This window comes from Hemitrygon akajei, chromosome 31 (assembly GCF_048418815.1).
Source record: "Hemitrygon akajei chromosome 31, sHemAka1.3, whole genome shotgun sequence".
NCBI lineage: Eukaryota > Metazoa > Chordata > Chondrichthyes > Myliobatiformes > Dasyatidae > Hemitrygon > Hemitrygon akajei.
This window is the reverse complement of record NC_133154.1, coordinates 10,704,427-10,774,695: the sequence shown is the minus strand read 5'-3', so window position 1 is coordinate 10,774,695 and position 70,269 is coordinate 10,704,427. Positions and strand designations below refer to the sequence as shown.

The following is a 70,269-nucleotide window of genomic DNA, read 5'->3' as shown; positions in this document are numbered from 1 at the left end:
CTCTTCCACCTCCTTTCCACTGGCCATCTCACCGTTGTTGGTGATGAGCCCCGCCGTGTTGTATCATCGGCGAACTTGACGATGTGTTTGCTCGGGTGTTTGGCTGTGCAGTCGTGCGTGAGCAGAGTGGGCTCAGCACACAGCCCTGGGGGGGTTGGGGGGAATGATGGGGGGGGGGCACCATCCACTCCTACTCACAGGTCCCTCTGTCCTGCTACACTCCCCAGGGTCCTACCAATCACTATCAAAGTCCGACTCTGATTTGCCTTCCCAAAATTCAACGCCTGGCACTCATCGAATTAAACTCCATTCGCCATTCTCTGGCCCACTTACACAGCTAATCAGGATAGTTGCATATTCAATATTTCAGTAATATTTGAGTAACATTGTAAATATATTGTCTGAGTAAGCATTCTTTACTTGTTTAAATCGTTAATTACGAGTTCGTCATCATTATCTGCCGTGTAGTATGACATGGGCAATCACAGTTTCCGTCTGTCTTTAATCTGATCGTAGGGCAGACCCCGTTCATACCGCCAAATTGGTTTGCCACTGCCTTCTCTAGGTAGTGTCTTTTCAATATACATTTGTAATATACGTTTGTAATATACATAAATGATCTGGATGATGGGGTGGTAAATTGGATTAGTAAGTATGCTGATGATACTAAGGTAGGAGGTGTTGTGGATAATGAGGTGGGTTTTCAAAGCTTGCAGGGAGATTTATGCCGGTTAGAAGAATGGGCTGAACGTTGGCAGATGGAGTTTAATGCTGAGAAGTGTGAGGTTCTACATTTTGGCAGGAATAATCCAAATAGAACATACAGGGTAAATGGTAGGACATTGAGGAATGCAGTGGAACAGAGAGATCTAGGAATAACAGTGCATAGTTCCCTGAAGGTGGAGTCTCATGTAGATAGGGTGGTGAAGAAGGCTTTTGGAACGCTGGCCTTTATAAATCAGAGCATTGAGTACAGAAGTTGGGATGTAATGTTAAAATTGTACAAGGCATTGGTAAGGCCAAATTTGGAATATTGTGTACAGTTCTGGTCACCGAATTATAGGAAAGATATCAATAAATTAGAGAGAGTGCAGAGACGATTTACTAGGATGTTACCGGGGTTTCAGCACTTAAGTTACAGAGAAAGGTTGAACAAGTTAGGTCTCTATTCATTGGAGCGTAGAAGGTTGAGGGGGGATTTGATCGAGGTATTTAAAATGTTGAGAGGGATAGATAGAGTTGACGTGAATAGGCTGTTTCCATTGAGAGTAGGGGAGATTCAAACGAGAGGACATGATTTGAGAGTTAGGGGGCAAAAGTTTAAGGGAAACACGGGGGGGTATTTCTTTACTCAGAGAGTGATAGCTGTGTGGAATGAGCTTCCTGTAGAAGTAGTAGAGGCCAGTTCAGTTGTGTCATTTAAGGTAAAATTGGATAGGTATATGGACAGGAAAGGAGTGGAGGGTTATGGGCTGAGTGCGGGTAGGTGGGACTAGGTGAGATTAAGAGTTCGGCACGGACTAGGAGGGCCGGAATGGCCTGTTTCCGTGCTGTGATTGTTATATGTTATATGTTATAAGATGGGCAACCCCAGTCATCATCAATACTCTTCAGAGATTCTCCACCTGGCGTCAGTGGTCACATAACCAGGGCTTGTGAGATGCACCGGCTGCTCATACGGCCATCCACCACCTGCTCCCATGGTATCACATGACCCTGACTGGGCGGCTAGGAAGGTGCTACACCTTGCCCAAGGGTGACCTGCAGATGAATGGAGGCATGACTCATCAGATAGTGAAGCAGTTCATACCCAAATACAGCAGGACCTGGAAAATATCCAGGCTTGGGCTGACAAGTGGCAAGTAACATTCGATCCACGGAAGTGCCGTGGGATGTCCACCTCCAAGAAGAGAGGCTCTCACCATCGTCCCTTGACATTCAGTGGCACCACCATCACTGAATCCCCTACTATCAACGTCCTGGGGGTTACCATTGACAGGAAACTGAACTGGTCTAGCCATATAAACACCGTGGCTACCAGAGCAGGTCAAAGGCTAGGAATCCTGCAGCGTGTAACTCACCTCCAGAGTCCCCAAAGCCTGTCCACCATCTACAAGGCCCAGGTCAGGAGTGTAATGGAATACTCGCCACTCGCCTGGGTGAGTGCAGCTCCATCAACACTCAAGAAGCTCGACACCATCCAGTACAAGGCAGCCCACTTGATCGCTACCCCCTCCTCAAGCCTCCAATCCCCCCACCATCGACGAACAGTTGCAGCAGTGTGTACGATCTACAAGATGCACTGCAACAACACACCAACGTTCCTAAGGCATCAGCTTCCAGACCCACGACCACCACCATCTAGAAGGACGAGAACAGCAGAAACCTGGGAACACCACCCCTTGGAAATTCCCCTCCCAAATCACTCACCATCCTGACTTGGAAACATATCACCATTCTTTCATCGTCGCTGGGTCAAAATCATGGAATTCCCTCCCTGACAGCACCGTGGGTGTACCTACACCTCAGAGACTGCACCGATTCAAGAAGGCAGCTCGTCACCACCTTCTCAACGGCAACTAGGGATGGGCAATAAAGGCTGGCTTAGCTGGCGATGCCCACGTCCCGTAAATAAATAAATAAATAATGTGCCTGACTAAACGTCTCTTAAAAGCCACTAACGTATCTGTCTCTACCACCATACTAGGCAGCAAATTCCAAAGATCCACCACTCTGTGAGTAAAAAACTTACCCTCACATCCCCTTTGAACCTACCCCCTCTCACCTTCAATGTATGCCCTCTGGTATTAGCCATTTCTATCCTAGATAAAAGATACCCCCTGTCTACTCTATCTATGCCTCTCATCATCTTGTAAACCTCTATCAGATCTCCCCTCAGCCTCCGGCGCTCCAGAGAAAACAGCCCAAGTATGTCCACTCTCTCATGATAGCACAAGCCCTTTAAACCAGGCAGCATCCTGGTAAACCTCTTCTGCACCCTCCCCAAAGCCTCGACGTCCTTCCTGTAGTGGGGCGTTACTATCATGTTAGGTGTCAAAATGGCCGTTGCGACAGGTCTAGGGTGGGAGTGTAGCGGGTGGTGCTTGTCACTCTCACTTTCAACTTCCACCACTGGCTAGCAGTCTTGCAAGAAGGAGAGGGGAACGTGTGAGTCTCTCCCTGCCAGTACGCAGCCTCATGTCGCGCCTCCTCGCTGGCGACACACGGAAACTGAACTCCTTTCGGACTCGGGCTGAACTACGGAGGACGGGGAGGAGGTCTGTCCCCTGCACACGTAGCACGCAGGCCCACCGGTGTGTGTTCACCCCCGGGAGCTCATGAACCAGACCCCCAGCTAGGGGTAAATAGCCCCATTGCTTTGTGGGCAACCTCGGGAGAGACAAAGGCTACAATAGACAATAGACAGTAGGTGCAGGAGTAGGCCATTCGGCCCTTCTAGCCAGCACCGCCATTCACTGTGATCATGGCTGATCATACCACAATCAGTACCCTGTTCCTGCCCTCTCCCTATGTCCCTTGACCCCGCTATCTATAAGAGCCCTATCTAACTCTCTCTTGAATGCATCCAGAGACTTGGCCTCCACTGCCTTCTGGGGCAGAGCATTCCACATATCCAGCACTCTCTGGGTGAAAAGGTTTTTCCGCATCTCTGTTCTAAATGGCCTACCCCTTATTCTTAAACTGTGGCCTCTAGTTCTGGACTCACCCATCAACGGGAACATGCTTCCTGCCTCCGGTGTGTCCAATCCCTTAATAATCTTATATGTTTCAATCAGATCCCCTCTCATCCTTCTAAATTCCAGTGTATACAAGCCCAGTCGCTCCAATCTTTTAACATATGACAGTCCCGCCATTCCGGGAATTAACCTTGTGAACCTACGCTGCACTCCCTCAATAGCAAGAATGTCCTTCCTCAAACTTGGAGACCAAAACTGCACACAATACTCCAGGTAGGGTCTCACCAGGGCCCTGTACAGCTGCAGAAGGACCTCTTTACTCCTATACTCAATTCCTCTTGTTATAAAGGCCAGCATGCCATTAGCTTTCTTCACTGCCTGCTGTACCTGCATGCTTGCTTTCATTGACTGATGTACAAGAACACCTAGATCTCATTGTACTTCCCCTTTTCCTAACTTGACTCCATTTAGATAGTAATCTGCCTTCCTGTTCTTGCCACCAAAGTGGATAACCTCACATTTATCCACATTAAACTGCATCTGCCATACATTTGCCCAGTCACCCAACCTGTCCAAGTCACCCTGCATTCTCATAATATCCTCCTGACATTTCACACTGCCACCCAGCTTTGTGTCATCAGCAAATTTGCTAATGTTACTTTTAATCCCTTCATCTAAATCATTAATGTATATTGTAAACAGCTGCGGTCCCAGCACCGAACCTTGCGGTACCCCACTGGTCACAGCCTGCCATTCCGAAAGGGACCCATTAATCACTACTCTTTGTTTCCTGTCAGCCAGCCAATTTTCAATCCATGTCAGTACTCTGCCCCCAATACCATGTGCCCTAATTTTGCCCACTGATCTCCTATGTGGGACTTCATCAAAAGCTTTCTGGAAGTCCAGGTACACTACATCCACTGGCTCTCCCTTGTCCATTTACGGGAGTAAATCCAGTGTGGATCCCCTATGGCAGCTAGATGTCATTGAACATCCCTCCGGCAGCTCCTGCAGCCAAGCTGGTGCCAAACGTATCGCTCCATTAGCCTTCCTCTGGACTTCAACGGTGAGACCGAGAGGGAGATCTTGTCGACTGGACATCTCAGGATCTCCATACCTTCCGCCCAGGCTTGCGATGATGATCACCCATTGCCCTTCGAGATAGACGGATGCCAACCACTATCACGATAGTAACGAAACACGCCGGACAGCGTACAGAGCGAGAGCTACGAACTGCGCCCGCCGAGGCAGAAGACATCACACTCGAAAGCCTTCGTGAAAAATACAGAGCCCTCTGCACGTCGGAGGCCCAATCGATTCGCCGCGTGATCGTTGGGCCAGAGTTGATCTGATACGGTTCAGGCAGGTCAAACAGAAGATGGGTGTACGCAGTAAGCGGCAAGACCCTTATGATCCCTATCTACAGAGTGAGCTTGGGGTCCGTGCCCACAGCTCCCAGAAAGCAGCGAAGCGGTAATGACGATATGCGCATGGTTGTCTCCATCAGGATGGGTGATGACTTGACAGAGATGTACAAGACAATAACCATATAACCATATAACAATCACAGCACAGAAACAGGCCATTCCGGCCCTCCTAGTCCGTGCCGAACTCTTAATCTCACCTAGTCCCACCTACCCGCACTCAGCCCATAACCCTCCACTCCTTTCCTGTCCGTATACCTATCCAATTTTACCTCAAATGACACAACTGAACTGGCCTCTACTACTTCTACAGGAAGCTCATTCCACACAGCTATCACTCTCTGAGTAAAGAAATACCCCCTCGTGTTTCCCTTAAACTTTTGCCCCCTAACTCTCAAATTATGTCCTCTCGTTTGAATCTCCCCTACTCTCAATGGAAACAGCCTATTCACATCAACTCTATCTATCCCTCTCAACATTTTAAATACCTTGATCAAATCCCCCCTCAACCTTCTACGCTCCAATGAATAGAGACCTAACTTGTTCAACCTTTCTCTGTAACTTAAGTGCTGAAACCCAGGTAACATCCTAGTAAATCGTCTCTGCACTCTCTCTCATTTATTAATATCTTTCCTATAATTCGGTGACCAGAACTGTACACAATATTCCAAATTTGGCCTTACCAATGCCTTGTACAATTTCAACATTACATCCCAACTTCTGTACTCAATGCTCTGATTTATAAAGGCCAGCGTTCCAAAAGCCTTCTTCACCACCCTATCTACATGAGACTCCACCTTCAGGGAAATATGCATATATAACTATGCAACTATAATAAGAGGCATGGACAAAGAGGACAGGCAGCACCTTTATCCAGGGAGGAAACTGCTGATACCAGATGGCATCATTTCAAGGTAATTATAGGAAAGTGTAGGAGGGATGTCAGAGGTAGATTTTTCTTTTACACAGAGAGCGGTGGGTGCATGGAACGTACTCCCAGGGGTGACGGTAGAGGCGGATACATTAAGAGACTCTTAGATAGGCACATAGATGAAAGAAAATTGGAGGGCTACGTAGGAGGAAAGTGTTAGACTGATCTTCATCTGCCATGTCATATGATGTGGGCGATCATGGTCTTCCACCTCTCTTTATTTGGGGCGGCACGGTAGCATAGTGGTCAGCACGACCCGGGTACAATTCCCGCCGCTGCCTGTAAGGAGTTTGTACGTTCTCCACATGCCCGCGGGGGTTTCCTCCGGGTGCTCCAGTTTCCTCCCACAGTCCAAAGACGTACTGGTTGGTAAGTTAATTGGTCATTGTAAATTGTCCTGTGATTAAGCCAGGGTGGTTTGCCTGTAGGGTTGTTAGTCTTTTCTCTATCCATGATCATAATTGCTCTTGGCAATCTTTTCAAAGAAGTGGTTTGCCTTTTTCTGGGCAGTGGCTTTACAAGACGGGTGACTCCAGCCATTATCAACACTCTTCAGAGATTGTCTGCCTGGTGTCAGTGGTCGCATAACCAGGACTTGTGATATGCACCCGCTGCTCATACGACCATCCACCAGCTGCTCCCGTGGCTTCACGTGGTCCTAATCGGGACGGGGTGCTAAGTAGGTGCCACACCTTGCCCAAGGGTGACCTCAGGCTAGCGGAGGGAAGGAGAGCCGCCACTCTCCTTCCTTTGCCTTTTCCTCTCTTTCCTCTGCCTTTGGCAGAGACGAATCTCCACCCCGACATCCTAAGACTGATTTTAGATTATGGTAAAAGTTCAGCACAACATCGTGGGCTGAATGATCTGCACTATGCTGCACGGTTCGATGCTCTGTGTTCATTGTTTAATTAAATCAAGTTTAATTATCATTCAACTATACACGGATACAGCCAAACAAAACAGCATTCCTCCGGGGCCAAGGTGCAAAACATACACAGCACATTCAAAATAGCCAGCAAAAAAAAACATGGTCATGCTTTAAAAAAAACACACATATATAGTCCAAGACCGTGAGCAATATGTCCCGCAAATTGATGGTACATTTCCAGCCTGTCATTGCACTGAATGAACACTAGAGGACAGCACTGTTGGGAGAGGCCAGCCCCTAACCGAGTGCAGATGCCACACTACACTGCCTCCTGCATCTTCTCCCTGCACTGCAGATGCAGGCAAGCCCACAGCTTGAGGCCTAATCCTTGCTACAACCGAGACTGCACATCTCCCATGCCATCCTGTCTTGCGACCAAACAAGGGCAACAGACCCGCGGCATCTTACATTATCAACGTCCAACAGGGTCTTGCGATTGCGAGGCAATCGCCCACAGTTACACTGCACGCCACCTTCGCAGACCAACTCCGACGGCTTTGAGAAGCAGGCAGAAACACGGTCTGACTCAGGTCAGCTCCAACCCACCGGCCGCCTTCTTCTCCAACATGCCGGCTGGTTTCTCCTTCTCTGATATACCCGTCGGCTCCTTTGACACCTCAGCTGGCTACTCTGATCAACAAGTAGTTCACTGATGCAGTAGACCTACTGCACCTGAAGTTCTCGGAGTCTCGTAGAGTCTTGTGATCATTAAAAAGACATTTAACAAAGAAGAAAAAAATCACCTTTGGTTGGCCCCTGAGAAGTCACTGCATTCAAATGCTCCGCCTTCTGACCAGAAAAAGTTGAGAAGTCATGTAGCAGTTGTATAAAACTTTGGTTAGGTCACATTTGGAATACTTTGTGTATTTCTGGTCACTGCATAAGGTCTCTATTCATTGGAGCGTAGAAGGTTGAGGGGGGATTTGATCGAGGTATTTAAAATTTTGAGAGGGATTGATAGAGTTGACGTGAATAGGCTGTTTCCATTGAGAGTAGGGGAGATTCAAACGAGAGGACATGATTTGAGGGTTAGGGGGCAAAAGTTTAAGGGAAACACGAGGGGGTATTTCTTTACTCAGAGAGTGATAGCTGTGTGGAATGAGCTTCCTGTAGAAGTAGTAGAGGCCAGTTCAGTTGTGTCATTTAAGGTAAAATTGGATAGGTATATGGACAGGAAAGGAGTGGAGGGTTAAGGGCTGAGTGCGGGTAGGTGGGACTAGGTGAGATTAAGAGTTCAGCACGGACTAGGAGGGCCGAGATGGCCTGTTTCCGTGCTGTGATTGTTATATGGTTAATAATATATTATAGAAGAAAATCACCAGGATGTTACCTAGATTCAAGAGTATTAGTTATAAGGAGACATCATTCCCTTTCATTCACACCTGGACTCTCATATTCCCTCTCCCTACCTTTCATTCTGGCCCTTTTCCCGTCCAGTCCCGATGAAGGGTCTCGGTCTGAAACACCGACTGTTCATTGACAGAGATGTACAAGACAATAAGAGGCATGGACAAAGAGGACAGGCAGCACCTTTATCCAGGGAGGAAACTGCTGATATCAGATGGCACCATTTCAAGGTAATTATAGGAAAGTGTAGGAGGGATGTCAGAGGTAGATTTTTCTTTTACACAGAGAGCGGTGGGTGCATGGAACGTACTCCCCGGGGTGACGGTAGAGGCGGATACATTAAGAGACTCTTAGATAGGCACATAGACGAAAGAAAATTGGAGGGCTACGTAGGAGGAAAGTGTTAGACTGATCTTCATCTGCCATGTCATATGATGTGGGCGATCATGGTCTTCCACCTCTCTTTATTTGGGGCAGCACGGTAGCATATATCCCTTACTGAACAGGAAGGGATATAGACCAAGTGTAGGCTTGGGTGGCCAATAGTCTTATATTGTAAGGGGTATCATGCATTTACATAGAACAAAGGTTCAAGGGTTTATTTTAATATCGGAGAATGTGTACTGCATGCAACCTGAAGTTCTTACTCTTCACAGACATCCACAAAACAAGAAACCCCATAGAACGAATGACAGAAACATTGAAGGCCCAAGGGGCCCCCCACCCCACGCTTTGCACAACTTTCAACATCTGTAAACATCTGTGGCATCCAGACTGTAGCTAGTGATTCCCAAACCCCCACCCCATTCCCTCACCCCCCCCCCCAGTGCTCGCTCAGCAGAAGACAAGCTCTGCAAATCTTGGCAGTGTTGGAAGGCTTGACTTTGGACTCTTTTATTGAGTGGCTGTATCTTTCTATCTTATACGTGTTGTGTGGAATTTGTGCTGTGTGTGACTGTTAGTACTGCGTTTTGCACTTTAATGGAATAACACTGTCTTGTTTGGCTGTATTCATGACTATTCATGTATGATTGAATGACTATAAGACCATAAGATATAGGAGCAGAAATGGGCTATTTGGCCCATTGAGTCTGCTCCTATATTTCATCATGGCTGATCCAATTTTCCTCTCAGCCCTAATCTGCTGCCTTCTCCCCATATCCCTTCATGCCCTGACCAATTAAGAATCTATCAACCCCTGCCTTAAATATAGATAAAGAATTAACTTCCACAGCTGCCTGTGGCAATGAATTCCACAGATTCACCACTCTCTGGCTAAATAAATTACTCATCTCCATTCTAAAAAGATGCTCCTCTATTCTGAGGCTATGTCTTCTGGTCTTAGAGTGTCCCACCATCCTCTCCACATCCGCTCTATCAAGGCCTTTCACCATTTGATAGGTTTCAATGAGGTCACCCCTCATTCCTCTGAATTCTAGTGAACCATCAATCCTGGAATCATTTTCGTGAACCTCCTTTGAGTCCTTTCCAATGTCAGCACATCCTTTTGAAGATAAGCGGCCCAAAACTGCTCTCAATACTCCAAGTGAGGCCTCACCAGTGCTTTATAAAGTCTCAACATTACATCCTTGCTTTTATATTCTAGTCCTCTTGAAATGAATGCCAACATCACATTTGCCTTCCTCACCACAGGAGCAATCTGAAAATTAACCTTTAGGGAATCCTGCACAAGGACTCCCAAATCCCTTTGTGCCTGTGGTGAACTACATATACCTGTCTGGACACGCCCCCTGCTGACTCCTCCCACAGACCCCTGCTGACTGCTCCTGTGGCTCCTCCCACAGACCCCCTGCTGACTCCTCCCGTGGCTCCTCCCACTGACCCCTGCTGACTGCTCCTGTGGCTCCTCCCACAGACCCCTGCTGACTGCTCCTGTGGCTCCTCCCACTGACCCCCTGCTGACTGCTCCTGTGGCTCCTCCCACAGACCCCCTGCTGTGCTCCTGTGGCTCCTCCCACAGACCCCCTGCTGACTGCTCCTGTGGCTCCTCCCACAGACCCCTGCTGACTGCTCCTGTGACTCCTCCCACTGACCCCCTGCTGACTGCTCCTGTGGCTCCTCCCACTGACCCCCTGCTGACTGCTCCTGTGACTCCTCCCACTGACCCCCTGCTGTGCTCCTGTGGCTCCTCCCACTGACCCCCTGCTGACTGCTCCTGTGGCTCCTCCCACTGACCCCTGCTGACTGCTCCTGTGGCTCCTCCCACTGACCCCTGCTGACTGCTCCTGTGGCTCCTCCCACAGACCCCTGCTGACTGCTCCTGTGGCTCCTCCCACAGACCCCTGCTGACTGCTCCTGTGGCTCCTCCCACTGACCCCCCCCCCCGCTGACTGCTCCTGTGGCTCCTCCCACTGACCCCCTGCTGACTGCTCCTGTGGCTCCTCCCACTGACCCCCTGCTGACTGCTCCTGTGGCTCCTCCCACTGACCCCTGCTGACTGCTCCTGTGGCTCCTCCCACTGACCCCTGCTGACTGCTCCTGTGGCTCCTCCCACTGACCCCTGCTGACTGCTCCTGTGGCTCCTCCCACTGACCCCCTGCTGACAGCTCCTGTGGCTCCTCCCACTGACCCCTGCTGACTGCTCCTGTGGCTCCTCCCACAGACCCCTGTATAAAGGCGATTGAGGTCTGAGCCCGGTCTCTCAGTCTCCAGGATGTAGTATGGTGGTCATTCACTGCTTGTTCCTTCTTCCAGTCAATAAAAGCTGATACCTCGCTTTTACGTCTCAGAGTGAGTTATTGATGGTGCATCAGTGCCTCAGTTTTTTGCATTTTCTCTTCACTTAGAAAATAGTCAACCCTTTCATTCCTTCTATCAAGGTGCATGACCATACACTTCCTGACACTGTATTCCATCTGCCATTTCTTTGCCCATTCTCTGTCATAATCCATTTAAGTCCTTCTGTAGCCTTTCCAGTTCCTCAAAACTACCTACCCCTCCATCTCTTCATATCATCTGCAAACAATATATCTTCTGCAGTCCCCTGTGGAACACCACTAGTCATCAGCAGCCAACCAGAAAAGGCTCCCTTTATTCACACACTTTGCCTCCTACCAATCAGCCACTGTTTTATCCATGCTAGAATCTTTCCTGTAATACCATGGGCTCATAGCTTGTGGCAACTTGTCAAAGACCTTCTGCAAATCCAAGTACACAACATCAACCAATTCTCCTTTGTCTATCCTGCTTGTTATTTCTTCTAAGAATTCTAACAGATTTGTCAGGCAAGATTTCCCCCTGAGGAAACCATGCTGACACTGGCCTATTTTATCACGTGCCTCTAAGTACCCTGAGACCTCATCCTTCATAATTGACTCCAACACCTTCCCAACCACTGAGGTCAGACTAACTGGCCCATAGTTTCCTTTCTTCTGCCTCTTTCCCTTCTTGAAGAGTGGAGTGACATTTGCAAGTTTCCAGTCTTCCAGAACCATTCCAGAATCCAGTGATTCTTGAAAAATCATTATTAATTCCTCCACAATCTCTTCAGCCACCTCTTTCAGAACTCTAGGGTGTACACCATCTGGTCCAGGTGACTTGTCTACCTTCAGACCTTTCAGTTTCCCAAGAACCTTCTCTCTAGTTATGGTAACTTCACACACTTCATGACCCCTGACCCCTGGAGCTTCCACCTCATGATAATTGAACTTGAGCTGAATCGAATTGAAGTGAAAATATTATCAGGGGAAAAGTATGGCTTCAAACCCTATTGGTTTCCCATGGTACAAATCCGTCTCTAGAATTAGACAGTAATGCAGGTCATGTATAACATACTGACTAATTGCAGAAATAATATTTGGAAACAATATAATTAGTGGCTGTGTACCACAGCGCACTGTTAGGAAATCATTGGGATCAATAGTCTCTAATTGACGTGGAATAATCAGGGACTAGGTCTGTAGAGGAGTTGTTAAGAAAACAGTCAGTATATCCGAGATATAATGTTGGCAGACTTAATTACTGTGAAAGCACTCGTGACCAGTGCAATTGCTCCTTTCTATCTGTGTTCGCAGAGCACACCGACGTTCTGAACTGGATGATCGGCGAAGTACAATAATTAACCAGACACTTACTGAGCTCCTGTAGTGAAACACTGAGAGCGATTTCACAAGGGGAGGTGGATATAAGCAGAAGACAAGAGGAGCAATAATTAGGCCATTCAGCCCATCAAGACTGTTCTGCCATTTGATCCCTCTCAACCCCATTCTCCTGCCTTTTCCCCGTAACCCTTGATGCCGGCTAATCTCCGCCTTAAATATGCCCAGTGACTCGGCCTCCCTGGTCGTATGTGGCAATGAGTATTTGGGCCTTTCAATATTTGTTAAGTTTCATTGCAATCCCTTCCCCCCCCCCACCCCCAATTCTTCTAAACTCCAGCGAGTACAGGCCCAGAGCCATCAAATGCTCCTCACACATTAACCCTTTCATTCCCAGGATCACTCTTGTGAACTTCCTCTTGACCCTCTCCAATGCCAGCACATCTTCTCTCAGACGGAGGGCCCAAAACTGCTCAAAATACTCTAAATCTGGTCTGTCTAATAAATGGCTAATAATGGCTCAGCATAGCATATGGACTTGGATATTTTTTCTTCTGCATTGTAATCAATATGTAAAAATCTCTTTTTTTTTCAAATTTCTTACAGCCTCCTTCAACCACTCCATGAACATTTGTGCTCGTCAGTTCTAGTCTCTCCCTTATCCCCGAGTTCAATTGCACCATCCCTGTCGGGCATACCTTCAGCTTATCTGGACCCTCTCCAATGCCACTACGTCCTTAGATAAGAGGCCCAAACCTGTTCACGGTGGTTGTAATGTGAGACTGAGTTCAGCCTGGTGGCGAAGGGGGGACTGGGAGCCTCTAATTCAAGGCAGAAAGGTCCAAAGAGGGATAGAGGGATTGGACAACCAGGGTGCTAATGAGCTGGAGAATAAATGAATGGTCGTGGGGAAGGAGAGGGATGGCTGGATGTTGGGGAAGCATTAGGAAAGGATGCTTTCGTGTTCTGCAGAGGCAGGTTTGGGGAATAGCCAGAGATTTGGAACCCATAGTCATTCACCAGTAACAGCAGGTTCACCAAAAGATCTAATAACTTAAAACAAGCTGCTGGAGGTCGGGAGAAATGGACAGTTGAAGTTTCGGGTGAGACCCTCCACGTGGACTGAGAGGCAGAGGGGGAGCAGCCAGATTAAGGAGGTGAGGGGAAGGAGTGGAGTGAGAACTGGCAGGTAACAAGGTGGATCCAGGTGAGGAGGTGAGGGGAAGGAGTGGAGTGAGAACTGGCAGGTAATAAGGTGGATCCAGGTGAGGAGGTGAGGGGAAGGAGTGGAGTGAGAACTGGCAGGTAATAAGGTGGATCCAGGTGAGGAGGTGAGGGGAAGGAGTGGAGTGAGAACTGGCAGGTAACAAGGTGGATCCAGGTGAGGAGGTGAGGGGAAGGAGTGGAGTGAGAACTGGCAGGTAACAAGGTGGATCCAGGTGAGGAGGTGAGGGGAAGGAGTGGAGTGAGAACTGGCAGGTAACAAGGTGGATCCAGGTGAGGAGGTGAGGGGAAGGAGTGGAGTGAGAACTGGCAGGTAACAAGGTGGATCCAGGTGAGGAGGTGAGGGGAAGGAGTGGAGTGAGAGCTGGCAGGTAACAAGGTGGATCCAGGTGAGGAGGTGAGGGGAAGGAGTGGAGTGAGAACTGGCAGGTAACAAGGTGGATCCAGGTGAGGAGGTGAGGGGAAGGAGTGGAGTGAGAACTGGCAGGTAATAAGGTGGATCCAGGTGAGGAGGTGAGGGGAAGGAGTGGAGTGAGAACTGGCAGGTAATAAGGTGGATCCAGGTGAGGAGGTGAGGGGAAGGAGTGGAGTGAGAACTGGCAGGTAATAAGGTGGATCCAGGTGAGGAGGTGAGGGGAAGGAGTGGAGTGAGAACTGGCAGGTAACAAGGTGGATCCAGGTGAGGAGGTGAGGGGAAGGAGTGGAGTGAGAACTGGCAGGTAATAAGGTGGATCCAGGTGAGGAGGTGAGGGGAAGGAGTGGAGTGAGAACTGGCAGGTAACAAGGTGGATCCAGGTGAGGAGGTGAGGGGAAGGAGTGGAGTGAGAACTGGCAGGTAACAAGGTGGATCCAGGTGAGGAGGTGAGGGGAAGGAGTGGAGTGAGAACTGGCAGGTAACAAGGTGGATCCAGGTGAGGAGGTGAGCTTTTTGTTTATTTGTTTGTTTGTTTGTTCTTTTATTTATTGACTTACACCGCGGAGCATGCCTTCCGGCTCCTTCGAGCCACGCCACTTAGCACTCCCCTAATCCAATCCTAATCAAGGGACAATTTACCTGCCAGTTGGTGCATCTTTGAACTGGGGGAGAAAACCGGAGCGGTCACGGGGAGAACGTACAAACTCCTCACGGGCAGCGGCGGGAATTGAACCCGGGTCGGTGGTACTGTAGAGCATGCCGTGCCACTCCAGATAGGCATTTGGAGGAGTGAGGAGGGGAAAGAGCAACTCGAGACTGGGAGGTGAGGGGTGGAGGCAACTCGTATAGGATCGCCAGGACCGCGAAGCTGGAGACGTTTGCAGTTGGGGAAATTTAACCTGGGTGTTCAAACGTATGCGGCGTTTATTAAAATGCGGGGGGAACCGTTTCCAAGGGGACAGAGAGATCAGTGTGAGTGGGGAAAGAACTTGAGAAGGGAGCGGATTTAAATGCAGTGTGGAGCACACTGCTAGGTGACAGGTACAGCAGCAGAAACGGTGAATGCACGTTGGATTGCAATGTCTAAGAGAAGTTTGGGTAAGTACACGGGCTGGGAGGAGCATGGAGGGCTATGGTCCAGGTTTCAATGCGATGGGACCAGGCAGAATAACGGCTCAGCATGGACCTACATGGGTGGAAAGGCCTGTTCCTGTGCTGTAGTGCTCTGTGACACGAACTTCCACAGGAACATTGAACAGTACAGCACAGGAACAGGCCATTCGGCCCACAATGTTGTGCTGACCCAGCTAAAAAGCAAATCAAAAACACCCAAATACTAATCCCTCCTCCCTACACCATGTCCATATCCCTCCATCTTCCTCACATCCATTTGCCTCTCCAAACATCTCCAATGTATTTGCCTCTGCCATGATACCAGACAGCACATTCCAGTCATCCACTACTCTCTGAGTAAAAAACTTACCCCTCACATCCCCCTTGAACCTACCTCCTCTCACCTTCAGTACATGTCCTCTGGTATTAGACATTTCTACCCTGGGTAATGGGTACTCTCTGTCCACCCTATCTATGCCTCTCATCATCTTGTAAACCTCTGTCAGATCTCCCCTCGGCCTCCGACGCTCCAGAGGAAACAACCCAGGTTTATCCAGCCTCACGTGACACCACATGCCCTCTAAACCAGGCAGCGTCCTGGTAAACCTCTTCTGCACCCTCTCCAAAGCCTCAACGTCCTGCCTATAAAGTGGCGACGAGAATACTCCAGATGGAGCCTAAGCTGAGTTAGAGAGTCAGTTAAACCCGCACCCTCCTCAGGTTCTTTCCCCACTCACACTGATCTCTCTGTCCCCTTGCAGGCAGTTTTCCCCCCTATTTTAGGGAATCATGTGTGTGGTGGTGGGGTGGGAAGAGGCAGGGAAAGAAATGGGAATATGACTAATCAGGTTCAAAGGGCTAGCACGGGCCTGAGGGGGTCGAATGACCTCTGCCTGCTCAGTAGGGTTGTGGAAGCCCACATCAGTCTGGTGTTACATCACTCTGGGTTCAGCTGAAGTTCATAAACAGCTTGAGTGCGGGGCTTGTGATTTACAGCGATGTCACATGAACCTCGCTTTTACAAAGCTGCATTGTGTGTCCCAGCTCTCAACGTGCCTCTCCCTTTGCATCGAGGGTTGTAATTTGCATATCTCCATGGAGTTACCATGGAATGCCATGTCTGTCTCTGGCTAACATGAAATAGTGACTCAGCACAAGAAAAGTGCAGCGTGGTCGAAGCCAGGCTCACTACCGCGTCGTTTGAAAGTCATTTCTGCCCCCCCAGTCAAACTCTGTATCAAAACACTGGGGATTCTGGTTGATTGGGCCATCAGTTTAATGGGGCAGATGCTTATTTGGGACAACTCTTAAAGAGCAAAGTCTCATTGAGAAAACAGCCGGGATTCCCTTCGTTTATCTGGGACACGATCACGCTTTATCCTGCCCGCTGTCTGTTAGTAGTCTGTACGTTCTCCCCATAACTGCGTGGGTTTCCTCCGGGTACTCCGGTTTCCTCCCACAGTCCAAAGACGAACCAGTAGGGAGGTTACTTGGTCATTGTAAATTACCCTGTGATTAGGGTAGGGTTAAATTGGGGGTTACTGTGCGGCGTGGCTTAAAGGGACGAATCCACACCGTATAAATAAACAATTAATCGATTAATTAATTGTGCAGGAGACTTTTGCTGAATAGGTTTTAAATAGCATCAGTTGCATGCACTTGTGTGGCTGTTAGATACTACCCTGTGCTTAGAGTGAATGGTTCTTAAATCACATCAATTTCGTGTGTTTGCGTTCAAAAGCAGCGATTTTTGTCACTGTTTGTTAGAAATAAGCAGTAAGACAATTCAGAACTGTTTTGCTCACTGCAGTTTCAAGCATTCGGGCTTGGAGATGCCAGAAGCAGCCGGGAGTGAAAATGAAATGATTTCACTACTTCAACAAGTGAGGGACTACAAAGAATTTGAAGGTATCGAAAATCATCTAGAACGTGACAGTGAAAATGAAGATTTGGAGGATGCAATCATCAAACAATCATCAATGTTTGCTGTTGTGTGCTGGGGCAGCAGACACCAACAGAATCAACAAACTCATTTGTGAGGCCAGTGATGTTGTGGGGGTGGAACTGGACTCTCTGACGGTGGTATCTGAAAAGAGGATGCTGTCCAAGTTGCATGCCATCTTGGACAATGGCTCCCATCCACTCCATAATGTACTGGTTAGGCACAGGAGTACTTTCAGCCAGAGACTCATTCCACCAAGATGCAACACTGAGCGTCATAGGAAGTCATTCCTGCTTGTGGCCATCAAACTTTACAACTCCTCCCTTGGAGTGTCAGACACCCTGAGCCAATAGGCTGGTCCTGGACTTATTTCCACTTGGCATGATTAACTTATTATTTAATTATTTATAGTTTTATATTGCTATATTTCTACACTATTCTTGGTTGGTGCAGCTGTAACGAAACCCAATTTCCCTCGGGATCAATAAAGTATGTCTGTCTGTCTGTCAATAGTATCCTACAAAGGCAGTCCAATATCTACCCTTGGTGTCTGCACTGATTCTGTTCATCATGCACACTGGTTGAATTCCTCTCTCGATAATGGGTAGTAACTAATACAGTTTTATAGTACTGTAGTGCTATTGGTAGTGTCCTAATTTGTTATGTATTTCAGTTAAACATAATTTGTTATTCAGTTTGTTTGTTTTTTGTACCTTTTTAACTATTTCCATGAATTCTCGGATTATTGGGGCAGCTGCTTAATTGAGACAAATTGCACCAGGCCTGATGTCTCCTCTACGATTTTTTCAGATGAATGGGCATCCTCCCACTAGCACAGGGGTCGTCAACCATTTTTTTAATGCCATGGATCCTCCTACCATTAACCGAGGGGTCTGTGTACTCCAGATTCGGAATCCCGCTCTAGCAGGTTAGGACCTTAAGATACAGGAGCAGAATTAGGCCATTTGGCCCATCGAGTCTGCTGTACCGTTTCATCATGGCTGATCCATTTCCCCTCTCAGTCCCAATCTCCTGTCTTCTCCAAGTATCTCTTCCCCTGACTAATCAAGAATCTATCAAACTCTGCCTTACGTATACCCAATGACTTGGTCTCTGCAGCCACCTGTGGCAACAAATTCACCACTCTCTGGCTAAAGAAATTCCTCCTTACCTCCATTCTAAAAGGACAATCCTCTATATTGAGGCTGTGCTCTCTGGTCTTAACTCCCCCACCATGGGAAACATCCTCTCCACATCCACTCCATCGAGACCTTTCAACCTGCACTAGGTTTCAATGAGTCGCCCCTCATCCTTCTGAATTGCAGTGAGTAGAGGCCCAGAGCCTCTTTGTGTGACAAGCCTTTCAATCCCGGAACCATTCTTTGTGACGGAGAGGGCTAGGAAGGGAATTCCAGAAGAAAGGGTGTGCTAACAACCCAGAGTTGTGTGTACATGCCTGAAGATCCAGTTTACTGTGTTGTTGGAAGAAGGGAAAACACGAGAGTGACAGAGGGAGGGTCAGGAGTAACGTACATTCTTTGAACAGTGCTGATGGAATACTGCCCTGTCAGTCGCAGTATTAAACACCCACACAGTCAGTGAGCCAGTGCAGTGGGAGCACTGCATACTTCACTGTTAGTCACAGGATTAAACATATATATGGTTAGAGAACGGGTGATGGGGTGGAGATACTTCTCTACCAAAAGAAGTGCAAGGTGCTCCTTCCCTCTGCGAGCCTGTAAATCATCCTCGGGCAAGGTGCAGCATCTGCTTAGCCCCCTCCGATCAGGGTCACATGAACCCTCGCGAGCAGTTGGTGCCTATCACAAGTCCTGGTTATGTGACCACTGACGCCACGCAGACAATCCCCGAAGAGCATTGACAATGGCTGGGGTCACCCGTCTCGTAAAGACACTGCTCAGGAGGAGGAAATGGTGAACAATTTGGTGAGAACAATCATGGTCGAAGACCGCGATCGCCTCCGTCATACGACATGGCACATAATGACGACGGTGGTCAGAGAGCCAGTGCAGAGGGAGCACTACACATTGAGAGGAAGTAGAGAGAATACTGCATTGTCAAGAGTCTCAGTATTAAACACTGAGATGGTCAGCAAGCCAGTGCAGAGGGAGAGGCAGTAGAGAGGACACTGCACTGTCAGAGGGACAGTACTGAAGGAGGCCTGTATTGTCAGACACTGTGTTCAGCAGAGACTACATTTTTAAAGAATGGAATTGTCAAAACACAATCTTTTAATATATCTTTAAACTGAATCCTCATCTACCTCCCCCACCCCACCTAGTGTATGTGAAAGCTCCCAGAGTTGTAATAAGTAAAACAAGTTCCTTCCCAAGTGAGCTGGGGGCCAATTTTATCTCTCAACAAAAAGACACCAGCTGGGTTGACATTGCATGGGATCATACCGCTGTCTGTAAGGAGTTGAGAGTTTGCACATTCTCCCTGTGACCCTGTGGGTTTCCTCCTATGTTCCGAAGATATTCCAAAGGGTTGGCATGCTCTGCTGGTGTCAGAAGCCTGGTGAGATTTGCGAGCTGTCCCCAGCACATCCTCACACTGTGTTGGCCGTTGATGCAAACGATGCATTTCAACTCTGTTTCGATGTACAATTGACAGGTAAAGCTAAACTTTTAAATCTTTAATCTTTACCTTGCTGGACACATTGTGACACTACAAAAACAAATGCTTCATTAGCTGCAAGGTAGATCTGAAAGATGTTCTGAAAAAAGAAACAGAAACAACAGCTTTTTTTAAAAATAGATTCTCAGCTGACAGCCAAAAGAGGAAATGCATTATGACTAAGGGAAAGTCAGGGGTTAAGAGGAATTGGGCAATAAATCAATTTAGAAATGAGCAACTCAAGTGTCTGCATTGTCTATTCTCCCTTGTACTTTGCATGTTCTTAGAAGGATCCCTTCAGGAAAGTGCTATAGCAGTATTAAAACAAAACTTCACACAATTTTTATAGTTCCTTCCCCCAGGCAGATAATCTGATCAACCATTCTAGTTGACCCACACCACCCCCTCTAATTATTACCTGGCACTGCATTGTAAACACTTCAAACCACGTTTTATAATACATGCTGGTAGTTTTGCATATTTGATTCCATTTCAGTACTTTAGCTTTTACATTTGTTTTTAAAATGATTCTTTATAATTGAACGTTGTTTTTATTGTTGCATGTCGCACCAACATACAACTGCAAATTTCTAATGCCCAGTGGCCACTTTATTAGGTACCCCGGCTCGTTATGGCAATCAGCCCATCATGTGGCAGCAACACCACAGATAAAAGCATACAGGCATGGTCCAGAGGTTCAGTTGTTGCTCAGACCAAACAACAGAATGGGGGAAGAAATGCGTTCTAAGTGACTTTGTCTAGGACGATGTTTGGTGCCAGACATGTTGGTCTGCACTTCCCAGAAACTGCTGATCTCTCGAGTTTACGGAGAGCGATGCGAGAAACGAAGAACATCCTGTGAATGCCGGTTCTGTGGATGAAAACGCCTCGCTAACGAGAGAGGTCAGCGAGAATGGTCACTGGTTCAAGGAGGCAACAGCAGCTCATATAACCCCACGTTACAGTGGGGTACCGAAGAGCACCTTGGATTGCACAGAATATCAAACCATAAAATGGACGGGCTCCAGCAGCAGAAGACCACGTATTCTCAGTGGCCACTTTATTAGGTATAGGTACCTAGTGAAGTGGCCTCTGCATGCATACGATGAATAAAGTTGATTCTTGATCCTTCTTAACAGGGGCATAAGCACCAGCAGGCATTTAAACAGTATTTCATCATATGCAATCAAGTAAATCACTTGCAGATTTACAAAAACCTGGTGAGATTAATGTTGGATGGCTGGGTGTCCAAATGCTGACTTATTATCCCAGAAGTTACACAAATAAGTTCCTGCCCATCTGATCTCGGCGTTCATAATTGATACTTCAATCAACTGCTTAACTGTACCGAGTATATCTTGAGAAGTAATGTCTCGGAGGACTGCCATCTTGCTATGGTGGAGAGGCTTGTGAGGTCCTTAAGACACTGAAAGCGACACTGTCTGGAGTTTAGCTATCAAAGCAATTAGCTCCTGGTTGGGTCACCGATTGCTAGTAAGATCAAGGCAAAGAGAGATGCAACCAAGACCTCAACAGTGGAGCTGGTGGATGTTGATGCACCTGGAGTATTGCGTACAGTTCTGGTCGCCTCACTATTGAAAAGACGTTGAAGCTTTGGAGAAAGCACAGAAGAGCTTTACCAGGATGCTGCCTGGTTTAGAGGGCATGTGCTATCATGAGAGGCTGGGTAAACTTGGGTTTGCTCTCTCTGGAGCGATGGAAGCTAAGGGGAGATCTGATAGAGGTAGAGAGGCACAGGTAGACGAGACAGGGAATACCTGTTCCCCAGGGTTAAAATGTCTAATAGCAGAGGGCATGCATTGAAGGTGAGGGGGGTAGGTTCAAAGGGGATGTGAGGGGTTAGCTTTTTTTTTAACTCAGTGATGGATGCCTGGAATGTGTTCCCTGGGATGGTGCTGGAGGCAAATAAATTAGAAGCTTTTAAGAGACGTTTGGATAGGCACATGGATGCAAGGCAGGTGGAGGGATATGGACATTGTGTAGGTAGGAGGGATTGATATTTTGGGTGTTTTAGATTTGCTTTTCAGCCGGTTCAGCACAACACTGTGGGCCGAAGGGTCTGTTCACGTGTTGTAGTGTTCTGTGTTCTATCACGATAGCAATAAAGATGGAGAAAGGCTGCAGTAGCGTAGATGTCTTGCACTTCGTGCCTCTGCACTTGAAACAAAATAATACACAGGCTTTCTCCTTCAAGGGAATCCACCCTAACATCCAGCTTATGTGGATTCTGGACAGATCTCGAGAGCCACTTGAAAACCCACAGCAGACAACACCTTCGGAGAGCATCACACTTGGCTCGAGTGATTGTAGTACTGAAACACGGGCAGATTCTCCATAGATATTACAACAGTTGGAATAACGTAATTCAAACAGAAGTTAATTGCCAAGAAAAGTTTAATAGCCAACTTTTCTCCAACTTTTTTTATCTTACATATGAAGGCCACAAAAACCAATAGCAATTTCATATTTAAACAAATTGATGGAAATTTTTACTGAAACATAGGAGTTAGAGCAGGAGCAGGCCAGATGTATCCTGGGACCTGCTCTGAAACAATGTGTATTATTTTCTTTTAAGTACCACAACACAAAGTAGATGATAATATCTGTCAAGTAGAAATGTATAATTTTATTTTTCTGTGGCCTGAGAATTTTGAAACAAAAGAATCCTTACAATTACCCAAAACATAGTGTTTATTATACAGCTTAGCAATTTTTCTCCCTCTCAAATACAAGGGGTAAGAAACAGTGACAAGATGGTAATATCACAGAAATATGTACTGATTTAATTCGTGCCTGCAATCATGCCAGGTTCTGTGTTAGCTATCTTTAAATTTATTTTGATTTCTAAAGTGCAGAGGCAGTAGAGATACGCATGTTTGGAGCCCCTGTTGGACATCTGCTGATTGCTCAGGGACTCTATTTCCCTGTTGACTCCAGTTAATGGGGAAAGAGAAGCGAAGATGATCTGGGAACTGCCGAGTCACCTCTCCGAACATATTAACCTAATGACTGTCCCCTCCTAAAATGAGGGGATCAAAGTTAACCCCAGCATCTAAATCAAGAGACTGAATGCCTGAGTGCATTTCCTTCCAGTTCAGTGTTATGGTCTGTGCCAATATAAAAGATAAAGGCGTTGACACTTCGGTCACATCCAGAAATGCTGGGTTTCTGCAACAAAAGACTCAGATTTATAGGCACTACTCATCAGGCATGAGAAAAAACAACTCTTCATTACTTAACAGATCCTTCCTTCATACATAATCTTCTCGCAACAATTCCTCCAAACCTTACATAAACCTTTCCTACCTCCTACCCCAACATAATCTACAATAACAACTCATCCTATATAGATCACCATTTCCAATCTGCAGATATCATCTTCTGAACGCAATCTACTGATACCATTCTCTATAATCCCTTCAATGTACAGAGACTACGTGCAGAAGAGCTTCCACGCTGTCCTCAGAGCATACAACCTTCACATTCTGTCGCCAAAGCTTGCCCTTTTTAATCTAATCACTATCACCTCCAGATTGACAACTTAGAAACAAGACAGGACCTACCAAACTTTCCACCTCTACTAGCTAGAAGAACAAGCGATAGAAACACCAAGTAAAGGTTGTCCCCTCCAAGACACAGACATCGACCTGATATCTCACTGTTCCTTCAATGTCACTAGATCACGTGCTTGAACTCTCTCCTTACACCATAGTCACTACCACACCTCAAGGACTGCAGCATTTAGGAGGGCAGGATACCATCACCTTTGCAAGGACAATCAAATGCTGGCTCAGCCTGCAAAGCCCATATTGTTCAAATTAAACTGTGCGCGCGCGCACACACAGACACACACACTTACATACACACGCACGCACGCACACACACACACCCTTACATGTGCAAAAGCAGATTCACCCCCTATTCTTCCAGAAACTGACAGTGCTAATCTGATAAGCACAAGGAGTCTTCCCATTTAAGTGACAGTAACATGGGGGAAAAGGGATTGAGAAGGTATTGAGAAGATAGAAGTTGCAGTTCTCTCTTCATTTTCAGCTAAGTTAGAAAAAAACCCCTTCAGGAACAGAGTTGGAACAATGGCTGGTATATGGAACAAATAAACGATCTTTCCCAATGATAATGAGATCGGGCGTTCAGAACATTTCAGTTTTTTTAAGGTGGTAAGAGGTTCGATTTGTCAATATAAATCCTGTTGTTGAAGAGAGAAAGCGTTGACATAATGATGATTCCTGGCCGATATGTTTGCTTCAACTAAAACTAGATTGTACCAGCAGCAGATGATGAACATCCACTTCCTCTTGGGCTTGATAGTTCCGAGAGGTTTTCAGATTTGGATTTATTACTACTGTCTAGATGTTGGCTTCTTATTGAAATGTCAATAGTGCAGTTAACCCAATTGTTCTGCTTTTCCCTCTCTCTCTGCTGCTCCAAACAAGCTTCAATGAAATCTTTTCCACGTCTGGCTGCTTGATCATTCCTTAACCTCAAGTGACAATAAGCCCAAATCTTTAAAAACTTCATGAGAAACAAACTAATGACCTGGGTCCATTACACTGAATCCTGAATGACTCAAGGCCCACACAGACACTTAGAAAACACTGCTTAGCTCAACCAGCTGAGTCTAAGCAGCAGCCTTACTCTGGGACTGACTCTACACACTGTTGCTCTGATAATAAACTGCTAGATGAAGGGGGGTGAACGGATAAAGTTATTGCTTTCTAGGGCATTAGCTCAAGGGCCTGCAAACATCTCTCACCGTTGCTGAATTTGCTCATCAGAAGCTGGGTCAGAGGAGTGAACCAAGGGAACTCCCTTCTCTGTGGGTTTTCTTCAAAATACACATTCATTATCTAACCAAATCAAGTTAAATCCTCTGGGTATCTCATTCTATCTTTAGCTCTCAGTAAACAGAGGCAAATTTAAAAAGTGTGAAGAGGAGGAATCACTGGGTTTTTCAATGTCATCCCTTCTATATTTCACAAGACTGCATTGACTGTGAAACACTTCAGGGCAACCCAAGGTTGGGAAAGCTACTATAGAAATGTACATTTTGAATGTTAATGGGAGGGTTCTAATTTAGCCAAATAAGCAGTCATTTTTGAACCACATAATGCGGTCTTCGTGTGCATCTTGATGCATTTCTCTACTCTGTCATCTTCTGTCCATTAATGTATGGGTTCAAGTCCATCTGGAAGATCAGAATATTGAAGGACAGAAGGATCATGATTTTCAATGTCCTCTGATCACTCCTGAGACACATAATTTTGTTGTGTATTTGGATAGTATTGAGAGGATTTTAATTTGCAGTCATTTTGGAAGGACACTGTCCACAAGTTACTGACTGAAGGACAAGACATTAACAGTGCCAATTCCAGGGAAGCCTGCCCCAGAGTGCCCATGTACCCAGTTGGAAGGGCGAGTCTCATTAAAAACAAAACAATGTCTGCAGCCAAATGTGGCTTGACTGATGAGCATTACCCATGTTCCTCAATCTTCTGAAGACAATTGACATCCAAGGAAATTTGCCCCAGCTGCTACTGGAGAGGCATCATTCCAAAATTGCACCATTTAACCAGAATCTTAAAAAGAAACTCAACATGACCTAGGGAATCCAAATTCACCGAGTCACACTATCCATAGGACAAGGCAAAACAAGAAGCAGGGATGATTCTTCTCGCCCTTGATGTAGCCGGACTTGACAGAATATGGAGGAGGGAAACGTATGGGCAGATCAGGTGTCCGACCTACTGACAAACCCTACTAGTGCAAGTATACACCCTTAACCTCTAGAATTATTCCATTCAGCCTGCAGCTCTTGATGACTACCTGCAGCTACAGTGATTCAGCTTCAATATGGCATATACATTTACTTAAATTAGATAAAAAATCTTCAACTTCTGTGACTTCAGAAACTCTATCGATGGATTGTCAAAACATTTCTTAAGGTGCCAAAAGTGTGCCTAATTGTTCTATGCGACATATTATCGCATCTTCCCACATTATTTTGGTAGATGGTAGACAAAGTTCTAAGTTCTGATTTTTGTTGTTGACTGTCCTCTGATATGGCTTTGGGCTAGGGGATTGATGACAAGTTCTGACCCAGCCCTCCAAGCCAAGATCGGTTGACTTTATACTCTGTGTGACAGGGATTTAAATCTCGTGGGGGTATGTAGGGGACCTACCCATCCTTAGAGATGGACGTCACCTAGTGTGAAGTACTTCAAGTAACGGGGCATTTGAATTGCACAGAAAAACTCATAGGCAGTAACGCGCTACACATTTTTAAACAAGCTACAAAGCAATTAGAAACCCTTTATCAACAGGATCCCAACTGTGCCCTCTACTCTTAACCAGATTGTCAATGCGGCCACCAAAGTTTAGTGTCCATTTTAAGAAACAAAGAGCCAAAACAATTTAAAACTTGATTTGTCACTAAGTCTGAGTGCAAAGGCCAAATGGACAAAAAAAGGGACAATTTTGGCCAACGTAAGCATTCTCCCAGTCATTAGTAACTGGTATTAGTAACACCATTGGCAATAATCTCTTTTTGGTTTCCTAATGTTACAGCAAGTGTTTAGAAATCTAATCCTTTTTAATTCTCAACTAGAGAACATTAGCAAGCTGTGCAGGGGCAGAAATACAAAATCATGCATCAACTCTGAAGATTTATCACAGTAGTTGTTTTTCTTTCTCATTCTCTTTCCGGAGATGCTGCCCAAAACACTGAGAGCTTGCAGCATCTTCTGTGTTTCTTCGAAAATTCTCCAGAACAGGGGTTCCCAACCTGGGGTCAATGGATTGGCCATTGGCATTAAAAAAGGTTGGGAACCCCTGCTCTAGGAGAAGGAGCCTAGTGAGACATTAATGGGAAGGGGAGCATGCTGCTCAATTGAATTTTTGCTTTAATTTAGCCTTGGCCCCAGAGGTCAAGTGTTACCTGGCCTGCCTTAATCTTGTACTACCTTTTGATATTTATACATAATACACTTTTTCTTTACTAAAGCAACAAGACAAAAAACAAAACACTTATTGTCCCTCATCAAGTTGTCCCACACAGAGTAGTTTATATATATAATTTTTGTTTTAAAAAAAGCACCAGCTCTTGTGTAGGATACTTTAGGCCACCGAATCACTTTAAGATATGCAGACCTGAAATAAAATGTACTTTTTTCCTCTGATAAAATTTTCTTTATGCATTGTGTTTGAAAGTTCGGATCTGTCCATCAAACGCAGAGCTGTAGTGGCTACAAAAACAGGTTTGATTGAGATTCCTCATGTCACCCGTCTATCCTCCAGCTCTGGTGAACTTCCACCTCCTCGCTTACGACTAAGAGAAGTTCACAGTTCTTCCCCCTTAGTTGGTGTTTCAGGAACTTCCTGTGGAAGGATTAAAAATACAGAATTGGATATTTGTGGAAAAAGGATTCTCAAGGTGAAACTGAAATAGCTGAAACTGAAGAAAGGCTATCGCATAATTATTACATCAGCGGCAAATCTTATTTTTGCACTTTATAGTGCAATTCTCCCAAAGAGGAAGCTCACATTTCCCCCTCCCTCCAATGTTTTTTATCTTCGGTCTTTACAGACTGATGGGCCAAATGGATCTTGCAGCAGGTCTACGATTTGTGCCATTGTGTCAAGGAGATGGCGTCAATGCTCAGTTGGCTAAATCCCTCTAACTGTAAATACCCCCACCGTGTTCGCTCGGCAGAACAACGGTCACAGGGCCTGGACTATATACATATATATGTATATATACTATATACATATAGTGTTCCGTGACTGTATTACTGATATCCTATATTTGCTTACTATCTTGTACGTGTGAGGAGTAGGCCTCAAGCTGTGGTGTCGTCTGTTTACAGTGCCGGGAGAAAGGTGTCAGAGCCGGTGTGCTCCACCGGAGGCAGTGTTGAGCAGCGTCCAGGCTGGACTCGATGCTGCCCCCCAGTGTTCGCTCGGCAGAAGACGAGCTCTGTCGGATGTTGGATAGCTTGAGTCTGGACTTCTTTTGTTGTACCTTTCTACCTTATATGTTTTCTGTGTGTGACTGCTGCTACTGTTGTTTTGTACCTTAACCCCTAAACTTGAATTGAATATACACTCAGTGGCCACTTTATCAGGTACAGGAGTGGAAACCGGTGAGGTCTTCCGCTGCTGTAGCCCGTCCACTTCAAGGTTCGACATGTTGTGCATTCAGAGATGCTCCTCTGCACGCCCGTTGTAGCTTGTGGTTATTTGAGTTGCCTGTTAGCTTGAAATAGTCTAGCCATTCTCCTCTGACCTCTCTCATTAACAAAGTGTTTTCACCCACAGAACCGAGGTTCACTGGATTTTTCCTTTTGCACCCTTCTCAGTGAATTCTAGAGATGGTTATGTGTGAAAATCCCAACAGATCAGCTGTTTCTGAGCTGCTTAAACCGCATCATCTGGCACCAACAGTCATTCCACGATCAGAGTAACTTAATCACATTTCTCCCCCATTCTGATGTTTGGTCTGAACAATAGCTGAACTGCTTAACCACGTCTGCGTGCTTTTATGCATTGAGTTGTTGCGACACGATAGGCCGATTAGACACTTGCATCAATGAGTGGGTGTACCTAATAAAGTGGCCGCTCAATGATGTCACCTTTAAGACTAGGCCAGACCCAGGTGACAAGGAGATCACTTTATGTTCAACGTAACCCCATTCTCTGGCCAAAGCCATCATTCACTGCTCTGCCCGTGACCCTCACCTGAGCTCGTCCTCGTTGCCAATCTGGTCTGGCAACTTCAGCTTCGAGTCAAGGTTGTAGTAGATTCCTGCGACCTCACGTACACCGATCCAGTGCTGCCGTTTGAGGGGAAGTTTCACGGGACCCCAACACAAACTGGACGGGATGTTCATGATAAAGCCCATCACATTTGACAAGGCGATAGTATTAACATCTCTGTGGAACAAAAAAGAAAGCAAATATTTCAGGAGGCAAAGGAACACAATTAAGAGCTGTTCTAGGAACACCAAACTCTTTGGGATGCTTGACCGTGTCTTAAGATGGTTTCTTTTACTAATATTTTGACTGTGACATTTTCAAAGAGTAGGTGGTTTCCTGTAAAACTAGCAAACAAAAAGTAACAGGAAAGTAGTGTCAAAAGAGAGCCATTGCAGAGTTTTGAAAGGACCTTTTGGTTACAGAAACATTCACTAACAGAGAGCTGTAGTCATCTTCAGCAACGTACATTTATAATGAACACTGACAGGTTAATCTGCAAAACTACAATCTGTTGTGCTTGAAAACTACCAGGATCAGAAGGTTCATTCCCCACCCATAAGATCATAAAATACAGGAGCAGAATTAGGCCATTTGGCCCATCGAGTCTGCTCTGCCATTTCATCATGGCTGATCTGTTTTTCCTCTCTGCCCCAATCTCTGGCTTCTCCTGCATCCATTCGTACCTTGTCCAATCAAGAATCTATCAACCTCTGCCTTAAATATACCCAATGTCTTAGCCTCTACAGCTGCCTGTGGCAACGAATTCCACAGATTCACCACTCTCTGGCTAAAGAAATTCTCCCTCATCTCTGTTCTAATCTGAGGTTGTATCCTCTGGACTCACCATATGAAACATTCTCTCCATATCCACTCTACAGGTTTCAATTAGGTCACCCTTCATTTTTATGAATTTAAGGAATACAGGCCCAGAGCTATCAAATGTTCTTCGTATGACAAACCATTCCAATCCTAGAATCATCTTTGTGAAGCAAACACAAGGAAATCTGCAGATGCTGGAAATTCAAGCAACACACACAAAATGCTGGTGGAACGCAGCAGACCAGGAAGCATCTATAGGGAGAAGCACTGTCGGCGTATTAGGCCGAGACCCTTCGTCAGGACTAACTGAAAGGAAAGATAGTAAGAGATTTGAAAGTAGGAGGGGGAAATGCAAAATGATAGAAGACCGGAGGGGGTGGGGTGAAGCTGAGTGCCGGAAAGGTGATTGGCAAAAGGGATACAGAGCTGGAGAAGGGAAAGGATCATGGGACGGGAGGCCTAGGGAGAAAGAAAGGGGGAGGGGAGCATCAGAGGGAGATGGAGAACAGGTAGACTGATGGGCAGAGAAAAAAAGAGGGGGGGGAGAAAACTAAATATATCAGGGATGGGGTAAGAAGGGGAGGAGGGGCATTAACAGAAGTTAGAGAAATCAATGTTCATGCCATCAGGTTGGAGGCTACCCAGCCAGTATATAAGGTGTTGTTCCTCCAACCTGAGTGTGGCTTCATCTTGATAGTAGAGGCGGCCCTGGATAGACATATCAAAATGGGAATGGGACGTGGAACTAAAATGTGTGGCCACTGGGAGATCCTGCTTTCTCTGGTGGACAGAGGGTAGGTGGTCAGCGAAACGGTCTCCCAGTCTGCGTCGGGTCTCACCAATATATAAAAGGCCACACCGGGAGCACCAGACACAGTATACCACACCAGCCGACTCACAGGTGAAGTGACACCTCACTTGGAAGGACTGTCTGGGGCCCTGAATGGTGGTGAGGGAGGAAGTGTAAGGGCAGGTGTAGCACTCGCTTACAAGGATAAGTGCCAGGAGGGAGATCGGTGGGGGGGGGGGGGGGGGGACGAATGGACAAGGGAGACGCGTAGGGAGGTTCATTTTTGTGAACCTCCTTTGAATCTTCTCCAGTGTCAACACATCCTTTCTAAGATGAGGGGCCCAAAGCTGTTCACAATACTCCAAGTGAGGCCTCACCAGTGCCTTATAAAGCCTCAACATTAGAGTTTGCAGATTGTAACTAGTAGAATAGTCAAAACTTAATTATCAACCTTTAGGAGAGGAAATAGGTTATTTCCATATGTCATAGCTTTGTCTGAAAAGTGATCATCATGTGGGTTCCCGGAACAGAGATTAATGATGTGTCATGTTTACTCCGATTAAAGTTACAAGTCTTTGGGCTTTGTGAGTAAAACTAATACCATATGACTTCACTGTTGTGTGCTGATGTGAAGAACAGGAGACCCCATGCGCCTATGAAGCCAGGAAGGAACACAATCGGATACAGGCTGAGGGTCAGTCCTGAGCCAGAGAGACGGAGACCCTGAGAACTCTGGCATAATAAACCCTACTGATAGCTGCAGAACTGGCATTACTCTGGACTGCAGCAGCAATTCTTTCCTCTGGAGTTATCGTATTTATTATTACGTGCTGTGTCGTACGACGTGGACGATCATGGTCTTCCCATGACCATGCTTGTTCTTGGTAGATTTTTCTACAGAAAGTGGTTTGTCATTGCCTTCTTCTGGGCAGTGTCTTTACAAGACGGGTGACTCCAGCCATGACCAAGGTCTCCATCCCATCACTGTGCCTCACTACCTCTGCAAGTTAAGACTTTTTTCCTCCCCTCATTTTTCCACTTCTGTTAAGTAGAAATTTCAACAATATCTCCGGCTTTTTTTAAAATTTCGGATTTCCACCATCTTTGCTTTTCAGTTACAAGTCCTCAGGCGCAGGTTGGCTTCCATTTCGGCAAGGTTCAGTTTTAATTTTGCATCTTAGTACAGAGATTGCATTAGACTAGCAAACATCCAACTAGAATTACTCTCACTGTCACCTCAAGATAATGGATTGACCACATAGGAGCAAGACAAGGAGAAACCTCTTCATGTAGATCTTTACAGAGTTGTCCAGCTTTGGGGGGGGGGGGGGTGGTCATCCATTATATTTAAGGTTGATATAGCTCTGGACACAGAGAATGGATGAGGAAATAGGCTTGAGTCACAGAACTGGAAGAGCAAGTTTCTGGAAAGTATGACTTAATGCTTTTCATATGCTCATATGGTCTAGTGTACAGCAACTGGGAAGACATCAGCAGTGATTCAGGGGTTTCAGGATTATAGATAAGGAAACAGGTTCACTACCCAGCCTCCAACAAATAACAATGGACACTTAGAAGCTGGAGGCTAACTGCCCTGATGAATCATCAGTAAATTAACGCAAACCAACTTTCAGAGCCCAAATGTCGGTTCTCAGAACTCTGACGCAGAGTTAACATTCTGAGCACATTACATATGCTTGCATCATTTCCAGATGAGCCCGACAGTAACAGTGATGCTGCTGCTGACTGTTATCATAACGAGGGCACAAAAAGCCTTCAGTAAAACAATTTACATCAGCTACTGGTCCGCACCAGAGCTGGATTTATAAAGGCGTATATTTTGTCAGGCAGAAAACCATTCTGCAGAGAAAAAGGCAGAGGGTTAATCCTCGCTTTCACAAACACTCAATATTGCAGCACTTTTACCGTGCAATTTAACACAGTGACTCAGTGTTTTTGCAAACAGATGCAGGGGTGGGGTGTGTGTGTGTGTGTGTGTCTGTCTGTCTGTGTGTGTGTATAGAGCTTTCACATTCCACTCTCACCAGGGAAGAGGCTATGCAGCATCCATGTCAGGACCACTAGACTTAAAAATCAGTGACTTCCCCCAAGTCGTCACAGGCTGATCAACACCTCCATCCATAATCAACTCCACCACCACTACATACACATCACCTAGTGTCACTTTATGTACATACTTTTATGCAGAAAAGAGTTACTCATACATTGTGTTTTATTGGACTGCTTTTGTATTTACTTTCATTTGATTTTATTGCGTTCATAATGCTTAGTGTCTTTTTTTTAATACTGCGTAGAATCTGGGGGTTACAATCATTTTGTTCTGCATTACACTCATGTTCTGAAGAATCACAATAAACATTCTTGAATCTTGATCTTGAATTGTGATACCAGAATCAGGTTTAATATCACCAGCATATGTCGTGAAATTTGCTACCTTAACATCAGCAGTACAATGCAATACATGGTAAACATCAGGAAAAAATAAATGAATTACAGTAATATATATGTATATTAAATAGTTAAATTAAAAATAGTAGTGGAAAAACAAAGAATAATCTACTTCTGGGGCGCCTTCAAGGGCGAACTCGAAGCGACGCAGCTCGATGGACACGATGAAATTTTCCCGTTTCAGACTGCTACAGCTGAGAACCACAACTGATATCACCTTCTCAATACGATAGCAAAATTAAAGAAATTACTTCAAGTGATCTGGACAAGTTCAGTAGCAATCTGTTGTGCCATTGTTGTCAGTTTATAAAGAAGCATGTGCCGTCAAATGGTGACCTGTCGTATTTCCCTACGAGACTACTGAAAGCAATTAGACCCATGATGAGCGATGATATTTGCTTCTTGTATCGAATCCCATTTGTTTCATGCATCTGTTCTAATTATACACTGCACGACCAGGATCAGATAAGTCACAGGTACTTAAATTACCAGCTTGTCCAAGCCAGACCAGAAATTGCCCTGGAATTCCTCGTCAATCACTGATGTAAACATCTGGTCTTGCTGTCATGTTCCAATTTCTAAGTGGACATTGAACCCATGAACACTACTCACTAATTTTTTAATTTCTATTTTTTTGTACTACTTATTTTAACTTAACTACTTAATATACACACACACATATGCCAGTAATACTAAACCTGATTCTGATATTTTACCCTTCACAATCCTTTACCACACTACAATTTGTTGAAGAAATACTCTGATAATGTTGGAGAAATTTTGAATAATCAGGTAGCTCTGCTGTAATGCATATTAGTTTAAATATGATTGATGAATTAGGAAACACTAAGTGTGTTATGTGTTCTGCACTGGTTACAGCAAGAGTGGGAAAACCTATTTAAATTTCTGTTTTAAAACAACTACAGGTGGCCTCTGTTTTTCGAACATTCGCTTTATGACAGTTCGCTGTTACGAAAGACCTACATTAGTACCTATTTTCGCTAACCAAAGAGGATTTTCGCTTTTAGGAAAAAAAAGACGCCCGCTTTATACGTGTGTTTACCTCAAAAAGACTACCATGACCATGAAGCCTTGTGCGGGCAGTTATGTGTGCATGCGTATACACCCAATTCCCTTCACAATAAATGATCACATTTCATTAACATTTCTAATTACTAACTGTACTTGCATACTCGTCTTTCATAAATCATATTCCTAGACTTGCAAAACTCTCTGCATCTCAGAACTCTACAATCTCTTAACGTTTTAGATAATATTCTTATCTTCTGCAAATGCTCTCATCTTCTAACATTTGCTAGATCTTCAAACATTCTCTTAAAATATATGAGTATCTTTGAAGCCTCCTTATGCTGTGAACATTTGCTTTCTTTGCACTCGGCTTATTAATTTTCCTCTCAATCTCCTGCCTTCTCTTTTTAAACCTATACGCTCTGATACCCACCACTGTGAGTTCACCCCATCTATGCCCCCGACAGGTATGGCACATAGAGAGGCACATGAATATGCAGGGATAGAGGGAAATTGATATAGTGAAGGCAGATAGGTTTAGTTTAACTTGGCAGGGTAGGCCAAAGGGCCTGTTTCTGTACTGTTCTGTTCTATCTTCTATTTCACTTCGGGAGATGGGGCACATTAGCCTGCAGCTACAACAATTTGTTCAGTACTATATTCCAGGTGATCGCAATTGTCCTGAGCTCCTTTCTCCTTGCCAGTTCCCAATTTATTGCTATTCCTGGGATTCTAACTGTATCTCATAGTAAAGAATAATGCGAAATCTCATTTTTATTACAGTCTTATTTTGAGATATAGCACGGTAACGGGCCTTTCCAATCCAATGAGCCCGCACCGCACAATTACACCCACGTGACCAATTAAACTACTAAGCCTTACGTCTTTGGAATGCGAGAAGAAACCCACTCAGTAGGGGGAAATGCACAAACCCCTGACGCACAGTGACAGAGTTCAACGCGGGGTTATCTGCCACCTCCTTATTGAACCACGGTGGGGGCACGGCAGCATAGTGGTTAGCACAACGCTCGACAGCACCAACAACCCGGGGTCATTCCAGCTGCGGCCTGAAAGCAGACTGTACGTTCTCCCTGTGAATGCGTGCGTTTCCTCCTGGTGCTCAGGTTTCTTCACACAGTCCAAAGACGCACGGTACAGGTTCAGGTTAGTGATTGTGAGCATGCTACGTTAGTGCTGGGAGCACGGCAACACACACACTTTCTGCTCTCGGTCCTCGGCTGACTCCAACAGATGACACAATGGAGGCAATATTTAGCTCTGTTAAAAAACAAATCTTGAGAAAGAGTACACCCTGTTCCTCTGAGGCCTCCACTGGTCAGGGTCAACCAAGGATGCTGCATCCTAGCTATCTATGTAGTTGATGTGCAAGCTATTACGCAAGCCAGGGCAGTACGATATGGAGAGCAAACAGTTGCCCTTGCAGCAGACTCCCCCTCTCCATGCAGCTGATGACTCCAAAGGAACGGCAGAGACCGATACAGCTTGGCACCAGCGGCATTGCAGGAGTTGCCAGTCAGCGTTGAACTCACTGCCTAAGAGACTCCAGCTCTGGACTATTCCCCCTCAGGGTTTACTCCCAAATGCTGCCCCATGAGAGGGTATAGCTGCAAGGCAGCAGAGGTTTGAGATCAGAGCTTTCCTTCTCCTAGATGAGATGCCAACCACAGCTGACGAACCCTATCAACCTTTTTCCTATATACTGTAATACAACAAGTACTTCAGTAGTGAAGAATGATGCCACACTGATGGCTTGGAGATTAAAGTTGGTTCCAACTTTGAGAAAGAATGAAATATGAATGAATTCTATTTTTCACATCTTTGGGATGTCTTAAAGCACTTTAACAAACAGCAAATTAGTTTTTTTTAAAACCATCCATTACCATTACACACAGCACAGTCCCACAATAAGCAAGGACGTAAATGGTAGATAAATAAACTTAATGACATCAGTGGGAACTAAACATGTCAAAAGAACTGACTACTGACTAGCTTGTTGGTTATAAGAATAAGATTGGGAGTAAAGGGTTGTACAGATATAATCAACAAGATCATTACTAACCTTCTGCTTTAACTCCATTTCTTGTCTGACACCCTCAATACTCTTGGTGCACAAGTAAATTAACAATCTCACAGCAGATTATATTCAAAAGCCTTTCAGGGCATAGCTTTCCTACAATTCGCAACATTTAACAAAGAAATATTTCCTTAACTGAACTAGGGTTGGTTCATCTAAGAGACTACACCCACTGGTTGAGGACTGCCCTGAAGTGCGAACTCGAATTACGAGCTCAAACTCCGGAGTGAAGTTGGGACACAAGATCTTCCCGTCAACCCTACCTTCGTTTGTCCCACCAAACTGCTTCGTAACCTTTCGTTTGAAGAGCAGCCATGATCACATTGACATCGTAGTTTCCTGTTCCCAGCATGCTTTTCTTGTGTGGCGTTACCATGGTATTTGGAGACAACCTGCCACACAAAAGTAAAGTTAACCTTGAAAAGATATGAAGAGAAAGACTTACACTTCTATAGTGTCCTCAATATCCCACACAAAGGCTCACAAAAGGTTTTACAGACAATTATGAACTTTTAACTGCAATCACCACTGTATCATACGAAACAACCCAGCCAATTTACGCACAGCAAGCTTTTACAAATGGTAATGGGATAATTGTTTGTAGAATCTCAGAAGGTGACGGGAGGGCGCATAGGAGCGAAATATTCCAGTTAGTTGAGTGCTGTCACAGCAACAACCTTGCACTCACTGTCAGTAAGGCCAAAGAGCTGATTGTGGACTTCAGAAAGGGTAAGACAGAGAACACACACCAGTCCTCACAGAGGGGTCAGAAGTGGAGAGAGTGAGCAATTTCAAGTTCCTAGGTGTAAATATCTGAGGACCTAACCTGGACCCAACAAATCAATGCAGCTATAAAGAAGGCAAGACAGCAGCTATATTTCATTAGAAATTTGAGATTTGGCATGTCATCAAAAACACTTGCAAATTTCTACAGATGTACTGTGGAGACCATTCTAAAACCCAGCACATTCCCTCGTCACATTGCTGGTGATATGAAACCTGATTCTGATAATTGAACAATGTGTTTTCAGTATTGTTGAAAGGAGGATAATAAATATTGACCCCTAGAGAGCAGTGTAAACTCCATTGTGAAACCATACTTTTCATCATTGAACAATTATTTTGTTCTCATTTACACAAGTACTGGAAATGACATTAAACAATCTTGAATTCTAACACGATCCTTCTTAAGTCCATCTGAAAGAGCAAATAGGGACTTGGATCAATGTCTCTTCTGGAGGGCAGCATGTCAAACAGTGCTGCACTTCGGCTGGAATTTCATGCGCATATCTCTGGAACTGAATAAGGTAGCAAAATATCCCCATAGTTAATGGTGAGGACTAATATTACGGGCTCTGGAGTTCAGAAGAGTAACGGTCACTTTGAAATCACAAATTAATTCACAGTGAAACAAATAGCTTACAAGGCCTGTCGGAGTAGAACTGAGAGGTTGACTGGGGAATCTAAAACTGAGGGCACAGCATGAGGCTATGAAGTTAACCGTTAAAGATTCTGCTGGGGAAATCTTTCTTCATGTAGGGTGTTGAGAGTCTTTGGAACTTCCTAACCAGAGCTGCAGAAAGTTGTGAACACACTCAGCTTCATCATGGGCACTAGCATCTCTAGCATCCAGGGCATCTTCAAGGAGCAATGCCTCAAAAAGGTGGCATCCATCATTAATTACCTTCATCACCCAAGGGCATGCCCCCTTCTCTTTCCATCGGGGAGGAGGTACAGAAACCTGAAGGCACACACTCAATGATTCAGGAACAGCTTTTTCTCTCTGCCATCATCCGATTTCTGAATGGACATTGAACCCATGAACATTACCTCACTACATTTTTAACACACACGTACATATACACACACACACACACACATATATACATATATATATACATACACACACACATACACTTTTATGCATTGCATTGTACTGCTGTCACAAAAACACAAATTTCATGACATCTGCCAGTGATATTAAACCAGAGTACAATTAAGGTTAAGAGACAAATGAAGTATTACAGCAAAGCCTTTAATGAATTAAAATGTGCCCTGTAGATGCAGGTCAATGTGGAAGAAGATACTTAAAGAATAATAGCATTCATGGGTCGAAGGCTCCTTCCAGAACATTAACTTTACTCCATTAGATGCTGACTGCACAGATGCGTAAAAACAGCATTTTGTTTTTACATTATATTTTTCTGTTGGCAATTCAAGTGGCAATAATATTACAAATTAACTAGTCTATACTTGTACTTTATCAAGTGACAACATTGCGTCAGCTATGTGTATGTTTCACAATTATATGAAGAAGCACTGTGGTTTATTTAACAGGGCAAACAATTCAGAAAGCATGCCCAAAGATGACCTTTTGTGTCTACCACCATAGATACCTCCAACAATTGGGCTTCCATCTTCCTCCACCTGAAACTTCTCTTTATCTTAGTTTTAAATGTCTTATCCCAGTTCCTCTGCATTTTCTCATTTTACTTGTATTAAGCGATGGCCGTGGACCAAGAGGTGTGACTCACAGACCAGTGGTGCTAGGATGTAAGCCAAGGCCTGATTCACCCTGGCTGAGAGCGTCTGATGTTGAAAGACCCAAAGCACCTGATGACCCCAAGTTACATCACTGGTGACGTGTCCTAGCATGTATCTCAGCATTAAAGGAAAACAAATCAACCCAGAGGGGAAAAAAACTTCAAGATCCCCAGATAAGTTGAAATGAAAACCAGTTTGATGGGGGATCAATGCTAAAATTCAATGAAGCAAACAAGCACAGGTCAAGTACCCCTTATCCAAATTGCTTGGGGCCAGAAGTGTTTTGGATTTCAGATTTTGAGATAGCTTGGGATTGCCATCATTTCAGACTGAATTAACGTGCTACTGGTAAGCAGTCTACTTCATCACACATATGTACATAGAAACATAGAAAACCTACAGCACAACACAGGCCCTTCAGCCCACAAAGCTGTGCCGAACATGTCCTTACCTTAGAAATTACTCGGCTTACCTATAGCCTTTTATTTTACTAAGCTCCATGTACCTATCTAAAAGTCTCTTAAAAGACCCTATCGTATCCGCCTCCACCACCGTTGCTGGCAGCCCATTCCACGCACTCACCACTCTCTGAGTAAAAAACTTACCCCTGACATTCCTCTGTACCTACTCCCCAGCACCTTAAATCTGTGTCCTCTTGTGGCAACCATTTCAGCCCTGGGGAAAAGCCTCTGACTATCCACACGATCAATGCCTCTCATCATCTTATAACACCTCTATCAGGTCACCTCTCATCCTCCGCCGCTCCAAGGAGAAAAGGCCGAGTTCACACAACCTATTCTCATAAGGCATGCTCCCCAATCCAGGCAACATCCTTGTAAATCTCCTCTGCACCCTTTCTATGGCTTCCACATCCTTCCTGTAGTGAGGCGACCAGAATTGAGCACAGTACTCCAAGTGGGGTCCGACCAGGGTCCTATATAGCTGCAATATTACCTCTCGGCTCCTAAATTCAATTCCACGATTAATAATGAGAATGTGAAAAGGGTAAGGGGTACGTGTAGAGGGGGTGGGCGAGGGGTAAGTGTAGCAAAATATGTAGACAGGACAAGAGAGAGGTACGTCAGTGGGGAAGTAAGGAGAGGTAGCTAAAATAAGGTGCCAGGCCAGACGTGGAGACCACAAGGAAAAGGGAACCTACGACCACAAGACAATGTGCTTGGCAAAATATTTTAAGGATACCTATTTCAAGTGTCCTGAAGTATGTCAGTATTAATTCTAGGTATTACACTTTAACCTTTGCTAAATTCTGAGTATTTCGCATGCTTAGCTATGCAATAGCCAATCAATTGATGAATTTGAATCGGTAACCATATTTGCGAATGTGGTACCCTGCTTTTGGGTATAAGTATGATCTTTGTAAACCGACAAATTGGGAGTTGGCTACCTTACGCCCAAAGTGCGTGGGGCTGCGAACTCCTCTCTGAATAAAAACCGTTTCAGAGGTAATTTTGTGTCTCTGGTGTTTTTCCTCAACTGAGCAGTTAACAGTTACAGGTTGACAATGAAGGCCAATACTTCAATTGTTACAGTAAAAATGATTACATACCCATTAATATGGAGCGGCAACGGTAGCGTAGTGGTTAGCACAGAACTTTACAGTACCAGCAACCAGGGTTCAATTCTCATTGCTGCCTGTAAGGAGTTTGTACATTCTCTCTGTGACCATGGGGGGGGTGGGTCCTCCTACAGCCCAAAGACATATCAGTTGGTAGGTTAATTGGTCATTGTAAATTGTCCTGTGATTAGGCTAGGGCTAAAGCAGGTTAGCTGGGTGGTTCAAAGGTCGAATTTAATGTCAGAGAAATGTATACAATATACATCCTGAAATGCTTTTCCTTCACAAACATCCACGAAAACAGAGAAGTGTCCCAAAGAATGAACGACAGTTAAATGTGAGAACCTCAAAGTCCCCCCTCCCGCACACAAGCGGTGTGGCTCGAAGGGCCTATTGTATCTTGATGGATAAATAAATAAATAATGAAAATTTAATGGGCGCAGGGTAAGAAAAGTAGCACAGCAGCATTGGGAGAACACCTGAATCAGCTGCTGAACAACAACAAACTACAGGCCTTCAGTCTCCACCTACGATGCCCTGCTTTGATTATAAGGTCACATTATATTTGTTTTTACTTTTTTTAAGGTTTTATGTAAGGTATAAAAACTATCAGCATCGTAGACTTGTTAGATTTTCATCAGCGATGATCTTGGCAAACTCTATGAACTTCTCTGCTGCTTTGTGATCAGCAGACGCTTTTATCTCTAAAAATTTTTTAAACCTTCAAAAACTTAATGCAGCACCCTTTTCTTAAATGTCTGCAACCAGCCTGCTGAATATTCACAATTACTTTTAATTTTCAGTTCGTTGTGATAGATCTTCGCTTGTTTCACAATCAACATGCAGTTAAGCAGTATACTCCAACACTGTTGAATGCCTCTTTCAAAACACGATCAAGATCCTTAAGCAGCATTGTTCTATTTTTCACTTAACTTCTGTTCACTATGTTTGTGACATCACTTCTCAGAGACCTGTGCATTGCCTGGGAACCTTCTCAAGGTCTTAGGGAATTTTCCATTTGTGACGTCAGTGCCCAGAAAAAATTTTTGGATTTCAGAGGTTTTGGATAAGGGGTGCTCAAATAGAAACTGCAACTATTACCCATAGAAATACAAGCAATTTCAGAGCATTCCAGAGCCATGCAGAGCAAATGACGTACCAACCCTAACCCTAATGCAGTCAAAATTGGAATGAATGAAAAGCCAGACTATTTGCAGACAACAACGTGACAAAAACTCTATCTGTATTTGAAAATGCTGTTGATTAAGGAATAACAGTGACCAAAACATCTGAGAGAACTTCCTTGTTTTTCTAAAACAGGACTTATGGCAATCAGGGACAATGGATATGATCTGTTTATAGAGGGGGATTGGTAAATGCTCCAATCTCACATTTCCTGTCCTTCGCTCACCTAACATTATTTGAGAACTGCTGAGGTGATGCAAGGTGTCATATTAATGCGTTATTTCTTTTCCAGAAGTTCAAAGTCAATTGATTATCAAAGTACACGTGTCACCATATACTACTCTGAGATTCATTTTCTTGCATTCACAGTAGAACAAAGAAATACAATAGAATCACTACACAGTAAAAGAACTACACACAGACTGATAAACAATGTGTAAAAGACAAACTGCAAATACAAAAGATAATTAATAAATAAATAAATCTGAGGACATGAGCTGCAGCTTCCTTGAAAGCAAGTGCACTTTCAGGTTTTAAGCACAAATGATCAGAATCAAGTTTAATATTACCGGCATATGTCATGAAATTTGTTTTTATGTGGCAGTTGGTAGTGTTCATTGATCAATGCCCATTCAGATATCAGATGGCAGAGGGGAGGAAGCTGTTCCTGAATTGTTGAGTGCGTGCTTTCAGGCTCCAGCACCTCCATCCCTGATGGTTACAATGAAAAAGGGGCACATCTTGGGTGTTGGGGGTCCTTAATGATGGATAGCACCTTTTTGAGGCATTGACCTTCCACCACAGCAGGCGGTAACGCAGCCAGTTAGAATGCTCTCCACAGTACTTCCGAAGAAATTTGTGAGTGCCTTTGGTGACGTACCAAATCTCAAATTCCTAATGAAGTATACCTTCTTTGTAACTGCATCAATATGTTGGTTCCAGGATAGATCCTCAGAGATGCTGACACCTAGGAACTTGAAAGGATTTTCTGGTGAAGAATTATGTGCTCACCTAAAGATCATTCCACTCCACCAAACATTATAACCATTGCTTAGTGAAAATTAGTTTCAGAGATACATCCTGCCTTAGGAACGCATAGCAGGAATTTTAGCAAATTGAATTTGGAGAAACTGTTTCCAAAAAGGGAGAATCTAAAATCAGAAGGTACAATTTGAAATAATTGGTAGAAGATCTACACAGGAGAGTTTTTTTTTAAAAACAGAAAATTGTTGTGAACTAGCTTTCAATGACTTCATTCACTTAATAACTTTTAAAAGACAATCAGACAAATTTCAAGGGGAAATATTACAGGGTTTTAGGAACCACATGGAGAGTTCTTCAGAAGAGATGGTATATGCAAAATAGGCCGAATAGCCTGCTTTTTGTATGGTTCTGTGATTTTAATTGCAGTGGGATACAGCATCTGGATGCAATCATAAATGCAATCTGAATATAGCTCTGAGATGCGGCATAAAAAGATAAAACAGATTTTGAAAGTGGTTTCCAAATTCCGAGTGCTTTTTCTTAAACCATGTGTGTAGATAAATAGCAAAAAGAACATCAGAATGCAGGCTGAAAACCCCTGCTTCAGCTCTGCTGGACGCAACCACCATTTATTAAAGGATCACCATATCTGTGCAAGTGACTGGAAATTGAGACACTCTGGCCATTCATCATCATGTGCCATTTCGTATGATGTAGACCATATATGTCAAACTCAAGGCCCGTGGGCCAAATCCGGCCCGCGGTGGAATTATCTTTGGCCCGCAAGATAATATCTAATTACTATTAAAGCTGGCCCCAGTAATCGAAGCGCCTATGGCGTATGATATGGCTAATGCTGAGTTTATTCAGGTACCAGGTTTTCAGGGTTTTTAGTGTTTATTCGGCAGTCTTTCTCGGCAGTCTTCTTCATAAGAAACGGAATTTGTAAAGTGAAACACTTTGTAGTTATAGCAGAGACTGAGATACATGAGAGCAGGCTGAAAAAACGGAGGCAACGAAAGCTGCGTTCGCACGCGTCCGACTGATCCGGCCCGCATGAAGCTGCATTTTGCTCAATCCGGCCTGTGACCTAAAATGAGTTTGACACCCCTGACCATGGTCTCATGACTATGATTGTTCTTGGCCAATTTCTACAGAAGTAGTTTTCTGTTGCCTTCTTCTGGGCAGTGTCTTTACAAGACACGTAGTCACAGCCATTATCAACACTCTTCAGAGGTTGTCTGCCTGGCGTCAGTGGTCGCATAAGCAGGACTTGTGATCTGCACCGGCTGCTCATACGACCGTCCACCACCTGCTCCCATGGCTTTACATGACCCTGAACGGTGGGGTGGAGGGGGGTGGGATGGGTGTACTAAGCAGGTGCTACACCTTGCCCAAGGGTGACCCACAGGCTAGCAGAGGGAAGGAGTGCCTTTCTGACCTACACCTCCATTCCACCACCCAAGTTGGTGACCTGTGCAAATGGTCAGTGTGGGCTCGTTGGGCTGGAAAGGCCTGTTACCATGCAGTATTTCTAAACTTAAATTACAAAATGCACGACTGAGCCATCCCTTCGAGAGACTGGGACCAATCTACGAACAGATCATTCACCGTCAATACCACCTGAATTTCAATGATGTGTTAGGAGAAGCAGAGGGGGAGTGGGGGGGGGGGGGTGGAGTTCTAACATTTTAACTGCCACTCATTCTTTGGGGCAGTCTTCTATTTTTGTGGATGTCTGTGAAGAAAAAGAATTTCAGGATGTAGAGTGTATACATTTCTGAGATTAAGTGGAATTATTGAACTATCTTCCCACTTATCAAAGCTGCCTTGGCCATCAATGTCAAGATTTCACGCACCACAGCAATACACACACACACACAGAATGCTAGCTGAACTCAGCATTCAGGCAGCATTTATGGAAATAAATAAACAGCCGATATTTCAGTCTGAGACCCTTCATCAAACTTGCTCATGACGTACCTCCACCCCAGCTGGCAGAGTTGGTAAAAGTGCAACTTATGACTTGTCTATCAAAAGTAGCTGAAAATAAATTCTTACAGCCCAGTGGTTTGGGTGTCTTTTCTTTCTCCCAAGTGCTTATGTCTCAATGACATGGCATTACCTCACAAACGAGCCACCAGATTAACTTGCGGGATCTTATTATGACTGACCTGTGTGTGGGTGTTATGTCTCTCTTTGAATGGTTTGCATGCTTTTCATCTGTGTTGGACTGAGCATCGAGCTAACAACTTGGCCTCGTAAAAAAATCAAATGCTGAAGTAATGCAAAATTTGCCACCCAAAGCATCACAAGGCGTGGAGAGGAACTCAAAAAATTGCCAGAAGCACGATAAAGTAAAAGTAAAATGGTATTTTTTTTCTTGACACAGTGGGTTAACAACACTGTTCATACCAGCATGAAGCCCTCCTGAGATTTGTGGCTGTCAACATTTTAGCCATGGGAGCATCTCACCTCCTCACAGAACCACTGAGCGAGCTAACAGACTGTTTAACCCAATTCATCTCCACCGGGGACTCGCAACCCTTTTTCATGCCATGGACCAACACCATTAAACAAGGGGTCTGTGGACCCCAGGTTGAGAACCCCTGATCTACACTGATCACTGAGCACCTTCCTGTATCAATCCCATCATCCGGCACTTGGCTCATAGCCCCCTGCGTCTACATGATTCAAGTGTCCACTTGCACAATTCCGAAATGCCCCAGATGCAAACACTTTCTCTGGTTCTGCGTTCCATGTACCCACCATTCAGGGTGCCTCAGGTCCCCTCAAATCCCCTCTCAGTCTCTTCCTCTTGACCCTGAACCAATCTCCTCTATCTTTACCTACCTTTGACATGGGAAGTATTTCCTACAGTCCACTCCATCTATACCCCTCATTATTTTATACAGCTCAGTCATATTCCTTCTCAACATCCTCCGCTCCAGGAAGAGAAGATCGAGTTTCTCAAGCCTCTCCTAGTAACTGAGCGGTTCCATCCCAGGAGGCATCTCGATGAACCTGAAGATTCTGCAGATGTTGGAAACCTCAGGGGTGTGTGCTTAGCCCACTGCTCTGCACTCTATATATACATGACTGTGTGGCTAACCATAGCTCAAATACCATCTATAAATTTGCTGACGATACAGCCATTGTTGGTAGAATATCAGGTGGTGATGAGAGGGTGTACAGGAGTGAGATATGCCAACTAGTGGAGTGGTGCCGCAGCAACAACCTGGCATTCAATGTCAGTAAGACGAAAGAGCTGATTGTGGACTTCAGGAAGGGTAAGACAATGGAACACATACCAATCCTCAGAGGGATCAGAAGCAGAGAGTGAGCAAGAGTGTCAAGATCTCTGAGGATCTAACCTGGTCCCAACATATCGATGTATTATAAAGAAGGCAAGACAGTGGCTATACTTCATTAGGAGTTTGAAGAGATTTGGCATTTCAACAAATACACTCAAAGACTTCTATAGATGTACCATGGAGAGCATTCTGACAGGCTGCATCACTGTCTGGTATGGAGGGACTACTGCACAGGACCGAAAGAAGCTGCAGAGGGTTATATATCTAGTCAGCTCCATCTTGGGTACGAGCCTACAACGTACCCAGGACATCTTCAAGGAGCAGTGTCTCAAAAAGGCAGTGTCCATTATTCAGGACCTCCAGCACCCGGGGCATACCCTTTTTTCACTGTTACCATCAGGCAGGAGGTACAGAAGCCCGAAGGCACACACTCAGCGATTCAGGAACAGCTTTTTCCTCTCTGCCATCTGATTCTTAAATGGACATTGAACCCCTTCGACACTATCTCACTTTTAAAAATATACAGTATTTCCGTTTTTGCACGTTTTTTTAATCTATTCAACATAAGTATACTGCAATTCATTTATTTATTATTACTATTTTAATTTTTATTCTCTTTTATATATGTATTGCATTGAACTGCTGCTGCTAAGTTAGCAAATTTCACGTCACATGCTGGTGACAATAAACCTGATTCTGAAATCCAGAGCAACACACACACATACCCGAAATGCTGGAGGAAATATGGAGGTCAGGCAGCAACCATGGAGGGAAATGAAAGTTGACGTTTCGGGCCAAGACCCTTCATTAGGACTGGACAGGAAGAGGGGGGGGGTTAAGGCCAGGATAAGGTGGTGGGTGGGGAAGGAGTACCAGCTGGGATGTGATGGGTGAAACTGGGTGAGGGGGGAGGTTGATGGGTGAATCTTCTCTGCACCTGCATCACCATTATCACATCCTTCCTACACTTTGGTGAGCAGAACTGCATGCTAAGATCTGACCAAGTTGGAGAATAACCTCATACTTCTGTATTCAGTGCTCTGACTAATGAAAGCCAGTATCTCATCAGCCTTCATAACCACACTGTCTTTTTCACATTTTCTCATCTCTATTGAAGTTTCTTTATCCACTCATCTCAAGCCAATAAAAATCAGGCACAATGATTTCCTCTGGATGAGAAACTGGTGCCCAAACCCTCTTCACATAAAAACATTGTAGAGATTGGCACTAAATGACTCAATCCCCATTTTCTGAAGATTGTTTTGAGTGGGCTGAATCTGAAGGCTGTGGTCCAAGTCACACACAGGAATCGGCCAACTCACGTAAATAGCAGGACAGGCTGATGGCTGTTTTCAGAGAGATTAAGCAAAGAGGAACATGAGAAAGTCTACAGATGCTGGAAATCCAAAGCAGCACATACAAAATGCTGGAGGAGCTCAGCAGGTCAGGCTGCGTTTATGGAAATGGACAGATAGTCAATGTTTCAGGCCGAGACCCTTCTTCAGGACTGAGAAGGGGGAAGGTGCCAGTATTAGAAAGGGGGGGGGGGGAGAGAGAAGAGGCTAGCTGGAAGGTGATGGGTGAAGTCAGGTGAGTGAAAAAGGATCAAAGGCTGGAGAAGGAGTCTGATAGGAAAGAGGGCCATGGGAGGAGGGGGAGGAGGAGGGGACCCGGGGGAAGTAATAGACAGGTGAGGTCAGAGTGGAGAATGGGGGGTTGGAGAAGAGAGGGTGAAATTTGTTTACCGGAAGGAGAAATCAATATTCATACCATCAGGTTGGAGGGTACCCAGTGTTGCTCCTCCACTCTGAGGGTCTGGACAGACACATTAGAATGGGAATGGGAATTAAAATGTTTGGCCACCAGGAAGTCCCACTTGTGGCAGATGGTGCAGAAGCACTGGTTGCTGCTCTGGTGATTTCAAACGGACACCAGAAGGTTCCGTGCCACCAATATTCTGGCCAAGTAGCATCAGAAACAGAACGTCTCCCCTTTTGCCTCCCTCAGCTGGCGCCATTAAGGATATAACAGCAAATACTTGTTGCAGGGCAAGCAGCTGTCATTTGGCCATTAGATTGGTGCACAGCAACCCCCATCATGTCCAATTCCTATTCTCGTTTCCCTGTAGTCCTGTGACTTGGACTCTCGTAAGCATTTTGGGGTTAGAACGTATAGCGAACATTGACTTTAGCAACCAACCTTCAGATCTGAATATGGATTGTAGATTAGATTTAAAATGCAGCTTGGAACAGGAAACATCCAAATGAGATGTCTGCATATGCGTGAAAGCAATCAACACGCCACTGCATGAATACAACTCCAAGACTACGGTAATTAACACTTACTTTGGGTGTGCTGGTGGGAAGACCCGGGCATTTGAAAACGACATGTAAAGAAGCATAATGAGGGCATTGTAACTATAGAAATTGTCCTGCCACCCATATAACAATGTGCGCTGTAATACTGGGTCAGACTCCCTCTCCCCCCTTCCTGTAATTTATTGTAGCAAATTAACTTATTAGCACATCTTTGGAATATGGGAAGAAACTGGCACACCTAGGGAAAATCTAAATGGTGGCAGAGAGGAGATGTAAACTCCACACAGAGTGCGCCACAAAGTGAAGATCAAGCCCCAGGTCCCCCCCCCCCCCCCGCTCACCAAATGTGTTCAGGGCAACCAAATTCTCTAGCAAGATCATGCTACTGCAAATTATTACAAGGAAACTTAGGAATTTCTGAGATGAGGGAAATCATCATCAGGATGAGGGTTGTTTCTAAGGGAAACAACCACTGATGCTGATGATGTGGAAGAAAGCCTCTGCATCCATGGCAACTCTAGTCTTATCCCACCTTTCAGTTCGTGGCCATTGTGCCTTTTAAATTTCTGTGCCAACCACTGCTTCAGGATCCAGGCTCCAGGCACAGGAGCCCACGTAATCATGGATCTGACATAAACTTGACATGCTTTTAAAGGTCTCTGTTAACCAGATATACAAACAATAGATGAAGCCTCACTCAAAACCGTCTTTGCTATGATATAATCAAGTAGTACAGTTTACACCCTTTCCGAGTACATCAACACAAGCGACGTCAATCTCTTCTCATTGTAAGTGACTGCACTGTTCTTTGTAACGTCATAAATCCAGATAACATGCAGCAATCAAAGGCACGGCTGGTCTGAAAGATTGCTTTGATAACCGCCACGGGATCATTTTCAGAATATGGAATTGAATTATACAAACACTGATAAGCGCCTTCTGCTTCACGCTGCAGTTCACTGTTGTCACCATAGCAACAGCTCAACTGCCTTTAGTACAATTGTTTGTTTCAGCTTTCCTGGTTGAGATGCTTTGTGACCGCATCAGGTAAGCTCCCAACCAGATCAAGGAAGAGTGAGACAAAACCCTCTCTTAGAGATGAGATGCTTTATAACTGCATCAAGTAACCTCCCCAACCATAGAACATTACAGCACAGAAACAGGCCTTTTGGCCCTTCTTGGCTGTGCCACTGACCTGCACCTGGGCCATATCCCTCCAAACCCCTCTCATCCATATACCTGTCTAAGTTTTTCTTAAATGTCAAAAGTGAGCCCGCATTCACCACTTCATCCAGATCAAGGAACAGCGAGACAAAACCCCTCTCTTAGAGAGGAAAGATTTTGTGACCACATCAAGTGAGCTCCCCCAACTAGATTAAAGAAGAGAGACACAATGCCTCGTCCCTCTCTAGGTCCCAAGACAGAAGAGCTAAACATAATCTGAGAAATTATATTCAGACTGGCTGTGAGAATGGAGAGAGTTCACAAGTTTAATGTAGGAAAAACTCAGCAATACTAAATACAGAGGATGAATGCAAAACATAACTAGAAACAGACAATCTGGATTTCAGAAAGTTATGTTTGATGACGCTAACAGGTCCTTTGAGAAGTTACAGACGGGAGACACACATTGGATCTTCAGACATGGACTTCAAAGAGGAATCTCACAGGTTACAAGAGCCTCCAAGAAAAATGCACAAAAAAAATAAGATTAGAAGAGAGCAATTGTCAGCACAGTCCTCCATTCTGTGATGGTTCCTGCTCAGACCACAGATTAAAATATTAATACAGGCAGTTAATAAAAGCAAAGTAAATAATTCCAAGGTTCAAAGTAGGAGGAGCTAGCGATAGGGTGGTGGAATAAACCAGAGTAAATCACAAAGTTTGCAGAGCTTACAGAAAACAATACATCTGGCTTACACAAAACCCCATCTACCAATAGACCTGAAAACTCTCCCCTTTCAAGCGTTTTCCCTGCATCCTTTTTGATGCTAAAATTGAATTAAATCCACTACTATCCAGACAGAGCATCTTAGACCACAGCCATTCAGCGCATTAAAAAAATTCTTCAGTCACCTTCATTCTCAAGACCACCGCCAATGCGAATTGCTTTTATCCAGGGACTAAAAACTTGGTGGTTTTAAGTGTATGCATCAGATCCTTTTGCAAACTCAACTGTAAAAAGAATAATCCCAACTTCTCCAGTCTATTCCCATTCAAAATCCCAGGAAATCACTCCAGTAAATCTTTTCTGCAGCTTTCCCAAAGCTCTTACATCCAAGAATGGCCCCACCAACGAACACAATAAACCACTTTGGTCTGAATGAGCAGCTTAAGAAGATTCATTGTCACTTCCAAGCCTTGTACCCAAAACACTGGTATATATAACCCTCAGGAAACCATATGCCAGTTCCTTGATCTGCTCTGCCACTTTCAATGAATTATGCATAAAAGCCCCCAGAATTCTCGGTTCCTGCATCCATTTTATAAACATTCCTATCAAAATTGAACACGTTGTATTTCACATAACTAAATTTAATCTACCCATTCCGCAACTCAGGTGTTTCCTTAAAGTACAGCAACACAAGCGCCTAGTTCTGTGTCACCACGCAACCTACCGGCTCACTTTCAAGGACTCTACAATTCAAGCTCTCAGTATTATTCATTCACCTTTTTTTTAAAATCATGTGCACAATTTGTCTTCTTTTGAACATTGGTTGTTTGTCAGTCTTTGTTTGTGTGTAGTTTTTTTTCATAAAAATCAATGGTACTACTTTATTTTTATGTAAATGTCTGTAAGAAATTGGGGGAGGGGGTTGCTGCCCAAAGGGCCTTCTCTGCGCTGTATCTCTAAATCAGAGGTTCCCAGCCTTTTTATGCCAAGGACCAATACCATTAAGCAAGGGGTCCGTGGAATTAAATTGAATCATAATTTAGTATATGGTGACATACATGTACTTTGATAATAATAGACAATAGGTGCAGGAGTAGGCCGTTCGGCCCTTCTAGCCAGCACCGCCATACACTGTGATCATGGCTGATCATCCACAATCAGTACCCCGTTCCTGCCTTCTCCCCATACCCCTTGACTCTGCTATCTTTAAGAGCTCTATCTAACTCTTTCTTGAAAGCATCCAGAGAATTGGCCTCCACTGCCTTCTGGGGCAGAGCATTCCACATATCCACCACTCTCTGGGTGAAAAAGTTTTTCCGCATCTCTGTTCTAAATGGCCTACCCCTTATTCTTAAATAAGCTTACTTTGAAATTCTAAAATCTGCACACCGAGTCAGTAATTGCTCTAATACCAACCCCAGGAAACTCCACTCATTCTATACGTCAAGTAAACTCTTTCATTACTCATACTTCCTGTCACCCAGCTTGTTTTCTATCCACAATGCTACTAAACTCCCTTTCGTTTACACCTTGCCCCACCGTACCATCAAGGCTAAATTTCTACAGAGGCTAAATCTCGCAAATTTCGACAGATGCACCGGGGAGAGCATTCTAACGGGCTGCATCACTGTTTGGTATGTTGGGTGGGGTGGGGGGGGGTGGGGGGAGTCAATGCACAGGATTTAAGTAAGCTGCAGTGTTGTAAAAATAGCCACCTCCATCATGGGCACTAGTCTCCGTAGTAACCAGGACATCGTCAAAGAGCGATGCCTCTGAAAGACAGCGCCCGTCATTGAGGACCCCCATCACTCAGGACATGCCCTCTTCTCATTGCTACCATCAGGAAGGAGGTACAGGAGCCTGAAGGACAGGAACAGCTTCTTCCCCTCTGCCAGCTGATTTCTGAATGGACATCAAACCCATGAACATAACGTCACTACTTCCCTTTTGTTATTACTGGGGGTTTTTTTGCAGTCTATTATTATGCATTGCATTGTACCTCTACTGCAAAGTTGACAAATTTCACAAATTATGCTGTTGATATTTAACCCTATTCTGACTCTGGGGAACTGACTGCTCTGTAATGGTTTTACCCAGAATTTTGAACAAAAATATACTCTTGAAGACTCCACAGCTCACGAAACACTTTTGCACCCGTAGATGTTTGGACAGTCCCTCTAGAATTTCCTCCCTTACTTCCCTGAGAAACCCAAGATGCATCCCACCTGGACCAGGTGATTGATCTGCTTTGAGGACAGTTATCCCTCCCAGTTTGTCCCTTTTATTAATTTTCAGCCAAAAGAAAATCTCAAGAATATTTTCCTTTGCTGAAACTCCCACATCTTCCTTACTGAAGACTGAAGTAAATTATTCATTTGGTACCTCAGCCATCTGCCTTTATGGGTAGATTTACACTCAGTGGCCACTTTACTAGGTACACCTGCTCGTTAATGCAAATATCTGATCAGCCAATCATGTGGCAGCAACTCAATGCACAAAAGCATGCAGACGTGGTCAAAGAGGTTCAGCTGTTATTCGGAATGGGGGAAGAAATGTGATCTAAGTGACTTCGACTGGAATGATTGTTGGTGCCAGACAGGGTGGTTTGAGTAACTCAGGAACTGTTTTATCATCTGGGGTTTTCGCTCAGAACTATCTCTAGAGTTTACAGAGAATGCTGTGGAAGAAGAGCAAAAAACCATAACCAATGTCAGCTCTGTGGGCAAAGATGCTTTGTTAATGAGGGGGTGGGGTCAGAGGATAATGGCCAGACTGATTCAAGCTGACAGGAAGGTGACAGTAACTCAAATAACCACGCGTTGCAACAGTGGTGTGCCAAAGAACATTTCTGAACACGCATGTTGAACCTTAAAGTGGATAGGCCACAGCAGAAGACCATGAATAAACACAATGGCCACTTGATTAAGTATAGCAGATAGCTCATAAAGTGGCCACTGAGTGTGTTTTCTAGTCGTTGTACAGTCCCACCTCTCCTCTTTCAACATTTCAGCTCATATAATTGTAGAATATTTTTGGGATCTTGTTTAATTCTCTCCGCCTCTCATTTCCTCTTTTTACATCCACTCTGAGTGTTCTGTAATGAGGTTGGTCCACACAAATTTAGACACCATGGTATCTGTCATTTCTTCTTTTACCAGTTGCACTTTACTCTATCTTTTTGACACCCAGAGAGTTCTGGTTTTAATGTTTCTATACTTCTTCCATATGGGACTGTAGCTAAAACATCTCCACCACATAAAGGCGTCAACTGTTCAATTAAGAATTTACCTTTAATTGAGGGTTAAAGATTGGAGCGACTGGGCTTGTATACACTGGAATTTAGAAAGATGAGAGGGGATCTGATTGAAACATATAAAATTATTAAGGGATTAGACACGCTAGAGGCAGGAAACATGTTTCCGATGTTGGGGGAAGTCCAGAATCAGAGGCCACAGTTTAAGAATAAGGGGTAGGCCATTTAGAAATGAGTTCAAGAAAAACTTTTTCACCCAGGGAGTTGTGGATCTATGGAATGCTCTGCCTCAGAAGGCAGTGGAGGCCAATTATCTGGATGCTTTCAAGAAAGATAGAGCTCTTAAAGATAGCAGAGTCAAGGGATATGGAATGGGGTACTGATTATGGATGATCAGCCATGATCACATTGAATGGCAGTACTGGCTCAAAGGGCCGAATGGCCTACTCCTGCACCTATTGTCTATTGGTTAATTCAAATTTATCTGGGTCAAAATATAACTCCTTCCAATTGACTACAGTTACCTTTGAGTGACCCACATCTTTTTCCATAGTTATTCTGAAGCCCATTGAACATGATCGCTGTTTCCTATATGCTCCCCACTTCATTTCGTGGTTACTCTCCCAGAAATGTTTGTCAGTAAGACCAAAGGACTGATTGTGGACTTCAGAAAGGGCAAGACGAGGGAACACACACCAGTCCTCAAAGGGGTCAGATGTGGAAAGAGTGAGCAATTTCAAGTTCCTGGGAGTCAATATATCTGGCACAACGTATCAATGAAGCTACAGAAGGCATGACAACCCTAACCCTATATTTCATTGGGAGTTTGAGGAGATTTGGTATGTCACCAAAAAAACTCAAATATTTCTACAGATGTACCCTGAAGAGCATTCTGACTGGCTGCATCACCGTCTGGTACAGGGGGGCGGGGAGCTACTGCACAGTATCGAAATAAGTTTCAGAGAGGTGTACATTGAGTCAGCTCCATCATGGGCAATAGCCTCTGTAGTATCCAGAACATCTACAAGGAGCAATGCCTCAAAAAGGCAGCGTCCATCATTAAGGACCCCCATCACTCAGGGCATGTCTTGTTCTCATTACTACATCAGGAAGGAGGTACAGGAGCCTGAAGGCACACACCCAACAATTTAGGTACAGCTTCTTTCCTTCTGCCAACCAATTTTGAATGGACGTTGAACTCATGAACACTACCTCATAATTTTTATACTACTTAATTAACTGTTAAATCTATATTTACTGTAATTCAGTTTTTTTCCTATTATTGTCTTGCGTTGCTGCCGCAAAGACAACAAATTTCACAACAAATGCTAGTGATTTTAAAACCTGATTCTTATTTGGGATTCTGTTTTGGTCCAAAAACCCAACAAGAAAATTCTCTTGAACACACCAGAAATTCTACCTCACTTGCCCCCTTGTTATGTCTGTGACGGATAGCTGAAGTTCATTAATACTCTGACTTTTGCACATCTCTGCAGTTTTCTAAAGATTGAAGGTTAGCTTTATTTGTAAACTGAAGAATCGAAACACAGTGAAATGCACTGTTTTGACGTAACCATCAGCATAGTCTGAGAATTGTGCTGTGGGTGTCCAGCGCCAGCACAGCGTGCCCACAACTCACTAACCCTAACGCTTTGGAGTGTGGGAGGAAACTGGAGATCCAGAAGACAATCCGTGCGGTTGTGAAGGGAACCTACAAACTCCTTACAGACAGCGGCGGGATTTGAACCCTGATCGGTGACCGCTGGTGCTGTAAAGCGATCGCACTAAATGTTAAGCTACCGTGCCCCTGCGAACTCGATCATCTACTTCATTCTCAGCAGTTGGGAATTTCACCAGCCTGTTTCCTTTCAGTCTATTATTATTCCCTTCACTATTCACTCTGCCTCCAAGATTTGTGTCATTACAAATATAGAACAGAAACATCTCAGTATAATTGTTCCTCTATTGTTTCTCCATTCTAAACACACAGATTGAATCCTTGATTGCTCCAGGACATCCTCTCTCCAGCTCTACAGTATTCTCAAGTAATACCACTACGCCCACTTCTTCCTTCCCCACCGTTTGCTGAACAACGTGTATACAATAATATTTAGAAACCATGATGTTCTTTTTAGCCAGTTCTTTGTTATTGCGAGTGTTGTAACCTCATATGGTAAATTGCCTCTGCAACTTCCCAATCTTGTTTAATACAGCTCTTACTATTACAGTGCCTTCACTGTAAATAGATCTCCAATCTCCTTGCTCTATCAAAAAGCTTCCAATTTCTTGTTGCCCTCTTCTAATCCTATCTTCCTCTGTGTAGGCCCCTGCAAAATTAGCTTAAGCAACTCCCAATGCCCATCCTGTGAGGACATTGCATCTCCAAAGAGCTGGGCTAATCAGTCTGGCTTATGTCGGATCCATCAGTCTTCACTCTTTTTGATTGCTGTCTGCGCAATTTGCTGGGTTTGCTTTTTGTGCCAGGGGAAGGGGTTTGATGTCTTTCTTTGAGTGGGTTCCATGGTTTTCTTTGTTTCATGAAGGCATGTGGGGAAGACAAATCTCCAGGTTGTATACTGCATATATAATTTGATAATAGATATACTTGGACTCTTTGAAGCAGCCTGAGATCTGGTCCCAGTGTTCCAGAAATACAAATCACTCCCTCATGGACTAGCTCTCCCACTGCTGATAACCGTGTTAGCCTCTGGCTTTGAAGTCCCATTTCTTTCTCAATCCTCAAAGATTACATGCCAGATCTTAATTTTTTTTCTACCTATGGAGATTGTACTGATGTGGACATTCTTCATCTGGCAATTCTGCTGTGGTGGTTTGCATATTCTCAAGCACACTCTGATATGGAGCACAGATTAAAAACCACAAGAAACAGAAGTAGATTTGGGCCAACAGGCCCCCATTGTGTCTGCTCTGCCATGCCATTATGGCTGATTTATTATCCCTCTCAAACCCATTCTCCTGCCTTCTTCCCATAACCTCTGATGCCCTGACTAGTCAAGAACCAATAACTTCTGCTTTAAATAAACCTAATGACTTGGCCACTACAGCAGTCTGTGGCAATGAATTCTAGATTCGTCACCTTCTGGCCAAAGAAATTACTACACACCTCTGTTCTAAAAGGACATCCTTCTATTCTGAGGCTGTGCCATCTGGTTCTGGACACCCCCACTACAGGAAACATCCTCTCTATGTCCATTCTATCTAAGCTTTTCAATGTGCGATTGGTTTCAATGAGTTTCCACCCTCATACTTCTAAACTCCAATGAATACAGGCCCAGGGTCATCAAATACTCCTCATACATTAACCTTGTGATTCCTGGAATAATTCTTGTAAATTATCTAGCATTCTTCAATGAGTTGGCTTGATCCCTACTGATTATTTTTGTAGCTTGTTGTGAAATGGAGACGCATCCAGCTGGTGCCTCGATCACAATGTGAAACATTGCCCTTTAACCAAGGAAATTTTTGCTGCACAAAACTCATAAGGTATAGATCATCCATTGTGTAAATGAAAGGGCTCTGTTCTCACGGATGTCCTGTTAAAGAGGTGGATGATAGGTACTTTGTCAGTAAGGCTGTCAAAGGGTGGAAGGCAGGTGAATGGGGTTGAGAGGAATAACGTCAGCCATGATCAAACAGCGGAGGAGACTTTATATACCGAATGACTTAATTCTGCGCTAATTTCTCATGGTCTTATGGTTTAAGCCTCGCAGCAAACTTCTGCAAATGTCTTTTTTTTTCTTTTTGGCTGTGATCCTGATTGGGACATCATCCCCTTACATTATTGCAAAAATATTCTTCAAAGTTTTGCTGGGAGATTTTTTCCTTTTACATCCATCAGTGTTGAGAACAGGGCCATGGCTTAGTACCTAACCTAAAATGTGGCAGCTCCAACAGCCTCTGCAGTGGAACTTGAATCGAAGAGCGGCAGGGGATGGTGGGGTGGGGAAGTAGAGAATGAAACATGCCAAGTCTCAACCAACAATACTCTAGGACTAAATGCAAGATTTAGAGCAGGAGGCAAAAGCAAATGAGTTTGAAAATGTTGATAGCGGTCGTGCAATCAGAGATTGTGTCAATATTTGGATTGTTTTCCAGAGATAAATGGTTAAAGCAAAAAGAGAACAAAATATACATGAGAACTGATGGAGGTGTACAAGATAACTAAGAGGCACAGATCAAGTGGGTAGCCAAAGACTTTTTTTTCCCCTAGGGGTGGAAAAGGCTAATACTACAGGACATAATTTTAAGGTGATTGGTGGAAAGCATAGGAGAATATCAGAGGTAAGTTCTTTATACAGAGAGTGAAGAGGTAGTGGTAAAGCAGATAATTGGGGGCACTTAAGAAACTTAGACACATGGATGATAGAAAAATGGAGGGCTATGTAGGATGGAGGATTAGGTTCATCTGAGAGTTGGTTAAAAGGTCGGCACAACATTGTGGGCCGAAGAGCCTGTACTATGCTGTGGTGCTCTATGGATCCTACGAGCTGTGTGTGCATAATAAGACAAGGTAGCCCTGAGTACAAAATAACAAGGCTTTCAAAGAACATTCATTCATTACGTGCAATGTCATTATGACGTGAGCAATCACGGTCTGTCCATGACCATGATTGCTCTTGGCAAATTTTTCTACAGAAGCGGTTTGCCATTGCCTTCTTCTGGGCAGAGTCTTTACAAGATGGGTGATCCCAGCCGTTATCAATACTCTTCAGAGAATGTCTGCCTGGTGTCTGTGGTCGCATAACCAGGACTTATGATGTGCATCAGCTGCTCATACGACCATCCACCAGCAGCTCCCATGGCTTCATGTGACCCTGACAGGGGGTGGGGGAGGGGCAAAGCAGGTGCTACACCTTGCCCAAGGGTGACCTGCTGGCGAGTGGAGGGGAGCAGCGCCTTACACCTTTGTTGGTAGCAATGCATCTCCACCACAAGAACATTAATCAAAATAAAGTGACCACCTAAAAATAAGAGGTTTCAGGAGTTAATAGATGTTTGGTTAAGCAGTTGGACTTATAGGCCTCAGGTAGAAATATAAGCAAATTCCAGAGTTTAGGGTTTTACCAAACTAAGGTAAACTGCCCATGTGGATATCTTTGCTAGAAAGGATTATTGCTGCTTGCAGGTTTATGGGGGTATAGTATTGCACTTGTTTTTCCATCAAGGGGGAAGGAAAATGTGTTGTTATGTGTACACATTAAAGAACTTCAGTTCCCAGTGGACAATGCAAGGGGTTAACCTGGAATTGGAAACTACAATGGTGACCTGGTCATGCAGGCAAGAGTTGAGCAGCAGTTCAGTAATAAAATGCTCTAATGTAAACCCACGCCATGTTTGTCTCTATTAAGAAAAACCACAACATGTTTGAAAGACATGATGTATATGCGGTAATCTGAATTGTGAGGAATTCACAGAAGGTTCGACAGAGGGCATAGGAAGTTGCATATGGGGCATGACAAAGCCTGAAAGACCAGGAGATTAACTCTCAGGGTTTGGATGCTGGAAAGCAGTGCTGTTCAAAGAATACGAGGTGGACAGGTGTCCAGGACAGAACTGGCTTGGCTGAGTTTGTCTATGAAAGCTGTAGGTTGGGAAGCCATTCAAGATTGCGTCAAGAGTCAGTGGAATGTGAGCTTCAATAACAGATGGGCCGAGGCTGGACATGGAATGACATGCTGATGAAAGGTGGCAGACTTCCTGATGTACAATTAGGATGACAACTCATGTGCAAAATGAATGCTAAGCCTTGCTGGCCCAGTCAAACTGTGGAGAAGATGTTTCTTATAGTGGGGGAGTCCAGGACGAGAGGGTACAGCTTCAGAATATGAGAACCTCCCCTTTAGAACAGAGATGAGGAAGAATTTCATTGGCCAGGGGGTTGTGAATCTGTGGAATTCATTGCCACAGGCAGCTGTGGAGGTAAAGTCATTGAGTATATTTAAAGCAGAGGTTAATAGATTCTTGATTAGTCAGGGCTTCAAAAGGCTATGGGATAAAAACAGGAGAATGGGTTGAGAGGGATAATGATGGACTGGCTGAGCACACTTGATGGGCTGAATAACCCAATTCTGCTCCTGTGACTTATAGTCTTGAGGCTATTTCCTCATAATACTAAATTTAGGAGGCTGAGAGGCACAGGAATGACTATACCAACAGATCCCTCTTATCTAGTGACCGTTTAACCTATGGGCCGGTGCGTCTTTAGACTGTGTGAGGAGGTCGGGGCACCCGAGGAAGACCCACGCATTCCACAGGGAGAGCGTACAGGCTCATGTTAGAGGTGCGCCGGAATTGTACTCCCAACGAGCGAGCTGTGGTAGCATCGCGCTGGCTGCAATGCTACCGTGGCACCAAGGTGGAGGTTAATAGGTTCCTGAGTAGTCAGGGCATGAAGGGATACAGGGAGAAGGCACAGGAGATTGGGACTGAGAGGGAAAATGGACAGCAGACTCGATGGGCCAAATGGCCTAATTCTGCTCCTGTATCTTATGGCCTTATGTCACAAATACCACGCTGACTTAAGAGATATTTAACTATAAACAGGAGAAAGTACAGATGCTGGAAACCCAAAGCAACACACACAAAACACTGCAGGAACTCAGCAGGTCGGGCAGCATCTATGGAAATGAATGAACAGTTGATGTTTCGGACCAAGGCCCTGCTTCAGTACTGGAAAGGAAGGGGGATAGCTGGGTGGTGCTATTCCTTTGCTGTTGCTGAGTCTAATTTCTGGAGCTCACTCTTCAACAGAGCGCCTTCACTAACGCGGATATGCAGGATTTAAGCAGTTATCTTCTCCTCGAGTAATCAAAGGCAGCCAATAGAAGCCTACACTCCCCCCACCTTCCATCCACAGCTAGAGACGTGCATATTTATCTAAAATATCCTGTAATATAGGCCATTTGGCCTATCAAGTCAATGCATGTTCTCAGAGCAATATCCCGGGTATGAAGGAACAGCTAATCTTTGATATTACAGGTGCTGTCTATGTGGAGTTTGCAGGGGCTTCCTGTGACCACATGGGTTATCCCTGGCTGCTCGTGTTTTCTCTACATTGAAAAGACTTGGTGATAAGGTAGTTGCAAATTGCCCCGGGGCAAGAAAAACAAAAGGGAGCTGATCGGCACATGAAAGAGAATAGTATCGGGAATAGTCTTGCTATGCTGGCATAGACCCAATGGGTTGAATGATCCCCTTCTCTGCTATGTGTAAAACAAAGGAAGGCCTTTTTGCAGAGGGGAAATCTTGGGGCTGCTGATTGATTAGACGGTGGGGATGGGATTGATGTGGAACTGAAGAAAAGCTTTTCCAGTGCAGGTCTGAACTCACAGCCTAACAAGATTATGGGCCTTGCCACATTTAAAAAGGAGGCACTGAATACTCAAGACCATAATCTGTGAGGCAATGAGGCGAGAGTTGGGTAGTGTGATTAATTATAAGAGCTGAACGAACACAAGGGGCCAAATGGTTTTCTTCCACACTGTCTTTTTCTATGATTAAGATTGACGTTTACCCCGAGATACTGCTTCTCGTTCATACCTCCTCTGGGGTGCCACAGTAGCGTGGCGGTTAGTGTGATGCTATTAGAGCTCGGGGCATCAGAGTTCAGAGTTCAATTCCGATGCCGGCTGCAAGGAATCCGTACATCCTTCCCACGAAAGCGCGGGTTTCCTCCGGGTGCTCTGGTTTCCTCCCACATTCCAGAGACATACCAGTTAGTAGCTTAGCTGGTCATTGCAAATTGTCCTGTGATTAGGCTTGGGTTAAATAGGTGGGTTGCTGAGCAGCGTGGCTCGTTGGGCCAGAAGGGCTTGTTCCACGCTGTATCTTTAAATAGATATCGAGGGAAGGGGAGGGAAAGACAGCACAGGAATATGAACGGACACTGAGCACAGAGTGTGGAGAACAAAAAAAAACAAGGGATGGAGGAAAACAGGAAGTTGAAGAATTCCTTCTCTAAGCAATGCTCTGAGATGCCTTGGGTCATTGCTCTCTGTCACAGGCACCACTGTATTGTAGATTATAATTTGCTAAAAAGGAGGTGCTGGCAAAACAGTCACAGGCAGAATAAGGGAGAATTAGAAGAGCGGCAAAGAGGTCAGATAATGGTAATCTGAAAATGCTGGAAACGCTCTTCAGGTCAAACGGTATCAGCGGTGAGCAAGCAGAATCAGCATTTCATGAAATTTCCCAATGAAAGGTCATCAGCCTGGAATGTTATTTCTCCCTTTACAGATGGAATCAACCTGTAATTCCAACACTTTCTGATTTTGTTTTATATTTGGTTAGACACATTTCAGCCTTCTGGACCCAACAATGAATTCAACTACTCCAGGTAATCACTCTCTCCAGTCTTGTGACTCATTTCCAGGGCTCAGTGTTTCTTTCCCATCTTCTCTGCTGGCAATTTCAGATTCACTGCTCATATTCAGCACCATTTTTGTTATTCTAGTTATTCAACCATCTTCTAGATCAGGGGTACCCAACCCAGGGTCCACAGACCCATTGGTTAATGACGGGTACATCATTCACTGTCTCCTGATCACACAATCAATATAATCTCTTTCATTCGCCCCGTTCTTTTCTGCAAACTAACATTTTTTTTCTTTTGATTCCAAATTCTGATGAAAGGTTAAACCAAATAAATGCAAATCCTCTCGCCATATATACAGAGGAAGCATGGCAGCGCAGGGATTAGTGTAACGCTATTACAGTGCTCCTTCCAAGAGGAGCTTGTCGTTGGGTTTGGAGGCTTGCGTGCCTCAGTGAGTGGTTGACAATCTGTTGACAGTTTCTGTAACAATTGCCTGTTACCGGGCTGTATCCCCACAGAAAGTAAATAAATGTGTCTGTACACCCAACACTTTTGGCTTTTAATTCTAATTCTTTGCATCAACAGTATTTTGCTTTCACTTCCTCGTGCGCTGTAACTTGCTTTTGTAACATCACTGGAATGACAAAGCAACACACACCCACACAAAATGCTGGAGGAACTCAGCAGGCCAGGCAGCATCTATGGGAATGAATAAACAGTTGACGCTTCAGCCAAAATGCTTCTTCAGGTCTGAGAAGAAGTGGGGGAGATGCCAGAATAAAAAGGTGGGGGTGAGGGGAAAAAGGCTAGCTGGAAGGTGATAGGTGAAGGCAGGGTGGGTGGGAAAGGTAAAGGTCTGGAGAGGAAGGAATCTGATAGGAGAGGAGAGTGGACCATAGGAGAAAGGGGAGGGGGACCATAGAGAAGTGACAGGCAGGTGAGGAGAGCTAAAGGGCCAGAGTGGGGAATAAGACAAGAGGAGGGAGGGGAAGGATTTTTTTTTAAACCGGCAGGAGAAATCAACTCTCATGCCATCAGGTTTGGGGCTACCCAGACGGAGTACAAAGTCCTCCACCCCCAGGGTGACCTCATCTTGCACAAACGGTGGGATCATGGACTGACAGGTCGCAATGGAAATAGGAACCAGAATTTAAATACTTGGCCACCGGGAAGTTCCACTTTTAGCGGACGGAGTGCAGGTGCTCCACATTGAAATGTACCATGCGTTGATTGGGGGGGGGGGGGGGGCGGGGTGTGGGGGGAAGAAAAGGACTTGAATTTTTTTTAAACACCTTTTGAACACTTTCAAGACAAACCAAAACAACTTTAACTCAGTGGGGACTACTGAAGTTCAATCCATATGAGAACTTCATGATTAGGAGCTCTTCAGCATCTGGAATCTGGGTTAATTCCTCCCCCCCCCAAAAAAAAGGCAGCACTTTTCAGCAGAATCCTTTCAAATTACACCAGGAGAGTACAAAGCACATTTTTGGAATGTAATTTGAACCCACTATCTTCAGCCTCTCAGCTTCCCACCGGGTAATGGTCAATCTGAAGCATAATCATTACACAGCAACTCCACAATTTAATCTACATACAAACAGGATTCAGACACATCCCCTCCCTCCTGTTTCAAGTACCTCTGAAAAATCTCCTGCAGCGTCTCACGGGTGAATGCCCTCCCATCCTGGAAGACATTGTTGAGAGCATGTAGTGCGCACAGCTCCCTTCTCTGCTTCTCGTGGTAAATCAAAGTGGGCGGCTGTACTTCAGAGTCCAGTTTTAACTTGTCTCCTTTCCAGGGGACACAGCTCATTTTTCAGTTCGGTAAAGCGAACTGTCTGAAGGGTAGCCAAGCTTCAAGGAAAGGTACACCCCAACCTCAGTTCACATTCCAGGACCCTTATAGTCATGTTAAGACTTCTGAGCAGGTACACTGATTATCTTCACAATTCCACAGCACTCAGACAAAAGCTGAGACATTCAAAATCTCGTCATGGTGACTTCCTTGTTCTTAAAAAATATACTGCACGACTCCAATGAAGAAAGGTCATAAATTATAGAATCTTTTAAGGACACTTTCCTCCAACAAACAGAAAGCTTAAGACGGAAGTCAGTATTTTGTTCCCTGCAGGTTAGCCATTCCAATGTTGTATCTATAATCTCTCAATAAGGCTTTTGTTGCGAGAATATTCTTAGTTGCAGAGGGATCTGTCTTTCTTGTTGCATTCTTCTCAGATGTTTAGACCATCCCATTGGTCGACCTCGTAGCTTCTGTGCTTGTTCCTGTGGTTGACATGCCCAGGTACTTCAACAGGGTCTTCCAGATAGCCTCAACTCACCCTGGGACTCCACCTCCTCCACTGTAAAAACAACACTATGTTTCCCCTCTGCTCTTGGACCCAAACAGGGATCACTAACTGCAGATAATGTTCTGGAACTGCCCACTCCCCTGGCAATTACTCTTGGGATCTCCCTCCACATCAGACCACCACCCCCTCCCCTGGGAATCCGTCTCGGCACTCCCCTCTCCCCTGGTGATCACGCTGGGGACCCCTTGGGAATTGCTACCGGCCCTTCTCCTCCCTGGGAATCTCGCTATCGCTTGGGGATCAGTCACTCCGTGGACCCCACTCTCACCATAAATTAGGCGGTGGTGAACCCACGACACTCCCCTGGGAATCAACCGGGGCCCCCACTCTCCCCTGGGTTCGCTGGGGGAGGGCACCTCACTCTCCGCTGGGCAACAGTCACTCTTCCCTCAGGTTTCACTCCCCCACCCTCCTGTCCTTGGAATCACGATAGGACCCTGCTTTGTTCCGTGTACGGCCACACTGGGAACCCTCAGTCCTTAACCTTGGGACGCACAATAGGGTCCCTGCCGTTACCCTGCGCGTTAGAATCCACCAGTGTGTTCCTGGAGTCGCTCTGTGCCCTGGGATCCTCCTGCGCGCTGTCCGGGGCTACGGCAGCGGAGACTCCAGCCTCCCTCGCACAGCCGACCCCAGGCCGCCGGCCAGTCAGACCCACGCACCGACCTGCTGCTGCTGCTGCCGCCGCCGCCTCAGAAGGCAAGTCCGAGCCCCGCAGTCCGCCGAGCGCTACCCACACCAACAGCCCGAGACACCAGGCGCCGCGCCACCGCCGCCTGCGCACTACGTCAGCCCCACACACGGTCGCGGTGACGTCAGCCAGCTGGGGAAACATCGCGGCACCAATCGCGTCAACGTCATCTCGCCGACACCCAGAGTCCCGCCCCCACCTGGCTCTCTTTGGTAAGCTCCGGCCAACTAATGTATGCAAAACGCAGCAGAAAAGTAATAAACATTTTAGCTGCTATTTGAACAGCTGCCAGTGGCTTATAACAATACTGGTGTTGGGCTTCACTGACAACGACTTTCCTCTTAATGTAGCAACTTTCAAACACCAAAGCATCCCAAGGCATTTCACAGGAAAACTTGAGAGGACTGTGTTGTAGGATTGGAGGAGGGTGCACAAGTTGTAAAACTTTTTAAGATGTAAAAAGGGAGGGAGTTTAAAAATTGAGTATCTCTTAACCAGTAGCCAATTCAGGACAGCAAGCAGAGGGCCAATGGGAGATAAAGGCTTAAATTAGGAAGCAGGCAACTCAGAGATTGCTGGAGGAACTCATCACGCCAGGAAGCATCTGTGGAGGAAAAGTCAAAGTTTCAGGCTGTGGTTCTTAATTAAGATGCTTCTAACTACCTCAATTTTTTTTTAAAGCCGAACAATGGAATTCAGGGAACAAGAGAAAAACACAGACACAAACACAGATTCTGATGCTGGAAATCCTGAGTAACACACACATACAAAAAATGCTGGAGGAATTCAGCAGATCAGGCAGTACGTATGGAGCGGAGTAAACAGTCGACCTTCTGGGGTGAGACCCTTATTCATATAAAAACAAGTGAGGATTTCAGCAACAGATAAGCTGAGGAAAGAAGTGGACAGGTACAGTGATGAACTCAGATGGTCTTGGTGATGGAATAGAAATTGATAGGAGACAGAGGAATGGAGGGGCTACAGGGCCACAGTGCTCCTGATGCAGCCTCCCCTACATTGGAGGGACCCATTGTAAATTGGGGGGACCGCTTTGTTGAGCACCTCCACACCATCTGCCTCCAGCACGACTTCCCAGTGGCCAGACATTTTAAATCCTATTCTGATTCGCACTCTGACGTGTTGGTCCAAAAGGTGGAGGAGCAACACCTTATATTCCATCTGGGTAGCCTCCAACCTGATGGTACGCATATTGATTTCTCCTTCCAGTGAAGAAACTTCCCTCCCTTCCCTTCCTCTATCCCCCACTCTGAGCTTGCACTTCCTCTTATTACTTACCCTGAATCCCCTCCTCCTCTTCTTTCTCCTATGGTCCACACTCCTCTCCTATCACATTCTTTCCTCTCCAGCTCTTGCCCCATTACGCCCACTGGCTTCACCTATCACCTTCCAGCTAGCCTCTTTCCCCTCCCCTCACCTTTTTATTCAGACACCTTCCCCCCTTCCTCCTCAGTCCTGAAGAAGGGTCTCGGCCCAAAACACGAACTGTTTATTCATGTCCATAGATGCTGCCTGACCTGCTGAGTTCATCCAGCACTTTGTGTGAACAACGTTTATGTCTAGCAACGTTTATGAAGAGGAGAGTGAACCACACAATCAATTGACGTGGGTGCAAGGACATTTAGGCTTGTCAGTAGTTTAACAGGGACTGAACTGGTTGATCAGGAAGTGATTGTTATGAACAAGTTGGTCTCAGAGATGACAGGAGATGAGATGGCAGAGAAAGATACTTGTTTCATGCTGGAGGGGAACATTAGCCACACCCCCATAGGCTGTAGTGTGAGGGTAGAGAAATATAATGAGACTTTTATGAACGATTGTGTGTCTTGACGAAGGGCCTCAGCCCAAAATAGAACATAGAAATCTACAGCACATTACAGGCCCTTCGGCCCACAATGTTGTGCCAACCATGTAACCCACTCTAGAAGCTGCCTAGCATTTCCCTACCGGATAGACCTCTATTTTTCTAAGTTCCATGTACCTATCCAAGAATCTCTTAAAAGACCCTGTATCCACCTCTACCACCTTCACTGGCAGTACATTCCATGCACCCACCACTCTCTGTGTGAAAAATTTACCCCTGACATACCCCTTGTACCTACTTTCAAACACCTTAAAAGTATGCCCCCTCCCCCCATGCTAGTCATTTCAGCCCTGGGAAAAAAGCCTCTGCTTATCCACATGATCAATGCCTCTCGTCGTCTTACAGTATATAGCACTATCAGGTCATCTCTCATCCTCCGTCGCTCCAAGGAGAAAAGGCCAAGTTTCCTCAACCTATTCTCATAAGGCATGCTCTCCAATCCAGGCAACATCCTTGTAAATCTCCTTCGCACTCTTTCTATAGTATCCTCATCCTTCCTGTAGTGAGGTGACCAGAACTGAACACAAGTGGGGTCTAACCAAGGTCTAACCCACGCACCCCTCATACAAACTCCTCTCCCTCCTGCCATCTGGGAAAAGGCTCCGAAGCATTCGGGCTCTCACAACCAGACTGTGTAACAGTTTCTTCCCCTAAGTCATTAGACTCCCCAATTCCCAGAGTCCAGTCTGACACCAACTTACACACACACACACACACACACATGCACACTCACACACATACACACACTCAGCTGAACACCACTCCACTCCCTTTGCAATTTTTGCTCATTTCTTTCTCAATTCCTGCTAAAACATTGTTTACATTTACGTTATTTATTATTATATTGTAATTTGCCCTTTATTGTGCCTATTGTCTTGCTTATTAGTTATTGTACAGTACTATCTTGCACTGTTTTGTGCACTTTATGTAGTCCTGTGTAGGTCTGAAGTCTAATGTAGTTTTGTGTTGTTTCACATAGTCTAGTGTAGTTTTGTGTTGTTTCACATAGTCTAGTGTAGTTTTGTGTTGTTTCATGTAGCACCATGGTCCTGGAGGAACGTTGTTTCATTTTTACTGTGTACTGTACCAGCAGTTATGGTTGAAATGACAGTAAAAGTGACTTGACTTGACTTAACTTGACTCTTATATAACTGTAACATTACCTCACGACTCTTGAACTCAATCCCACAGTGATGAATGCCAACTCACCAATGTCGGCTCTTTATTCCTCTCCATAGATGCTGCCAGACCAGCTGAGCTCCTCCAGCATTTTGTGTGTGTTGCTCTGGATTTCCAGCATCGGCAGAATTGCTTGTGTTTATTTATTTAGCCAGCGGTCTAAGGAAGAAAAGCAACAGACTAAGTGGACCCAGTCCAGATAAGACAGAGAGAGAAAAGACATTGAATTGATTAACGAACTTCTTGGTTAAATTGGAAGGGGGAACACTTTTGGAATGTACGTGATGTAGGAGAAAGGCTGTGGTGTGAGGGTAGGGCAGTGGAACAGCAGAGGAATATAATGAAATTTCTATGAACTGGAGTTAGTTACTGTCTGTTATGCCACTGCCGTTTGGGCAGCAATGAAGGTCTTCCATCTCTGTTGGTCCTTGGCCAGTAAATGGCTGCACACAGATACAGGAGAATTCTTCATGCAAGACACACAAGATGCTGGAGGAACTCAGCAGGCCAGGCAGCGTCCATGGACAAGAGTAAACAGTCGATGTTTTGGGCCGAGACCCTTCCTCAGGACTTCCAACAGTGCGGTTTGTGCTTGGATTTCCGGCATCTGCATCATTTCTTATCTGTGAAGGATTCTTCATCACTGTTTCCATAACAATTTTTTTTTGACCAGTCAGGGTTGCGAGCCCTGAGCTAAACCCCTGAACCTGGAGGACTGGTGGACCACTCTCAGTCTGGCCTCTACTCTTTGACCTGCTTGGCGTGGGTGAGCCTACCAAGAGCCAAAGCATGAAGCCCTGACTCCAGCCTACATAGCTCTCTGGGTCATTGAGGCAGGCAAGCCTCCAAACCCTACGACAAGGATGCAAACCTCCTGGAGGTATGAACTGGAGTGGGAAACAGTTGTTGGTATAGGATGATTACTTTTGCCAGGAGGAACAATCCTGTAAGACTGGCCTACTCGAAGCCAGTGTGACATACACTTATTGGCCGCCTTTTTTAGCTACCTCCCGCATCTAATAAAGTGGTCACTGAGTCTATGTCGGAGGTCTTCTGCTGCTGTAGTCCTCCCACTTCAAGGCTTGATGTGTTGTGCATTCGGAGCAACGCACACAAAATGCGGCGTGTGCTGGGATGCCGAGGATCGAGGCTCAGGGTTCAAGTTGGACGTCCGGAAGTCGAGGTCGTTGTTTGGAGCTGAGTCCGCTGGGGAGGTCGAAGCATGATGTCTGTGAGCCCGAGTCTGAGTCTGCTGAAGGATGGAGGGTGGAGTCTGAAGAAGATGGCCTGCCCTGGGGTTAAGGGACTGTGTATGTGTGTCGATGGAGGGTGGAATGGGACTTGTTCTCCTACCATCGTTTTGTTGCTCGTGTTCCGTGTTGCTTGTTGCTCTGTGCTTGTGTGTTGATCTGTCAAACCATCGTGGGCATGCTACGTTGGCACCAGAATGTGTAGTGACACTTGCGGGCTGCCCCCTCCCCCAGCACAAATTTAGGTGTGTTGGTTGCATTCTAATGCATTTCATTGTATGTACATGTGATAAATAAACTTGAATCATGAACCTTGGAGCTTTTGGTGGGAAGCAGAGAGATGTTCACACTTGTAACTAATTGTTGCATCTTACAAAGCAAGTTGACATTGGAATTCAACCTATCCTAGCCCGGAAGTCACTTCTAGGAAGCTCCTCCCTCTCACACAATGGACCTTGGACACTGAGTGGACACTTTATTAGGTACCTCCTGTAATGTTTGTAGTCTTCTGCTGCTGTACCCCATCCACTTCAAGATTCGATATGTTGTGTGTTCAGAGATGCCTTTCTGTTGTAACACATGGCTACTTTAGTTACTGACGCCTTCAAAGAACATAGAACAGTACAGCACAGGAACAGACCCCAAACAAATGAGTAACCAAATGGCCAACTAAACTAATAACCTCTGCCTACACAACGTCTCTCCATTTTCTTCACATTCGTATGCCTGTCTAAATGTCTCTTCGAGGTATCCTCACCACATTCTACAGGGGTTGTATCGAGAGCATCCTGAGCAGCTGCATCACTGCCTGGTTCGGAAATTGCACCGTCTCGGATCGCAAGACCCTGCAGGGGATAATGAGGTCAGCTGAGAAGATCATCGGGGTCTCTCTTCCCGCCATCACGGACATTTACACTACACGCTGCATCCACAAAGCAAACAGCATTATGAAGGACCCCACGCACCCTTCATACAAACTCTCCTCCCTCCTGCCGTCTGGGAAAAGGCATCAAAGCGTTCAGGCCCTCACGACCAGACTATCTAACAGTTCCTTCTCCCAAGCCATCAGACTCCTCAATACCCAGATCCTGGACTGACACCAACTTACTGCCCTCTGCTGTGCCTATTGTCTTGTTTATTATTTATTGTAATGCCTGCACTGTTTTGTGCACTTTATGCAGTCCTGGGTAGTTCTGTAGTCTCGTGTAGTTTTTGTGTTGTTTTACATAGTTCAGTGTAGTTTGTGTATTGTTTCATGTAGCACCATGGTCCTGAAAAAACGTTGTCTCGTTTTTACTGTGTACTGTACCAGCAGTTATAGTCGACATGACAATAAAAAGTGACTTGACTTGACTTGATTTGTTTTGACAATCTGCCTCAACTTCAACTCCAGGAAGTCCATTCCATGCTCCTACTAATCTCTGGGTAAAAATCTTGCCCCTCACATCTCCTTTAAAGTTACCCTCTCACACTTTAAATACATTCCCTCTGGTAGGAGGCACTTCAACCCTGGGAAATCGATACTACCTGCTCTATCTATGCCTCTCTCAATGGAGCCTCACGTCCATCTGAGAGAACAAAGGGGAGAGTTCAAAAGTACAAAGTTAAAAGTAAGTTTATTATTAAAGTACATATATGTCATCATATACATCCCTGAGATTCATTTTCCTGTGGGCAAACTCAGCAAATCTATAGAACAGTAACTGTAACAGGATCAATGAATGATCAACCAGAGTGCAGAAGTCAACAAACTGTGCAAATGCAAATATAAATAAATAGC

General features: G+C 45.0%; 1 protein-coding gene across 2 annotated transcripts; it reads right to left on the bottom strand.

Annotated features, from left to right (window-relative positions):
• Window positions 1–26,952: 26,952 nt before the first annotated feature.
• On the bottom strand, window positions 26,953–64,262 carry josd1 (Josephin domain containing 1). 2 transcript variants are annotated; one of them, XM_073033622.1, is made up of 5 exons: window positions 64,004–64,262; window positions 62,756–63,478; window positions 35,976–36,104; window positions 28,493–28,687; window positions 26,953–27,133 (listed from the first exon to the last, which is right to left on the bottom strand). In XM_073033622.1, the coding sequence occupies exons 2-5, from the start codon at window positions 62,929–62,931 to the stop codon at window positions 27,034–27,036; spliced, it is 600 nt and encodes a 199-aa protein (XP_072889723.1). In that variant the 5' UTR covers window positions 62,932–63,478; window positions 64,004–64,262; the 3' UTR covers window positions 26,953–27,033. The 2 variants fall into 2 exon arrangements, with proteins under 2 accessions (XP_072889723.1, XP_072889722.1); XM_073033621.1 differs by having other exon boundaries at window positions 62,756–64,262.
• Between the last annotated feature and the right edge of the window lie 6,007 nt (window positions 64,263–70,269).

Excerpts from the sequence above, each read along its gene's own strand:
- josd1 (XM_073033621.1), bottom strand. The coding sequence starts at position 62,931 with ATGAGCTGTGTCCCCTGGAAAGGAGACAAGTTAAAACTGGACTCTGAA. Across the intron at positions 36,105-62,755 it reads CTGCAGGAGATTTTTCAGAG|GTTGTCTCCAAATACCATGG; the intron begins GTACTTGAAACA and ends TTTGTGTGGCAG. Across the intron at positions 27,134-28,492 it reads GGCAACGAGGACGAGCTCAG|GAAGTTCCTGAAACACCAAC; the intron begins GTGAGGGTCACG and ends ATCCTTCCACAG.